Source organism: Coptis chinensis, chromosome 9, assembly GCF_015680905.1.
Source record: "Coptis chinensis isolate HL-2020 chromosome 9, ASM1568090v1, whole genome shotgun sequence".
Classification (NCBI taxonomy): Eukaryota; Viridiplantae; Streptophyta; class Magnoliopsida; order Ranunculales; family Ranunculaceae; genus Coptis; species Coptis chinensis.
In genome coordinates, this window is record NC_141464.1 from 49722935 (window position 1) to 49795023 (window position 72089).

The 72089-nt window shown below is 37.6% G+C and overlaps 2 protein-coding genes, 1 long non-coding RNA gene and 2 pseudogenes across 5 annotated transcripts; 4 read left to right on the forward strand and 1 right to left on the reverse strand.

Annotated features, from left to right (window-relative positions):
- Positions 1-8027: 8027 nt before the first annotated feature.
- LOC147476474 (uncharacterized) lies at positions 8028-37813 on the reverse strand. Its single transcript, XM_086584673.1, has 14 exons — positions 37230-37813; positions 36993-37069; positions 35763-35862; positions 35589-35660; positions 17318-17387; positions 16479-16573; positions 14682-14968; positions 12508-14504; positions 12327-12423; positions 12120-12218; positions 11822-11890; positions 11490-11700; positions 10978-11087; positions 8028-10901 (listed from the first exon to the last, which is right to left on the reverse strand). Exons 12-14 carry the CDS (start codon positions 11512-11514, stop codon positions 10557-10559), a joined length of 480 nt encoding a protein of 159 aa, XP_086440799.1. The 5' UTR covers positions 11515-11700; positions 11822-11890; positions 12120-12218; positions 12327-12423; positions 12508-14504; positions 14682-14968; positions 16479-16573; positions 17318-17387; positions 35589-35660; positions 35763-35862; positions 36993-37069; positions 37230-37813; the 3' UTR covers positions 8028-10556.
- On the forward strand, positions 27941-32612 carry LOC147476475 (uncharacterized). Of its 2 annotated transcripts, XR_015208066.1 has the most exons (6): positions 29302-29417; positions 30389-30487; positions 31401-31544; positions 31743-31825; positions 32041-32156; positions 32295-32612. It is a non-coding gene; the product is annotated as an uncharacterized LOC147476475 (long non-coding RNA). The 2 variants fall into 2 exon arrangements; XR_015208067.1 differs by lacking the exons at positions 29302-29417; positions 30389-30487 and adding an exon at positions 27941-28409.
- Positions 37814-37935: 122 nt separating the features above from the next.
- LOC147476476 (benzyl alcohol O-benzoyltransferase-like) lies at positions 37936-40715 on the forward strand (annotated as a pseudogene). Its single transcript, XR_015207719.1, has 3 exons — positions 37936-38483; positions 39022-40339; positions 40417-40715. The product of XR_015207719.1 is annotated as a benzyl alcohol O-benzoyltransferase-like (transcript).
- Positions 40716-41627: 912 nt separating this feature from the next.
- On the forward strand, positions 41628-43398 carry LOC147476477 (UDP-glycosyltransferase 89B2 pseudogene; annotated as a pseudogene).
- Positions 43399-45189: 1791 nt separating this feature from the next.
- Positions 45190-51483, forward strand: SWI2 (switch 2). Its single transcript, XM_086583442.1, has 8 exons — positions 45190-45589; positions 45668-45774; positions 46362-47289; positions 47368-47615; positions 48680-48806; positions 48881-49156; positions 49304-49565; positions 50738-51483. Exons 1-8 carry the CDS (start codon positions 45260-45262, stop codon positions 51067-51069), a joined length of 2610 nt encoding a protein of 869 aa, XP_086439568.1. The 5' UTR covers positions 45190-45259; the 3' UTR covers positions 51070-51483.
- Positions 51484-72089: the final 20606 nt, after the last annotated feature.

Consider the following 72089-nt stretch of genomic DNA (forward strand, 5'->3'; position numbering starts at 1 on the left):
CTTCCAATTTAGTTCTTTGGGATACCATTTCAGCAGTGAGCTCGTCATTACATTTTTCAGCTTCCTCAGCCCTCGTCCTTTGTACTTCCTCTTCAGCACTGCTCCTTTGCACTTCCTCCTCTAAGTGAATGGATCTCATCCTTCTAGCTGATGGTGGCATGACACCATGCCCAAGGCCTTTAAAATATCCAGATCTTACACCCAATACTGTACTAAAAATTTCATCCTCAGTCTTTGGCTCACCACCTTCTGCTTGAGACTCAACTTTAAGTTGTGCGATCCGGTTCTCAGAAGTTTAAACTAGGGATAAATATATGAAATTAAAGTGCAATGGTAAAAGCAAGTAAGAGTCATTTAACTTACATAATTTTCCCCGAGCTCTGGGGACTACTCCATCCCTTACTACTAAAGTGGGTTCGACGGTAGAATTCAATCTTTCCCATAGTTTGTTGGGTTTCAGAGTCGCGCTGAAAAATATTTGAAAAATTTATTTTAAATAATAGTACACAACTCCAAAGCAATATAAATTATGTAAATAAAAAATATACCGATTCCTCGAAGAAATGTAAAAATGACTTTGAACCAGCATAATGGTTTGTTGAGAGCTTTTGCCGATTACTTGAATTCTGCTCGCTAATTTTCTAAAGTAAAATGAATATTGTATTACAAGTTGTATTTGAATAATATAATCATATAATCAGTGGCTCATTGGACTCAACTTTGAACTAAGATGGGGTAAATGTAAAAAGCTGCATTATTGCCTAATCTCAAGTCAAGAGGAAAACAAAGGGTCTCAGCCTTAATAAAAAAAAATAGAACAATCCTTTCCTTGGAACATAGCCAGACTACGACTTCAACCTCAAAAATATAATTATATCCTCTTCTAGATTTCCTTAATTTCCTCAAAACACATGAAACCAATCACAACAATAACTAGCCAACAATAACCATTTAAAGGGGACTAATAAGTAAACTATCATACCTTGAAATCTTCCCTTCAAACCAATCACAGCAAGCATCCCATTTATCTTGGCGCCACGCCACTATAAGGATTTCGTCGTGCCACTTGCATCATTTCCAAAACGTTTATAGTGCAAGTGAAGAAGACACCTATATCCTCTTAAAGCTCCCCCCTAATATCTTGTCCACGACGTGCTTCACATGTGGAAGTTGCATATCCACATCAAACTTGTCCTACAAGAAATGCATTACAAAGTTACAAGGAATCATTCCGATATGCCATGCAACTAGAATAAAAACTTTATTACCTTAATACGATCAATGTAATGGTCCTCTCACATCCTCTTCCACTTTATCCCAATCACTGCCTATAAGAGGTCCATGTTGTCGCGCTACTACTCCAATCTCCCTCACGAATTGAGTACTCCACCTTCCCATAGGTCTTGCATGATCTTTGTGGATCTCTATCCTAGGTTTTTGACCAGTAGCAGCTTTGTAATCAATGAGTTTCTTATTCATAGCCTTGCCTCTTTTTTTCTTAGTTGGAGATGTTAACAAAAACATTCATAAAAAGAAGAAAAAAAGATGCCTAGTCTTTTATTATTGAACTATCCAATGCATTAAACAAATCAAAATATAATCTTATTACCAATACTTGATGTGTTCACTTCGCTAACCGCTGACATTGGTTAACTACACAAAAGTGAGATAGTACTTGAGCTTCCAATCATAGTACTATGTATTTAATAATGTTAGACAACACTTTAACTAACATGCCAGATATCTAATTGTTTGGACCAAAGTTTACTTGGAGCTCCTAAACCAACGCGATTACGTACAGTGAATCATTTCACACTATGTTGCACACCCATGCTAATTAATGGAGTATAGCTATTGTAGAGAGAAGACCAGTTGTCATGGAGTCGTGCCAAAATTTTATTATTTATTATTTAATAATAATGAAGAATGGAAACTTAAAAACTCACCTTGTAATGAAGGATCCACTTTGGCAAGTCTAGTTCGAAATCAAATATAAGTTGACATAGACACAGGCATATCCTCATTGGTTAGCATGATTTTCATAGAAATTGTAGTAACATATATCTGAAGCCATGGACGTCTGTAAAAGCTTTAAACCCTGTTCGACACCTGGGTTGTAAAAGAGTAAATAATTGTTAAGAAAAAGATAAAATAATACTATAAAAATATGAAAGGAATTTCCAGTTAGGTTTCCACTCTTGTCGGTATTGAGTTCATTCATCTTTCAATAGCAAGGATCTACTAACATTCTAAAGTTGTAAGATAAATGAGATTGCCTTGGCTAACCGCTTGCAATCCAAGTTTAATGTTAATAAGTAATGCAAAGAATTGAAAGAAAAATACTAGTTTGGCAAATAAGTTCAATTCAATTCAACTTACCAATGTCACCCACTCTACCGCAAAGCAATTGCCAACGGCGACATGCAAATCAAAGTTGTTTTATGCTATATCTTGATTATGTAAGTTGTCTTTTCAATCAAAGTGTAATCTGCCCTTAAGAAGAAGAAGAAGAAGATATTGTGTTATTTATTCTTTTTTTCACCAAAAAGATTTTTTATGAGAAAATGCAACAAACCAATTCAAAGTAGAGGATCATTTACGTTTACATATATCTGACAACTATTAAAAACCCAAAATAAAATTATACCACTAAACCTATATGACAAATTCTTTGACTGACATAAGGAGGTCTCATGGGATAGGGGGCAAAAACCTACTTGGGTGTCCGCCACAAATATTTGTCTCGCAAACCTCCGAGCTTTACTCATTTCCTTCGTTCTCTCATCTTCTCCAACCTTGAGGAAAGTTAACATAAAACCTCTCATCTTCATCCCTTTCTTATATTCCCAATTTTGTATATATAAATAACCAACCACTAAAATCCGCACCCATTTATTTTAATTCTTCATAATAATTCATCTTCTCTTCCTTTATTCTTCTTCTTCTTTTTCTCTTCTTCCTCACATCGGCCTGCACCGCATTCGCAGTTTCTAGTTAGTCACACACATAACAACCACCACCATAACTAATTCCAAGGCTATAAACCAAGAATACACTAAAAAGCAAAGGTACCCACTAACATTCCAATCATCATAAAAAAAAACAATTATTAGCCTAAAAACTGAATAGTCACAAGATACATCAAAATATTTGTAATTAAGTGCAAAAGCATAGCATGGAGAGTCCATGAATTAATTATCATTAGTCTTTATCTATCCTATGATTTTGTTTTGTCATATGCAGTATTCCTCGATGAATAGATTTCTTTAACTCGTACGCAAAAAAAAAATTAAAAAACAACAACAACAAAAATTGTTGAATGGATTATGATGTGCAAATTAAAAATTAAGCCCAGTCATTTCAATTGAGAGGTTATATTACTTCTTATTCTTACTTTCTTAGCACATTGGTGTCCTCGATAATCAGTTGGATTTTGTATAGTAATCTGAATGCTAGTCTTAGATGAATGGTTGCATTGTTGCAATCCATTAAGGAGAATATATGTTTGTCTTCATCAAAAGGTAAAAAGTAGAATATTTCAAATTGATGGATGGTTTCCTAATGATTTACCCTCCAATTTCCAATGGTTTGCAAATGTAAGGAATGTCATTCTTTACTAACTATTTATGTATGAATTAATTTGACTACTAAAACCTTTGGGCAATTGGTCTTCTGCCATAAAACCGGTCAATGGAAATATTTGCTCCCTTATCACCGAATGTCCTATTCGGCTATTTGCATGAATTCAAACAAATAAACCTTTCGGAGCATCGTGGGCAGGAAGTTGAGTGGTGCTGTTGGCTGGAGTTGAAGGCCAAGTCATTAATGCTTCTTCGGAGAATAGACAGTGTCGCTACTCGCTAGTTTCAGATAAAGGTCTTGGTCCATACTACATTACTACCACACTCCATAGTCTATAGTCCACAAAAGAGCAACTTCTTGTGTTGCTCATGTGTGAATGTTACACCTTCGATCTCCTAGACTGCTACACCTTATGTGAAGTAAGTTAATTATATAGTTTTCAGACTAAAATCTAAATATAGCTACCAAGCAGATGTCTTCTAAATTGGGTAATTTTTTCTAAACAAAAGTCAACAATTGATCTGTAGTTTTGTCTTAATATCCTTAGTCAAATTCTTCTTATCAAATGGTCCCAAAACTTGACTTCGGAGACTGGAGTCAATTAAGCTCAAAATAAATTTGCGAAACAAAACAGTTGAGATTTTAGTATTTTTACATTCAATCTTCCAATGCAAGTTCTTAATAAAAACCACCAATGACCAAACATTGACATTGCACACTAAAATGCAATATTATAGGTAGATAGATGCTAAGAGGAGTAAGAGGTGCACCTGACATTATTTCGATCTTCTGACACCACCTAGCATAAAATCCTCAAAGGCATCGCCTGTAATTAAGAAAAAAAAAATAAACCGCATACGAAATAGGCAATAGCAAATACATCGGAGTTACAGAAAATAGAAAGCTCAAGTGCTAATATACATACGTTCCCATTCCCAAATGTATGTGAATCAGTAGTTTAAAAAGACATTAATCTATTAATTTTGAAAAATTCAAGATATTAAAGTAATGAAGAAACATGAAAAATATTAAAATCGATAGTTACATACCAACAAAATAAACGTAAACCAACCATTTCTTTTTTTGCCAAAACCCCAAAAAATACCAAACTTATTACTGGAAAAGAAAAAAAAAATCAACTTTGGTGATTTCTCAAAAAGACATGAATATCAAAATACATATACTTGGATTGAAAATCATTAAAATCCAAAATGGGGTAAGGGAATTACCTGTTTAAGAGTGAGAGACGCTTCCATCTCCCAAGTTCTTCTAAAACTTCGTTTGTACTCGTGGAGAAGGTTTTGGGGCTATCCATTTTTCATAGAGTTTCAGAATTCGGGGGTTGGCTTTTGACAAAAGGTTTCCTAGTTTTTAAGAGCAAAAGAGAGAGGATTTTTTTTAGAAATTTGTTTATATGTGTGTTTTGATATTTGAGGAGGCCCAAATAAATACAAAATACACAAAGGAAAACGTAACAAATCTAGGGAGATCTAACTAATATATGGAATGGGCATTGTTTTTTTTAGGAGTCTATGAGAATGCCCGGTTAAGAAAACAAACACATGTGATGAGGAGAGATGCCAGGTGTGAGTTTTTATATATATATATAGATTTCACAAAAATTATGTGTTATTGTATTGCTTTATGTTTTCTTGTTAATCTTACTATAGAGCAAGGTAAGCAACTGTGTACATTGACTATAAGACGATGTTACAACCGTATAGCTTCAAAGCTTCCTGCCAAGGAAGAGCTTTTAATGGCCAGCTCCTCTAAATACGTGCACAAGGCCATAAGGGTGCATTTAACTGCGTATATCAAGCTTGTAATTTTCTTGTTCCTCTTTTGAAACTCACATTTGAAAACCCCTCTAAATGGTAAGTAGTACTAGTTAGTGTCCGTGCCTTCGGCACGGATTTCATAAAGTTACTATAACATTTTATTATAATTATTGTAGCTTTTTTTATTGTTGCTATATAATTGTAAATGTGTGTATTGAGTAAGGCTAGCATAGGTATAGTGGTTAGTTATACGCTTGATGTTGAACACAATAAGTATAGGATTATGTTTTAGTAAAGTTATTGGGTGTATTATAATACACGTCACCTAATATTAACTATGAATCATCGGTATTAATATGCTTAATATTTAGTAGATGCCTCGATAGTGTGTTACACACGCTTTATTTGCAATGGAAAACAAAATTGGAAATGTAGGCTATCAGAAAGTGTAATGCGCTAAGCAACAACTTCTTAAGTGTTGCACATAATTTTACTTTTAGAAATTTTGTCACTATTCATCGAAAGCATTTGTGAGTAGGTAAACATTTTTATATAACATTTTGGATTGGGAAAACATTGGTAATTGGGAACCTAACAATTCCAACACTATTCTTGAAGATAACATGGTGATCAAGTCAAAAACAATCAAAAGAAATGAAAGCAATAAAATTACTCTTTTATAATTAGTACCATAAAGTTAAATGAATGGAGGCCAAGCTCCTCACATTTGGAGCAAAGCCTACTAAGAAGAATACTCAAGGAAAAACCTATAGAATGATCTAAAAGGGCGCTCCAAAGTTGTAATAAACTGAGCCCAACGTCAAATTTGAAGCCTACGTACTTTGCGGCGGCATCTACTGCAAAATTGATTCACCCTCCATGTCCATGTGAGCCTCCATTATGTAATTTAAGCTGTAGATCTTTCCCATCTTGCTCTAAACTTTTAAGGACGCACTGGCCTCTTGTTAGAAGCAAGTATCACTGAATTGGAGCAACTTTCTAACCATTTTTTGTTCCAAATCTTGCTAACTGCAACCGCCATTGCTAATGTGATTGTGTGCCATTCTGCTTCAAAATTAGTTATTATAGCTAGTCCCCTTGCCTTGCCATGATACCAATTAAGTTAGCATCATGATCTATGCAAACTATCCCAGCACCTCCCTGACCTAGGTTATCTAGAACTTTGATTTCAATTTGTTTAGGAAGACACCGAGAAAGGTCCATTGTTCTTTGATGCATCCCATTCCACCTGTCATACTAAAACCATTCAAAGATTCATGCGCCACTGCTGAGCCCTGCAAATCTCCTTTCATAAGCTGACCTATTATTCACATATCATTTATTATTGTCACTCCAAACTTAGCTTGAACAAAAACTGTTTTCAAAAACTGACTTTCCAAATGTATTGTGCACCATGGGGTGAAAAACTTGAGCAAACAAAAAATAACAAATGAGGTGAAGAACAACAGCTGAGCAAGCTTGTAAGTATGAAGAATTTCAAGCTTTAGTCGCAGTAGGAATCTCTTGTACATTATAACTTATTAGTCTTGTGATGTTGATTAAAAGCCAATAAAGCAATATGATGTAGGAATTGAAAAGAAGAAAATACCTAGGGTAATACACAAAAGAAATTCATTGACACATGGGATTTTAAAAAAATTATAACTTCATTAATGTTACACTAAGAATGTCTGTTATACTAAAAGTCCACTAAGAAAAGTGCTTATTACTGACCGTTCAACTATAAAATGTCCAAATAATGGTAAGATAATCACAAATAGTTAAGGCTCACGGAGGCAGTTCCTATATAAAATCCACTAAGAAAGGTGTTTATTACCGACCGTTCAACTATAAAATGTCCAAATACTTAAAACAGTTGCAATTACAAGACTCACAAATCGGCCATACAGATCCCTTTACCATATCGCACAGACTCACAAATTGGTGATTATAACTTTTAGGGTAATATACCTAGTCTAAGATTCGGGAACCCCAGAAAAAGAAAAATCAAAGTACCCGAATACGATGGAATCCTATGACAACATATTCTATTAGCAATAAACCGTTAGATGAGAGCAAGAGATATGATAAGTAGGGAGGTTCAATTCGTGACGTCAAGTGTCTGAGCGATGGCACCGAAGTATTAGCCAAGGACTCATTTTACTGAAGCTGAGTTGTTAATCTGCATATGAAGACCATCCATGACATGACTATAACCAATTGCACAAGATTTGGATTCTAGGGTGTATTGACAGAAAATGAACTGAAAATTTTGGATCCTAGTATGTTTTTGACTACATTTAAGCTTGGTCGCAATATGTAAAAAGCTAAAGGTTAGTAAATACTCCTAGATAGCTAAACAGGAAAAAAAAAAAATCATGGATATGGTGGTTTATCATGCACAAAGTTTAAAGCTACAAAGGGTATCTGCATATCAACCTGTGACACTCTAAGATGCATATCATGGAAATCAGAGATTGAAAATGTAACAAGAAATCTGCACCAAACTTCCGGGAACAAAAGAAAACCAACTTTGCATACCTGAGGCTTCAATCACAATTTAAGTTCGAACTTGTTTCCGTACTTTAGTGCGATCATTTTCTACATCTATTTGTTGTTCCATGATGGCTATCATAACTTTTAATTGAAATGTCAAGCTAGGAAAAGTTGAATTGTGTTAGATAAACAAAGAGTCAAATAACCAACTTTACAAAATCACTAATTACCCACTCCTCTTCAAAAAATCAGCAAAGAGTTAAACAAAAAAATAGAATAAAATAAGACGCAGACCAATGAATGGAAAAGGAGAAGAAACCATTCCTCTATTACAAAAATCACGATCCCGTAAAATCAAAGAAAGTAATAGTAATCAAGATTTAATACCAAGGGTCTGGATAATTGAATCAAATAAGCAATGGAACATGTACATTTAACAGTAAGGTGCAAAAAACATTCATCCATTTAGCATCATCAGATAATGAATCTAATAACCATCAAACCAAATGAAAACATTTAAGAGAAGTGAAGTGCGGTGTAAGTAAAAAAGATGACATAGACAGATAGACTCATTAATAAGATTAGGAACATCTAAAATATGACTGTATCTACTACTTAACAATTACATTCAAACAGGGAACAAAAAACCTCGTCAACTGTGCTAATGGTCTGATTGAGAAGATATGCATAATTTACTTTCAAAACACAGTACGCATAAAAACTTAGAAATTAAGGCTCGCAGCCTACAAAAGCTCATCCATGAGAGACGGCAGCCAAAGTTTATAAAGCAATGTGAACATGCATGATAGACTATGCTTGTGGTTTTCATTCATAATAGATTATAGCTTGTAAAGAAATGAATATGTGGCAAAGTTTACAAAGCTATATGAACATGCATGATTTATAATAACCCTGATGCTTAGACCCATGGCCCAGACGAACCAATTTGGTAGTTCTACAATAGCATTTGAATGTAAAGGTGGGAATAAATAACAAAAGAAAGAACTAAAAGTATAGATACCACGTATCAATGAATGATCATATCAGCACACGATTCGTCATTTACAACTCTAGCTAATTCTCTATATAAGTCAAGTATGTTATCTCAGTATGATTTACGTACTTTGGATTGTAGTTTAGAATATAAGGTACTACACATGCTAGAAGATTTGTTGACTTGACCATATTCCTTATTCTCGCATCTCCTTTTCTCATGTCACAACAGCCATATATACATTAAAAAAAACATAGTTTAAATGGGTTTGGGCTTATATATATGAGGATATGTACAGATAATGAAAAACTTAAATATCACCACTCACTCCTTCCACTACATAGAGAGTAGAGGTCCTAGTACCCAACTAACAAATGAAGAGTTGCAATTAAAGAAACATGTGTATCTATTTTTTCCAAGTAATTTAGGCATGTTCTATTATACCTTTTTGGTTCACTGCATGGAGCAGCTTACACCTCTGGCAAAACTTAACTACATCTCAATCAATAGCAACTCAGTGCTACTTTATACAAAGGTTTGGCTAGTTTAGTTGATCAATCCACACAAAGCTATATCCAAAACTCATGGGGATACTTTGGTTTATAAGTAGTAGTTGTATAGTTCTATTTCAAGTGTTATTCCCATCAAAGAAAAAGTCAAGTCAACTTACATGACAACGACTTTGAACGTTCCTTACAAAGTAAATAACATGGTGTGTATATTGAGGCGCTTGATGTAAGTCAAATCAATCTTGCTAAGGATAAATTTCATTTTAGAAGACTAAAGACATTGTAAGGGGATAGAACCATAGAGACCCAAGAAAGAACCGAAAAGATTGGATAATCAAATCACCTTCCAATCCACCCTTGATATCAACTGGTAATGTAAATTAGGAAAACTATTAAACTTTGCAGAATAATATGATTGAATTTGCAAACACACACAAACACACAAAAGAAAAAATAAAATAAAAATAAACATAATAAGATGATTAAGCAAATTGGAGAAATTGAATGAAGAAATAATACAAATAAATGGTTTTTGACAGAAACTTAAAATAGCTTTAGTAGTTGATCAGAAGTAGAAGAAGATACTAAAATAAGAGAAGCATCCAATGGGTAGACAGAGTAGAGAGAATAAGATTAAGATTTTGACATAATGAGATGTATACCTTTTCCCAGTTGCGAGTAGTAAAGCTCGACGAAGATCTGTAGTACGAAATATACCAACGCACACATAATGGAGAGAGAGATCCCTGTACACAAAACGGACTTCAAAGGGAATCCATTTCTTCTTGGTCGAGAACTGAAGTGTGTTTTATTTTGGGGGCAGGGGGACGGGAGGAGAGAACGAAAAGAAAACCAATGGGTTTCACGAAGATATTTCCAAGTTTGGAGACACGAAGGGTTTTTTAACAATTAAGAATATGTAGACTCCTAATCCAACTCATGGCTAGGAATGGAACCGCCTGAGAAGAGCTGGCTCTGTTTAGATAGTTGCCAAAACCGGGCAGGACCTGATTTGCCCCGCGTCCTTCCGTGAGTAGTCCTGCCCGTGGAAAAGTGATTGATGCATAGTTTCGGCTTGCTCGAGGACTTTCTCCATGTAAGGACACCAAGCTTGGTTGTCTCATTTCCTGGATAGAGCTAGTTGGTCTCCTTTCTTGAATAGAGTTACTTGCCTGCTGAGTCAAAACGACTCCATAGCTACTTGCCTTCTCTCGTTGAGGAATCACTCAATTCCAGAGGCCTTGCCTGAGAAGCTAACTTTGCATGCAATACCTGAGCATCGGGCTTGTTGGCATCCACCATCATTGCTACATAACCGCCGTCAGATTCCAACTGCACATCATCACCCGGAAAGTTCAAATCTGTTGTAGGTTGAGGGCGTCTGGCCTTGTGATATGTTTCTTGAAAGTCAGTGTTAGGGGGTGGAATTATACATTCCTGAATTTTCTGCTGAGCAACTTTCTTAGCTGTCGGACCCAGACCTTTCACAAACCACAGCAGGCTCTCCTTGTATCCATAGCCGCCCATCCCTCCTTTGTCAATCTGTAGAGTCTCAAGAATGTAATCACCATAAACTTTTAGGAACTAAATTTTTTTCTCAGTGATAATGAAGACTTACATGCACAATAGATTTGGAGCAAGTGGCTTCCTCTAAAATTAATGACTCGGTTTCATTTAGGAAAGATTTAAAAGTCCTGTAACTTGAACGCGGTTGTCCTTCTCTAGTTCCTGGAAAAAAAATTAAGGAAAAGAAGAGAGAATAGCAAATCCCATGGTCAAATTTATATGACAAATCTAACGGCATTTTAGTATATTACATTGATCACATAAAAACAAAAAAGGTATTTTACGTTTGATACAATATCAGTTGAATGGTTCAACTTGCACCCTACATACTAATTACTATGCATACTTTTTCTCTAGGAATCTACATATGGCAGATGCAGATAGTCATAGAGTTACACCAAAAAAGTATGTTGTGCCAAAATTTTAGCAGCCAGTCTTTTGTACAAATATAACTTTTAGTTAGTAAATTAACAGTATATAAGACGTACTTGAAGTGTTGCGTGGATAAATTTTAAGCATATGCATGGATGAAATTTGAATCACCATATCAAGAATGTGGCTTACCGTTTGATGCGACATTGGAAGTCATTCTACTCAGTCTACCTCCTGTATTAAGCTCAGTTTGCAATGTAGAATTTAAACTTCAGGTTTCAAATTTGGGCTTTCTGCCAAGTCTTTTTTTTCGTCAAGAATTCATGCTCAAGGTTTCCAGGATTCGTTTTGAGGGTTCGAACCACCTGCTTAGCCAGTTCATCTATAGCTTGAGCCTGAAAAACTCATCGCATCTTTTCGTAATGAAGGTAAGCAGGTATTTTAGGCAACATTCTCTCTCAAAAATGACTGAAAACTGTTGAGACTAAATAGTAAAGCAAGCACTGATGATTTGAAGAGCTCACCTGTCTATAAAAGATGGTGTTTTGAGCATTGAAAAGCATCGCATTCTCAAATATCAAGAAAACGTCATGCTGTAAGTATTCAAATAATTAATCAATCACAGTCCAACTATGCTCCCATAAACTCAAATATGGAAACTGACTCATGCTTCACTAATTAGATATCACAGGATTGGACTAATAATCGAGGCATAGGGTAAAGATCTTAGAATTTATGTTAATCACGCCGAGTGGGCTACTAAGACACTGATTCTACAAAATCATAAGCATATTTGAAACTAAGAAAAAAAAATGGACAAACCTCAAACTGTTCAAGAGATTTGTAAGCTCCTTGCTCTATTTTTTCTTTCATAGTCATGAAATCCATTGGCTCTTTAATAATCTCATAGTATCCCTCAACCTTCCAAAGCAAGAAGTCCGCAATAAATATTACTAAACTTTGACATTGGGGGAAAATAAATCAAGTACAAACCTCTACAAGATCAACTGGTACAACAAAAATTCTCACCTTAAATTGGCTGCTTGACCCCGACATCACAGTCTTCTTCATCTTGAGTTTGAGTCAAATATCTTTCGGTTTTCATGATTTTTGCATGGTGTATTATCTGTGTGTTTAAGTTGTTTTATCATACGACTTAAACCAAAATATTTTTAAAAAAAATGAACAAAGAGGAAGAAGAGATGTGCACCTTGAAGAGACCTTCAATTAAAAATTTGCACTTGGTCGAAGCACTGAGAGGTGGAGGGAGAACCCAAAAGGTTTTGAAGTTTTTCACCTAGGTCCCAATTAAGAACGAAAGGTTTGGACACCAATGGTTTCACATTTAAGAATTTGATGTATTGCACTAATCTCACATGGAGGCAATTATAACCCTTGATTTATACCCCCTCAAATCGAATCCCAGACGCGAGTCAGAAAACATCCCTGTTTTGTTAAGTTGACTAGTTACTACCAGTGCCTTCGGCACGGATTTTATAAAGAGATATCTTAGAGAATGTGATTTAAAATTACACATGCATTTCTTGTAATAATGGAAAAGAAGATTTGATAAATTAATGTATTCGTGAAGTCTGATGACCGTCTAAACTATCTGTGATAACTGATATTGAAGAGGAGTCTCCACCAAATAAACAAACCGACGCATTGAACACAGTTGCTTACTGCTCAAGTCAGTTAGTGTGCAAAGCTATATTAGAGATATATCATCTATTAAAGGCTGATCCATAACTGGTAAAAACCACAAAGTGGGTCACCCAAGTAAAAAAAAAATTGTTTACAGAGAATTATAATTATGAAATACTAATATTGCTTCAACTTGATTTTTTCTTTATCGCCAGCAACCAAGCCATCGTGATGTCCATTAGCTCACCAAAGTAAGGAGAAAGTTGTGGGAGATATTGTCATAGCAGACCTATTAAAGTCAGGGGCAACTAATTATATGGGAAAGTGAGGCGGAAACACGTTTCAACATAAAAGAACTCCAATAAGGTCTTAGAACACCTAATCCATATGGTCACTGGTGAGTGTAAGGGTCACTTGCACCTGGATTGGACTCTCTATGCATGTTTTAAAAGGTATCCATAAGATTGCAGACTTCATTACAACAGCAAGGTGGGAAGGCTTTAGTACAACTCTCCATGATTTTGAAGCAAAAAAAAAAACCTGAACTGAGTTATCATTTTTTCTGACATAATGTCAAAAAAGTAATAATGTATTACCTTAATCACTTAATGACCCCTAGTTGACAGTCTGCGTGTGTACATTTTCATCAATCTTTTTTTTGTATAAAAGTAAGATATCCATCAGAATATAGTTAAAACTACATATTGATCTAGGTATGCACACCATTTGGCTTGCACCCAGAGCCTCATAAATTGTTTACATTGAATGTGCATTTGGCAACAAGATGTTGTGCCTTCCACACACCTAGAATGTAAACGGTGTAGATTAGCAGTATATCCTAAGGTCATAACGAAATTCCAATGTTGAGGCATTGATAATTAATTAAAGTTGCATTCCCACACTCATACATCAAAAAGCATAAAATACTTAACTGATGAATTGAGCTAAAGAAAAATCTATATCTGGAGAAAAAAAATTAAGGATTGAGTATTAACATACATCAAGTACATTCCTAAGCTACCCATGCGCAAATCTGCTCCAGCATCCTTGCCCAATGCATTTCTGTTGCGTTCTGTTGTACCATGATGACTATACATATGCCAAAATAGGATAGGGTTTTGTTGATAAAAAAAGTTGTATCACGGATAATTTCAACTAAACGAAGTTTTACAGAATATGGCCCATATATGTTATGTTGACAGTTTATACGACAAAACGACTCAATTTCGAATCAATTCAACCATAAAACTGAAATTGATATCGAATCATAGTTTTAATTTACTTGATAAAAGTCAGCAACAATATAAGATCAGGCTTCACAGTTATAACTGGAATCCAGAAATTGACTAGGAAGAGAAATTAAGAAATGAGACCTAGATACGTGTGAGATTCATCCTAAAGCAAATAACTCAATAATAAAAGATATTTCAACAGTCACCTTACCTGTGGTCTTTTCTAGGTGGTCTTTTAGCTGGTTTTAAGACTCTACATCTAATGCCTTCACTTTTGAGTTCTCCACGTGTTAGGAATCTCGAAGCTTAATGCTACTCTACATTATCAGCCCTGCCCGAACTCAAAAAAAAGGAAGCTTGTATTAGTAGCAAAAAGGTAGCAAGTTACATAGTGTTAATCTATACTAACTTCCAAGGACTTTTAAGAGAAAGCTTTGTTAGTTTTAACTCTTATAATATTAAAAAATCTATAATAAGTGACTCCACCTGTATAGGAATCCAGGCTTACCTTCCCACCAATGTGCAGTTCCTTTGGCGATGGATGTTCCTTTAGCTTTGGCTTTGCATACATCCATTCTGATCTAACCTTCTAGTTCACCTTGTTTGCTTGGAATGCCTTTTTTCTACTTCGGCAGAATTAGACTCAACACAATAAAATTCCATTCCAATTCATTTGGCCTCACCAGCCCCTTTGATAAGGGTCGCACAATGAGTTCATAGCTACTGTCTACACCAACCCCCTCAGTAAAAGAAATTGTTCTGACTTCTGAGCAATACACCCCCAGCATACTACCCCTGGATTATCTCTAAAGTATTCATCATTTTACATATGTTATGAAGTTAAAATTTACTCTAAACTTGTGAATACTTTTCTTGTTTGGACTTTTTCTCATAACTAAATCCCAAGGCATCTAAGAATAATGAGAATGGTATATACATTACAATATAATATGAGGTCCTTTAAGTATCAGGATTATTTGATACGTAATCTCATGTATCCTCAATTTTATGCCCAAGCCCTCTTCAAGTAAGGAGTACATGATCTAAGCTAGTTCAGTCTTCACCCCTTGTGATCATTAGTAGTAGAAGATTCATAATGCTCAAATATATGTCCATTTTTAGTATGAGTAAATTTATAATTCCAATTAGAGTAAACAAACCAAAAACAACCTATCAAAAACATATTATTTCAAATATAATAGAGAGTTTATGATAGGGTGGGCAGTAAAACTTTGAGCAATTTGAATAAATCACATCATATAGTCCTACACGAAAATGAGGGGGTGGGGGCTGCTTATCTAACAATTATTTCAAAAAGAAAGAGAAGGAAAACATGAAAGTAGCCTACAAGAAAATGGCAAAAGGAATAATGTTAAGATTCAATTATAAAGCCATATCTCAATCCACAAACTCATACTTGTAGAAGGCTATGGACTTTCTGAACTAAATGCAGAATCTTAATTGAAACACTATGATCCCTTTAAATTGGCGTAAATACGTTTATACCCATGTTAAGAAGCTTCTCCCCAAGATTATGGACTGAAAATCAGTGCACGATAAGAAAATAAACAGGTAGTATTGAAGTTAAGAAATCATTTGGCTTAACTCGCAAATACCAAATCTCAATGCCATCATATTGGTACTAAAGAAAGAATATCATCACACTTCTATAAAGAAACAACAATTAGAATTGTTGGCCAATTCAAAATGTACTGTTCACACGACCATTACATAAACTTGGGAGAAAAATAAGAATGAAGATATAAACAATTGACTGGAAATTGAAAATAAAAAGGACCTCAATTGATGAAACCTTTTAGAGAAATTAGAAATTGACTTGCAAAATCGACCGTTGTATCATACGACATTTTAACGTGAAGAAGTAAGATTGTTTTTTTTCTTCATTGACAACTTCGAGCACTGGAGGGCTTTTGTGAGCTTTGGAGAACGAAAGGTTTTTTATTCATTTTCACAATTAAAACTCAAAATTAATTCCTAATCCTATTTGGTTGCATTGTAACCATTGATTTATCCACCGTTAGATCAAATCCCAACCGTTGGCTATAAAATAATAATCCCCACACAGGCCAAACCTTTTAAATCCCCTCCGTGTTTGGGCACTCACAAAGTTAGTGGCTTCTTAGGATTAGTAAGCAAACACATGCACTCCTTCAAATAGTTTTAATTTTTATTTGAATAGATTATATTTGAGTCATTGTAATCGACATTCTAATCGACCAAATTTATCCGTATAATATAAAATTCAAGCAAGATAATAGCAAGTGCAAAAGCGAGGCCGACTCACTGACAATAATCCCAAACTGGAAGGAGATAAACTTCTACTTCAAGAGATGAAAACAATTTGGGAAAGATCTGTAACGTGCTTCTGAACCTAATTCACTGGAAGCGACAAAAAACAAATATTAGTGAGGAACTGCAGATTTTTTTCGTATGAATAATCAATGATTATCTAATGAATATTTAGTATAAGGTAACAATGCAAACTCAATGAGCTTATGTGAACTTTCGGAATGAAAATAATAAAAATTGCATAAAAAAGAAAAAAAAAAAACATAAACTTAAACTGGGGAAGCCCCAAGTTGAAAATAATTGATTAAATTGAGTGAGCAAGTTTAGAATAACTCGGTGAAGATGACAGTTATATTACCTAGTGTGTGTACTTGAAAGGAGTTCATTTCACAAAATAAATCAAGAAAAATAGAAAAACGAAATAGGAAGAAATTGAGTTATGAGAAAAATCCAAAAAAACGAAAGGAGGAGAATAACCCTTGAGAATTTAGTGGACGTCTCTTTTCCAGAGTCAACGTTTTGTCAAAATCAGAATTACTTTGACTATGAAGCTCGAGAGTATTGTGACAAAATTACAATTAGAGTCTCTTTGTTCAGTTTCAATAATTCAGACACAAATAACTCCTAATCTCATTCAGCGCATTGGGTGTTGGAAGCATACCAACATTGTTATGGGTGTTGCATGCTCCTTTTATAAGCTTGGTTATTTTTCTTTTAAACATGAATTCAAGGAAGAAGAAGTGAATTAGTAGGGATGATGCATACTTTAACCTCATTTAACATTAGTCTAGAAATATACATACTTTGATAAATAAAAAAAAATTATATGATTACCTCGACTGCAGTCACCTTGTTTGCTCGAACTTGCTCCGGCATACTTGTCTGAGAAGCTTTCGCATTCCTTCTATAAAAAAACGTAGGAGGGGCTGACAAATAAGTTAGAAGAGAAATCAAACCCAAAATAAATGAGCCTTTAACAGCTGACCCAATTTGGTGTTATCACCACACACACAATAATATAAGCACATTGAACGGCTTAAGTTGCCGCAAGCTGTCAATGCTTGAAATAATTGAGAATCCAAATTCATAAATTTTATTTTCATTTATTTATTTTTCAAAAACAAAAGACCAAGACATCAATCGACCTTCCTTTCTGACAATCAAGTAAGTGACATAGCAGGAACGAACTTGTGTAACAATTATGAAAAGCGAATTTCAGTATCCAATTTTTTTTTAGTAATATAATTGTGAAATCAGAGGAAAAATATTGGAGGGTTCACAATCCTTTGTTAGAACTTAGAAGATAACAACTTATATCCCTTTCGACAATCAACTAATAATTGATCAATTGAGTGAGACATCAACTGATCTTCCATAATGACAATCAAGTAAGCAAAATAGTAAGGACTAACTTAAGTAAATAACCAAAATGTCAGAGGTTTTTGTGCCAACCACAAATATCCCTAATGGCTTCCTTTGTCTCTCTCTTTTCTCTAACCTCCCTCCTCTTTTCTTTTCTTTTTTCTCCTCCTCTCCTTTAGATTCACTGTTCCTTTTTATATCCTCCCTCTCTTTTTTCCATCCGTTGATCTGCCTTCTATCTCACGGTCAACTTTTCCCCACCTATCCCTCTAGGGTTCCGCAGCCCGATTCTTGTACATCCCATCCCTTCTTTCTTATCATGCCTTCGGTTTGACCCTGACACCATCTAGGTCCCTAGTCTTTATGTGGCCCACATTCTTCTAGAGTGCCACGGACTTGCTTCGGTGTTTCGCGTTCTCCTCTCCTTATTCCACTTCAAGCCCTAGGTCATGGCATCTCATTGATAATAAAATTGGCTAATACAGATGCCCCCTCTCGGCCCTCGGATCTCTAGGGGTCCGCAGGCTGAGACTCACCAGCTAGCCATGAGAAGAGTTGTCCTATCTGGGGTCTTTCATTCAGTTCCAACTCATTATTTCCTCTAACATCCCTGATCACGCTTCTGCCTTGGACTCTGAGTCTATGAACACGTGTCCTTGGGCACGTGTGCCTCGATGCATGCATAACCACCCTTGTCTTTTCGGTTTTCATGCAGAAAGGTGTCCTCTTTCGTATGGTCCTTTCTCCCATCCATGTGTTTTTTCTTTCCCCTTTTGCCCTTGTCTCTTAGTATCCTGCCCAAAAGACTCCTCACGCAATCCTTCACCTTCCCTATTCCAAAACTCTTCCCATTCATTCTCATTTACTCACTGCTTTCTTTTTCATCCTTTGCGCACGCTCAACATTTTCTAGGGATGTCCAAACGGGTACCCGAACCCGACTTTTTAGGTTTTGAATGGGTATCGGGTTATCCGAACCCAGACCGGTTTTCAGCGAGTCAGGTTCGAAGTCGGGTATTTTGTTGAGAAGTGTGACCAAACCCTACCCTAACCCTATATTTCGGGTACCCATCGGGCTCGGGTTTGGGTTTCGAGTAGGATAAAGCCCGGTATAAATGAAGAAAGAAGACAATAAGAAATTTTATTTGAAATATATATCTATATTTTATTCCTCTTCGGCTATCCACCAATCCTTCAAACAAAATAAAACTTCTAATGAACTTGGAAATAATTATCACATATACTCGGACATAATTATTTGATATGATTTAAAAATAGATAGACTTAGAATGAACTATAGACACATGATCACGTGCAATTACTAAAAAAATTGGAAATCCCGACATAAATTTTCTCATAATCCAATATATTAAATAACTCATCATTGTAAACATGAATGAGATCATAATCCAAATATTTATCTAATTCATTCTTTTATATGAGATTAGTAGTATGCAATTGAAACTGGATTTGGGGTTCGATTTCGGTTCGGGTTCGGTTTCGAGTTTTTTAGCCCTTTTAACGGGTTTAGGGCTAAATTATCGGGTCGGGCTCGAGTCGGTCCAGGTTTAGAGAGTGTGACCAAACCCTACCCTATGTATTTCAATTCGGGTTTGGGTTCAGGTTTTGTTGGGTTTGGGCAGGGTTCGGTGCGGGTATTTTGTTTGGCTTTTGGGCGGGTTTCGGGCAAGATGGACATCCCTAACCTTTTCTCCTCCTCTCCAGTGCAGCTCCCTTTGTGTTTGGCCCTCGTTCCACCATCGCACTACTCTCAGCAGTTGCTTGATACTAATCAGGTTTGTGACTCTCCTTTTCCTTCCGTTTAAAGTGCATTTCCATCGATCGCGCTTTTCCTCGCTCTTTTGTTTTTCTTCTTTTTCCTTTATTTGTGTTTTATTATTTCTCTCATCACCCTCTCTTTTGAGGGCCATCCATTAACTAGGTTCCCCTTTTCTTCCATCTTCTTGTTCCCATCATGTCTGATCTTGATTCGGGCAGTTCATCCGCTACCAGATCAACTAGATCTGGGTCATCGTCCCTAGAATCCATCAGTCAGTCCGTGGATTTTGGATCTACCAGCCCATCCGTCTAACGGTTAGAGTCGCCTGTACCTGAACCACATCATCCATCCGCGGCCCCCTCAACCTCTGGAAGACCACCAGTGCTTCCACCTCCGCCTTCCTATTACCACAAACCTAACCTTACTGCGGTCCAAGCTGCCTATGGTATTCCCAGAGATGTAATCTTAGAACATGTGCCCTGCATCACCAACTTTCCCCACCTAGTCCCACCGCGACTAGGGTTTTTAGTAGCCACAATGGTGCAAATAGCGGCTAGACTGCGATTCCCCTTGTCTCTATTGGATGTTGAAGTTTGCAACCACTTCAACATACCACCGTGTCAAGGCATCGGCAACTTCTAGCGAATCATGTATGCGACAAACTATTACAACAAATCAAATACTCCGCAGATTCGCCTGCATGACATCACCGCCCACTACTTCATAAAGAAGAGCACCAAACTTGGGAGCATAGGATATCAATCCTTCTGTGTGCGTCTGCAGAAGAAGTCCTTCATTCTCCGCATCACTACCTCCGATAAAGTATGGCACCACTACCCCCTATATGTGTCGGGGAACTTCCTTTCCGCGGATCTACCTCCTGACCTCTCCTTGAGGCACTTCCATTTTCTTGAAAGCGGTGAGTGTGGCTGGTTGCTATATTTGACTTTTTGAGGATCCCTATATTAACATATCTACTCCTCTATGTTTCAGGTTAGACTCCGGATTCGCAGTCCCAAATATACATTGGAGTTTCCTCCGAGATCTTTAACAAGCTTCGCAAACTAGGAAGCAGTTAGTGTGACATTCTCGGCATCGATCCTGACAAGGGAAGTCTGCTCCTCATTGACCCCTCACTCAAAGTCATCAGCAAGTACCACGGCCCTCTATACCTACTGCCGCCGCCCAAAGAAAGGAAACCCAAACATTCTCCCCCAAAACGCCGTAAAGTGAAACACCCAATTCATCGATCATTTGGGTATACCACCAAAATCTCTCATTCACAAGCACTTTCTCGAAGGGCCGCCACCACTACAACACGTACACCCCATCTAGCACTTCCTCCACCACGCCCAATAACATCCTAAGGTCATACTCCTCCATCGCTGATTGGGAATACAACTTTGCCAGCCCACAGCCGCTACCGCTACCATGGATGTATCCAAGCTCAAACTTTGGGATAGTGACTCTAATGGTGGTGGGCCCGCCGATGCGGCCGCCAAGGGCCCTCCTGCGAAAAAAGCTAGAGTCGCCGCCACCACCACCTCGGCCGATGGATCGCGGCCGAGTTCACCGCAGCCCATGGCTCCATCATGTCGCCCTGGGAAGGAGACAGTTCCTGTTGGGCCGGTAGAAATTTGGCACCCACAATTTAAAGCCAGGGATCGGGATGTCACCACCCGCAACTCTACTATGGATAATCTCGCGGTGGCCGCATCATTATTCTTCAACTCCCACCTTCCCCGGGATCAAGCCTATGGAGATTCTGGCTCCTTTGCCTCCCACAGGGCTGCGATATACACCGGCTGGGAAAGAGTGCGTCCCTCTCCCCTTTCTTTCTTTTCCCCTTCTAACTGTTAACTTTCTCAACTTAGCTCAAATTTCCAGCTGAGCCTTGATGTTGGCTACGTCATCCGCAGTCTCACCAACACTCTGGACGCGTTGGATTCTGTGAAGACGGAGATCCACGACCCCGATGGGTGGAAGGCAAAGTATGAGCTACTGGAAAAGGAGCGAGATGAGGCCCACATCTCAGCGCTTCAACATTACAAAAATCTACAGTGTGCTGAACAAGCCCACAAGGACTATATGGCGGGAGTCACCTCCAAGATGGAGAGTCAGAGGGAGGCAGATAGGGTCGCCACTAAGGCTGCACTAGAACAGTCACTGAAGGACGGCGATGAACACTTCAAGGCCTTAGCCTCCAAGAAGATTGACAGGGAGCTGAAACAACAGCTAGAAGCCCTTACAGCAGTCGGTCGTCTCCTCCCCGCCTAGTCTCTAGTCCCTGTCATTCCAGACTTTGCAGCCCCATCCTAACCACCTGAGCCAGAAGCCACTATCCAGCCTGGGGTGGCGACCTCCCCCATTGATGTTGATGAAGCCACTGCGGAGGGGGATGGGGTGCAGCCATCAAAGGATGTGTCCGAAGACCCGAAGTGAAGATCCCTCCTGTGTTTTTCTACCAATTAGATTGCTCTGCGACCTACTCATGTGTTTTTTGTAATACCCTTTTGGGCCTATATTTCTGGGTACTCCCAGCAGGTTACGACAAAAATGGTTCCTATCAAACAATTGTTTTGGATATGCTTTCTGATCTATGAATCGTTTTTAGCTTAGTGTATTGCAACTCACTCATATTACATAAGTTCTTCGCATCAGGCCAGCACTTACCTATCATACACATTCATCCTACCATACTATTTCTCTAGCTGCTGCTAAAGCTATTTGGGGGCAGCTCAGTTTGCCCCCCTTCCCCCAGTTGAATATGGAAATGTTGGGGCATCACAGTTTGCCCCCAAGTTGAGTTGGGACCTTGTCGTCCACGAAGGGCTCATCCCTTCCGCTGCCATGGAGATGTTGGGGGCCGCTTAGTTTGCCCCCAAGTTGAATTTGGACTTCATCATCCGCGAAGGGCTCATCCCTTCCGCTGTCATGGAGATGTTGGGGGCAGCTTAGTTTGCCCCTAAGTTGAATATGGAGATGGTGGGGCAGCTCAGTTTTCCCCCAAGTTGAATATGGAGATGTTGGGGGCAACTCTATTTGCCCCCAAGTTGAATTCGGACCTCGTTGTCCACAAAGGGTTCACCCACCCCTCCCCCCGCTGCCATGGAGATGTTGGGGGCAACTCAACTTGCCCCCAAGTTGAATATGGAGATGTTGGGGTAGACCAGTTTAGCCCCCAAGTTGAATTCAGACTTCATCGTCTGCGAAGGGCTCACCCCCCCCCTGCCATGGAGATGTTGGGGGCAACTCAGCTTGCCCCCAAGTTGAATTCGGACCTCATCGTTCGAAGGGCTCACCCCCACGCTGCCATGGAGATGTTGTGGGGAAACTCAGCTGGCCCCCAAGTTGAATATGGAGATGTTGGGGGCAGATCAGTTTAGCCCCCAAGTTGAATTCGGACCTCATCGTCCGTGGAGGGCTCACCCCCATGGAGATATTGGTGGCAGCTCAGTTTGCTCCCAAGTTGAATATGGAGATGTTGGGGGTAGATCAGTTTAGCCCCCAAATTGAATTCGGACCTCATCGTTCGCTGTCTTTGGCCTAATCCAAATACAAACGAATAAACACAAATCAAATAGAGGAAATTTGATATCATTTTCATGGCAAGTATGTCAATGAAAATTTGCTGAAGCTCTTGCTCACTCAGCGGCAAGTTGGTCACCACTACCACCGAGTGAGCATTAAAATACGGCTTCAATTTCAGCGCCGAAAAGATCAAAGCCAAGGCAAACTTCTCAATTCTATTGTATCTTGTTTCGGCGTCTAACATAATCTTGCTCTGGAAGTACACCGGCCTCTCTGCCTTGTCCACTACCCTTATCAGCACTGAACTGATTGCATACTCTGATATCCCCAAGTACAAATATAGCTTCTCCCCCTGCCCTGGGCGCGACAAGATCGGGGCCTTTCCCAAATACTCTTTCAACTCCTAGAACGCCATTTTGTAGGCCATAGTCCATTGAAAGTTGGTCATCCTCCTCAAGAGTAGGTACAAAGGTCGGCTTTTATCCGAGGACTTTGATATGAATCTATTGAGAGCCACGACCCTCCCGGCCAATCCCTGCACCTCTTTCACATTCTGCGGAGACAGCATTTCCAACAGTGCCCTTATCTGGTCTGGTTTTGCTTATATTCCATGGTATGTGACAATGTATCCCAAAAACCTTCTAGATGTCACCCCGAATGTGCACTTCTCTGGGTTCAGCATCAGTTTGTGTCTTTGCAATATAGATAATGTTTCACTTAGCCCCACCAGATGCTCCTCCCCAATCATACTTTTCTCTACCATGTCATCTATATAGATTTCTATTCTCTTTCTGATTTTGCTTTCGAACATCTTCTCCCCCACTCTCTGAAATGTTGCCCAAACATTCTTTAGCCCAAAAGGCATTCTGGTATAACAGTACGTTCCCCCCTCCACTATGAATGCGGTCTTCTCTTGGTCAGGGTCGTACATCACCACCTGATTATAGCCCATCGATGCGTCCATGAACGAAAAAATCTTGAATTCCGCGGTTCGGTCCACCAACTCATCTATTCGCAACATGGGGTAGCAATCATTCAGCCACTCCTTGTTGACGTCTGTAAAATCCATGCACATCCTTACTTTCCCGTTCTTTTTGGGGACCGCTACCACGTTTGACAGCCATTTAGTAAACTTGCATTCGTGGATGATTCCAGCGTCCTTCAACTTCTTTACCTTATCCCGAATTCCTTGCGCATACTGCGGTTTCACACCCCTCATCTTCTGCTGGACCGGTCGGGCACCTTCCCTCATATGCAATCTGTGGCACGTGAACTCTGGATCTAGTCCTGCTAAATCCTCGATTGTCCATGCAAACACATCGCTGTTCTCAGTCAACAAGGCAATCAAGTCACTTTCCAATCCTCTGACAAACTTGTCCCCACATTCACAAACTTCTCCTCCTCCGCGACCCCTATATTTACTACCTCAATCTCATCCATTGTCTTGGCCCCGACGAGCAACTCCTTCTCGTAGGCCACGGTCTGTAATTGCTATGCTGTCTTATTATCCTTTTCCGATGCCTATTTCTCTGGTGTGCGGACTAACCCTTTTGCGGTCACCTGTTGGATGTTTTGCGCCACGACTTGATCACCCCTTATCTCATATGTTCCCCCATTAGTCGGGAAGCGGATCACTTGATAATAAGTGGATGGGATGGCCTTCATCTCGTGAATCCATTTTCTGCCCAAGATCGCGTTGTATTGCGAGTTGGTATCTACTATCATAAAACGGGTAAAAACTATCACCGACCCTGCAGTCACCGGTAGTACCAATTCCCCTAACGGCTCCGTTATGCTATCGTTGCAGCCTAACAAGTTAGTTTGAGGGAGCTTCATCTACTTACTTTCAATGCCCATCTCTTCCATCGCGCCCTTGAATAACAGGTCCACTGAGCTTACACAGTCTATTAGGACCCTTTTTTACCATGTAATTACCCATCACGATTGTGATCACCAGCGACATCCTCGTGAGGAGAGGTCACTGACTCCAAATCCCTCGAAGTGAACTCTATCCTGTCATTTCCCTTGCTGGCCCTTGAAGTTGGAACAGGCCTTGGACTACTCAGAACCTCATTTATCTGCTGCAGACTGGCTGTCCTCCGCACCTTATCTCTGTGGGCATTCCTCCCCAGCGTTTCTCCACTAAAAATAACATTAATCGTACCCAGGATCCTAGCCGTGGCCGGCACTCTTTTGACCGGCTGCACCTCCTTGATGAACTCCTTCAACTTCCCTCTCCCAATCATTCTCTCTACTAACCATTGCAACGCAAAGCATTCATTGGTGGCGTGATTCCGGACCTGGTGATATGCACAAAATGGCTTTCCCTATATTTCCCTAGGTGTGCTCCATGGTGCTTCATAATAATGTTGTCTATTGATTAATGGCAAGATTTCTTCCAACGGTTTGTTCAGCGGAGTTAGCTATGTTTCATGGTAAGGTTTTCTCTCCCTGTATTCTCTTCTGGCTTGCTCCCTACCTCTTTCTGCTTTCTGTGTCGCCCCCTATAGGCTCCCCCGTCTCGTGCTGCTGTCCTTTCTCGGTCTCTCCGATCCTCCACTCCCACAGCATGTACTGACTTCTCAGGCTTCCTGTGTTCCTTACTAGTCCTCTGCAGAATATCCTCGTATCTTATGTATTTCTCTACCTTCATATACAAAGCGTGTAAGGTAGTAACCTCAATCTTGAATACTGACTCATGGACTCACTACACCATAAGGGCCATTTTGTAACAGAGCAAAATTTTCATTTGTAACGAATATATCCATTACTTCCTTTCTAACGGACATAACTGTGAGGTTTGTTGGTATCCGTTAGTATATTTCAATTGATTTTTCTAATTATTATCAAAGCCAGCATTTTAATGTGCGTAACAATTGTGTCCGTTAGTAAACAACTAAAATAATGACCAGAAGGGTATATTCGGAACTAACGGACAACATTAAATTAAATAGAAAAAAAAATTGTGCCCGATCATTTCCCCTTCTCGTCTCTCTCTTCAAGCCTCCATTGAACACTTCCCCGTCTCCTCTGTCAAACCCTCGCCGACGAAGAAGGAAATAAACCAGGTACGTTTTTTTTCTTTTCTTCTACCCAAACCCCATCAAGCGAATTTCTAAGTTTTTTTTTTTAATTGTGCTCCATGATCGAATCAATGGCAATTGGTACTGTTTCTTTTGAAGAACTTCTGGGTCATTGTAATGAACTTTATAAGAAGAATGAAACTAATTTGTTTGAAATCGAAGACCGGTTTATGGACTTTGGTTATGTTCCTGGTATACCTTTTTGCTTTTTCTAAAATTTTGTCTCTTTTTTAAGTGTTTGAGTTATTTGGTAATGACCTTTGTTTTTTTGGCGGTAGAAGTTGAGATTGAGGATGAAGAAGAGGATGTGGGATTGAAGACGCCGACTGGGGTGGACTCGAAATTGTTTAGTTCTACTAAAGATGGACTAGATTTCTCGTGTGGTCGTGGTTCTATTATGAAGAGACTTGAAGAAAACCCTATGTATCTTTTTTATTGAAATGAGTATTGATTTTTATATTGCTATATATAGTGAAATCTGCTTTGTGATTCCTTGACGTAATTTAAAATTCAATGTCATTGAGTTTACAAAGTCTTGGCCTATCAGATGTTTGTCTTGCTACTTTAGCCTCTGAAGGTTAGTGAAAAGGAATATTTGTTGAAACTAATTTGTAGTTTGATAAATTAGTTGATTTTATTTTTGCTTGCTTGACACTCAGTGGTGTGAAATTTGGCAGGTAGTAGTACTATATCCAAGGATGAGTATGAGATTCTTTTTTCTTTCTCCAAGGATATCCCAAGCAAAGCAGTAATCCATTTGTCCAAGGATGATTATGAGATTCTTCCTTCCTTTATGAAAAGCTTAGCATCATGGGAGGTATGAGTTTCTTCATTTTTATTTGTGTTACTATATGCGATATATTCTGGTCTTTATGGAAAACTAAGGTAAGTAGAAGTGGATGAGGTTATAGGACTAGAACAAAGGTGCAAGTACTATGAGTATATACCTATTACCATACTTCTTAGTCATCAGAGTAAGTTGCTAATAATACCAATAAGAAGCAAAAATTGCAGCTTGTACTTAAGAGTAGTGGGATAAGAAAGTACTTGAAGTCTGTGAGAATTACTAACTCTAGCAATAATATATGGTACCTAATGAACGTGTTGTACTTCAACAAAGAAAGCTTCATTATTTGTGAATTGCTTCTCTTGTATTCCTCCTACATTGGGAATTGTCTTCTGTGTGAAAAATGCCTTCCAATCTTTAGGTAGATTAGCGTATTCAATGGTAATTTGTCCTAGGAAGGGAGTGTGTATTTCCATTATATCCAATGGGACATTCACATTGACTGTAGGGAGTTGAGGCCCAAACTTGAATATCATTCAAGCGAGTGACAAGTTGCTAGGCAGTAGGCACATTCAGTTCTTTGCACCTTGGTGCAAAAGAAACAGAATACTACTCTTCTAGAGTTCTAGTGAAGGGCGAGTAGCTAGGTCCTCTCAATTTTTAGCACCTTGGTCCAGCCTTTGCAAGACTCCCATCCTCACTTGATACCGAGAAGTGAATATAAGCATAATATAATCGAACTTTGTGATATTTGTTATTATATACTTGTTATCACTCGAGGATCATAGTCCAGACTTGGGAAAGCTTTTAATAACACAATCAAATTAGCATTTATCTTTATCATGTACACTCCATAAGGTATGCACTACACCAAAACTACCATTTTCTAACAATTGCTAATTTTACATCGATATTGGTTATATATGTTACCAGCTTTATCATCGGAAATATCCGTTAGTAAATAAAACAATCGTTAGAAAATATCGCAAATAATAATTTTAATAATTTTGATTAACTTGGTCACGGTTAGTGCGGTATTGTATAACGTTTGTATCCGTGAGTAAAGTAATAAACCAATTAAAGAAATAGCGAAAAGGAAAGAAAAGAAAGAAGCGGGCAATTTTTGGGTAGGCACCCATCTCCCCCTTTTGATTCTCTCTCTCTCATTGTAAACCCTAGCTAACAGTTAGAACAATGAATTTCATCGCTCCCCGGTAAACTCTCTCTCTCAATTGACCGAAATGGAAATCCGTCGATCTCGGATTTCGCTGTAATTAGAATCTGGATCTCGATCGAGCAACTAGTTCCAGCAGGAGGTTGGCGCATCTTGTTAGGCATGGAGAAGCATTCTTAAAGGCTATTCCCAATTGCAGCAGCAGATTAGGTAAGCTCCCTCTCGTTCTCTTTTCTATCCGTGTTCTTCAAATTTGGTAATACGGTGGTTTAATTTCTTATTTTTTGTTCCAAGGTTTTTTAAAGAGTGATTTTTCTCCAAGTGATTTTTAAATTATTGAGAGAAGACTTTTAGTAAACTATCATGTGTTTTCGATTATAAATTCCTTTCCTTTTTCCTTTATCTCATATTTGTAGTGTTTACTTATTGAAGGGTGTTTGTCTCTTGGTTTTGCAATAGTTTCCCCTGTTATTGCTAAGTCTAACTTTGACGTAAAAAGTTAAATCTTTATTGGTTTAACAAATTTGGGGTTAGAGCTTCTTTGTCTTTGTTTTGATGTATCATGTGTATATTAGACTTTAATGACTTTGTTTCCTTAACAAAATGAATGAGGTTTTTGTGATATTCGGTTAGGGAAAAACAGTGAAGAGAATTATTAGAACATTATAATCATGACAAAGATAAAAACAGTGAAGAGAATTATTAGAACATTATAATCATGACAAAGATAATCTGTTTATATGTTCTGAGGTTATGAGAGTCTCAAGGAATACCCTTAATAAACATTTGATGGTTGATTTTATTTTATACTTTTGTGGCTATAAATTGAACATGTGTTGGCTGGTCTTCCCCATGTTGGACCGGTTTATATATGTTATATATGCACCTAAGACTCTAAGGCACCATGAATATCCTAATGAATATACCCCTTATTAAACAATTAAGTGGCTTTATTTTCTACTTTCCAGATTGGGTCAACATGACTGCAAAAGAGCTGATCCACTGCTTTACCCATCCATTTAATACAACTAGAGGTGTTGTTTCAAGAAATTAACTACATGAGTAGCATTTTTGTGCATTTTAGGTTGTGCGGGGCTCACAGGTCTAACATTGTAGACCTGTATTGCAAGGAGGAGCTTCTCGCCATCTCTCAATGGCTGATATAGTGACTCCAAGTTTGAAGGAGGTTACTAGGTGGTGTGAGTTAGGACATAGTAGGTAATGTCTATATTGACATGGTACACTTGATAGTCTTGAAACTTCATGATCCAATTTCTTCTAATTTTAACTTGGTAGTTGCATCTCAAAAGTTTCCCAAGAGATTTGGGAACTCTCAAATAAGGTTTTTTGTGAGGTGTCATAAAAACAAAGGTTCCGAAGAAAATCGGTTTCGTGAAATCCTCGATGCAAGTTATGGTCCTTCATTGCCTGGATTAGTAGCAACGAAATGGGGATTAGATGTGACATTGACTGATAACTCAACCAGATCATAGGCAGAGTAACACTTGTTTCAAAGAGTAATATCTGAGTTGATAATTTTTGCTATCTATATATTGGTGTATATTATTGTATTCAAAGTATGTTTTAATCGGCAATTCCTTTTTAAAATTGCATTAAGAGTAAAATTTTATGATGCGGAGGCTTGGTTTGAGCATAGTTTCGGACATACATATATAGAATTTGGGAATATGAATAACCTCAAAAAATTATTAGAATGACAGTTTGTCCCGTTATTTTGTTCTATTTTTATCTTTTTTTTTATTGAAAGATGTCTTTATCTTCCTGTGAATAGAACCTCTTTGTTATTCTATGCCTCTAACAGTGCCCTACTCTATATACCTCCATCATATATGGCTTCATTTTCTTTTCTTCCCAGATTGGATCACTTCTTGCCATATAGACACTAATTAAATTACCGATGTTTTTTCGAATTCCCCTGACGTCTCCATGGTAAAGATACAATCACAGCCTTAAATTATTTCCCTTTCCCTTTTTGAGTCTGTGTTAGTTGTGCGCAAATTTTAGACTTCAAGGGTGACTAACTGACTATCCTCCACTTTGTTGAGCCTTAGTGTTGAGTTTAGGCATGTACTAATTACTGGCTTTCTAGTTCAATTTATTTGCATGTTATTGTGTCAGTTGTTAGTGTCTGAAATCCTTACTCCATGAATGTTTCGTTTGCTCTACAGAGTTTGGTCGAAGAAAATGGACAAGATTGGTCACAAGACATAATTTTTGCCATCTTTCTCATAGTAATGGAGGTTTCATATCTCACATATTCTATTAAGGTAACATATATGTTTCCATATAGCGAATGTCATTGTAGAGTCAACCTTGTGTATGTGTATTTCTTATGCATTTTAGATGCGCCCATCTTTCTTTTTGCATCTTAGTGTTTCGTTTTCTTAGTAAGTGGTGAGTCACAAAGGAGCTAGTGTGGATTTCCCTCAGTAGTGTATTAATGCACCTTCAAAGTAAATTACTTAGTAAGTCGAATTAGAAATTAGAGATCTCGTGAATTCTAGTGTGAGGTTGGTTGTTTATTTTCACTCAAGTTATATTGGTTGTACATGCCTTCTTGCTGGAAGTTAAAACTTGATAGAGGTATTTGGAAGTTCTCTACTTAATATCTTATCATTTTCAAGCTTAGTTATATTAAATATGGGGTTCCTGAATGGAAGTGGGTAGTTTGTTGTAGAAAAAGGATTCTCTTGTTGGAGCTGAATTGGATATTTTAATATTGAATTAATTTTTGGTGCTAATATAATGATAGTACTCATGGGTTGGAATACAATAGGGACAATATGCCAAGGCTTTAGATATGACACAAAAATTTCCTTACACTTACAGAATGATTACTCAAGGGTATTTAGGTTTCTTAATTAAGTTGTCAGATAGCCTTAAATATGTTTTGGTTTGCAAAAGACAAATGTGTAGTTCTTGGGTTCGTTAGAAATTGATACCCTACTGAACTTGTGTAGTTCTTAGCTTATGCAGATATTGTATACTGTTGCATGCAACTTCTTGTACATAGTATCTTGTTCTTGCTTCTTTGGACCATCTTCACATTAGTTAACTCTGTCATTTCTTTTATATTCACCAGAAGTGACTAGCAAATGCATCCAAGAGCTTCGTATGCCATTTTCATAACGGCTGTTCCCCTTTTTCTTTTCTGATAACTAATGAAATTTGTGTACTTAGGTGGCTTCCGCTTGATGTTGCAAGGATATGAGGACGCCATTGGCTTGAACCGTTGCTTTCACCCAGTTCTAGTTCAGACATACTGACATTTGCACCGTCAAATAATCCTTCCTTTCCTCTCTTGAATGTGGTTAATATAGCAAGGTATTTCACAGACTTTCACATTTACCTTCGATATAGATATGTCCGCTAAAAGTGGCTTAAAAAATTGGTCTGTATTTATTTGTACCTGAGTTTCTTTCTGAATGGGCACACACAAAATACACCTTGAACTATAAGCATAAAACCTGATAGGCGCTGAGTTTTACGGATTTAAAGATTTTGTTGGACTGGTCTATGCAGAGTGTGGGTTGCAATCCTTTACCTCCTGTGAAGTGATGTTTGTGATGTCTGTCTAGAGAGAGCATGCACTGTAGTAGGGGAAGGTATTTGTTATATTCTCTCCTGTCATCTTATTACTAATCCCTCCTTTTGTTGCTATTTATTCACCTAGCTCCTTCTACATGTTTGAGATTAGCAAGAATACTATTATGTATTGAAACTATACAACTAGAACCTATATGCCTATTATGTTGTACGGACTAGTATTTTGGTTGTGTTGTGATTGTTAGGGGTTGGTTTTGTGTTGGGTTCTTTTCAGAAACTACAATGCAAGTACTCATGGGTTAAGTTGGAGTATAATGGTGACAATATGCGAGGCTTTAGATATGATGCAGAAGTTTTCTTACTCTTACAAGAATGATTGCTCAAGGGTAGGTAAGTGGTCTTAAAACAGTTTTTTGCTTTGGCATTTACCCAAATTGTATTGCCTATTGAGACGTTGTTGCTTGTTGCCATTTTTTCGATTTCTCTCTTAAATGCTTTTTTGAGGGCCAAAAGCTATCCTTTGTGCAGGTTGTTGTTTTGCTGCAACTGTGGAGCCTTTTAAATGTGCTCTCGCTTCATTTCCTACTTAAACAAATCATTCTCTTTACTTGAAGATAATATGGAGGAATGTTGAAAGGCTAGATTATGAAACGTGACTTTGCTTTCGTTTATGTTTGTTTATATATGTCGTTGAAATGAATCAAGGAAGGAAGTAGGAAAACTTCTTTAGCTTTAGTTTTTATGTTTATGTAAATTGGGATTTGGGTGGATTGGAGGCTTTGTTTCTATGTAAATTGGGATTTGGATTGGTGGATTTGTTTCTATAAAGTTTAATTGGTTGGTTTTTTCTTGTTATTCTTTTGTTGTTGTGGAGTGTGATATATTATGTAAGATGGAATAATCGATCTGGGGGCTAGAGCTATAAGTGCAAGGTGGAAACAATTTGATCCCAGAAATTAATTTTTTTTCCAGGTTTACAATTTAGTAACGGATATATCCGTGACATACCAAATCATTTTTCCCGCTAATTATTAGAAATGTAACAAATGCATCCGTTAGTGACTACAGCCCGCCAAACTTTACTCACATTTATATCCGTTATAAACGACCAATTTGATTGACATTTATCTGTTACAAATATTTATAGTAACGGATATATCCGTTAGTAAAATTAATTTTAGTAACGGATATATCCGTTAGTAATTTTTGCCTAAGTGACTGTAACACCCCAGAGCTAACGAATATAAGCGTTAGTAAAAATATAAGTAACAGTTATAACTGTTGGTAAACGCCTCTTTTGGTGTAGTGACTGGTTCGCTATTTCTACCCATGCTGGAACGCTATGACCGCGGTGCGCTCATCCAGGTTCTCCACTCATAGTGTCTCTTCCTTAAATCTACACAGAAAATCCCTAAGTATCTCGGTGGGCTTTTGCTTGACATTAAAGAGATCCGCGACATCTACTACCCTCTTTTTCTGATGGATGAAGTGATTTATGAAGGCCTGCTCCAGCTCCTCAAACCTTCGTATACTCCGCAACTCCAGTCGATAATACTAGTCCGAGGCTCCCCTTTTCAAACTGGCAGGAAACATCATACAGCAGAGTCCATTGTACTTCCCTTCTTGCCATAGTGGCACCTGCTGCCTGAAGTGGTGCAAATGGTCCGCCAAGTCTCATTTCCCATCATATCTCTCAAACCAGGGTTGCGTGAACCTCTTGGGTACCTCGGAATTCCAAACTGAGTTAGCCAGTGGGTTCTGATTCAAGCTGGCCACCACCTTCTTCTCCGCACAGTGTTTTTCCTTCTCCGCCGTGCAGTTAGCTTCTCTGTCCCTTTTGATCATCGCCTACACCATTTCCATGGTAATGCCTCCTGTGTTGTTCGCTCCGGGCTCATGAAGGAGTTCCATGCCTTGTCCCTCCACTTCACTACCCTCGGGTTCTACTGTTTTCGCTCCCCCTTGAGTGGTTTCCCTTTCTCTCCTCAACTCATCATTGTCCTCTCTAAGCCTCCATATCTCCTCTTGGAGCAATCTGGTCGATTCCACCTCCGTATCTTCGACCTCCTCTTCTGGCATCTCCTCATTCTCAATATTCACCGTTTCTTCCTCCATGACCTCAACTCTCACTCTTTTAGGTCTCCCTCCTCTTCCTCTTCCTCTTCCTCTTCCTCTCCCTCTTCCCCTCTTAGCTACAGGAGCCATGCTCTAACCTTTCCTTTTTCTCACTAGGTCGTGGACTAACTCATCCCCACAGACGGCGCCAAATGTGTCAACCACAAATATCCTTAATGGCTTCCTTTGTCTCTCTCTTTTCTCTAGCCTCCCTTCTCTTTTCTTTTCTTTTTTCTCCTCCTCTCCTTTAGATTCATTGTTCCTTTTTATATCCTCCCTCTCTTCTTTCCATCCGTTGATTTGCCTTCTATCTCACGGTCAACTTTTCCCCACCTGTGCCTCTAGGGTTCCTCGGCCCGGCTCCTGTACACTCCATCCCTTCTTTCTTATCGTGCATTTGGTTTGACCCTGACACCATCTGGATCCCCAGTCTTTATGTGGCCCACATTCTTCTAGAGTGTTGCTGACTTTCTTCGGTGCAGTGTTTCGCGTTCTCCTCTCCTTATTCCACTTCGGGCCCTAGGTTATGGCATCTCATTGGTCATAAAATTGGCTAATACAGTTTTCACAACTAAGCACATCTAAGTTTAAAAATAAATAACTGAAAGAGATACTTGACGTACCAAATAGAACTAATGGAAGGAAACCAAAATATGGAGAAGAAGAGGAGCCGTAGTGGGCGTCTGATATTTGATTGAGCTATAGGTGTTTGGTAATTTGCTGTAATAGAAATGATTCACCAAGCAATGTACATAATTTTCTGAGCTAAAGGAGAACCGATCAAGAGACAACCATTGTTCATGTAAAGAGTTTGAGGTAGAACGACTGGGTTTGCCATTTATTTCACATTTCATAATTTAAACCCTTACTTAATTGTCATGCTAATTTCGCTCACAGGGGCGCATTGCTGTTTTGTTGAAGAAGGTAAACACGTATACAAATAGAAAGTAACTTGGAGAACCCGAAAGGCTTATTGGAATAAAGAAAGGGCAGGTTTATTGGAATCGAATTATTTGTGCTAATTAATTACTCATTAATTTTTTTCTAATTTTACACGTCTTGGGTCTTGACCCTTGATTTATACCCCCTCAAATGCCAATAACATTTCCTTTTAACCAAAAATTATTCTGTAGAGTGTAATATACATGCATGGACCAATACTGAAATGTTCAATCCCCTTTCCATGCATTCAAAAAACTTTAAGTTCATAGCCTTGTTGTAGTATCACATACTCAAAGCATATAACTCATAGCATCATCATTTAATGAATCCACATTTGTCGCAAAAATTAATAACGATAAAAGATGGAATGTTAGCATTAGTTTATATTTTTTTTTCCTCCCGCTATTCAAGAACAAAAAAGAGAGCTTAACTCTACCTCTTTCACAGCAACAAAGCCACTGGTATTGATATTCATTGTTGTTCAAGTTGCACAAAATTCACAATTCAATTTTTTTTAAAAAATGGTAATGAATATGGGTAGAAGTTCAAACAATTGTCTAACATTCTTATATTGCACATTAGGCAACGTCATAACATCCCACAAAATGCAATTTAAAAATAAAACTAACAGTTATTCGTAGCTAGTAAAGTTTGTTTCAAGAAATGAAAATGGCCATATAAAATGTGTGTGGGTAGTAATTAAATTCTTGTAAAGATTTGAAGTTCAATACATCCAAGAAATTAACTATAGTCTAGTCAAAATACCTGTCTAACATGTTAATGTAGTTGATCAATGTTATCGATCGAAACCTAAACCCTGAAAATCACCCAGCATGACTAAAAGAAATTATGAGAAATAAAATAAAATAAGAAATATGAGCAATAAAATTCAAAAGAATGTATGTGCACCCTCAAGAAAAAGACTCCAATGCAACCAACCTCAAGCTAATCAATGTCCGTATAATAGCGAAGGTTCTTCAAGGAGAATAACCAACATAAAAATATGATAGCACTCTATGCCGTAAGGAGTAGAAAAACACTGTTAAGAAAATGAAAACATATGGAATCAATCAGTGGGTCTAGACCATTAGGCCAATAAATGTTCAAAAGTTAAACATGCAATCGGTGGGGTCTGTTGGAAGAATTTAAAACAACACTAACAATACCATTTTTCCTATCTAATTGATTGCTTCGATTAAACTATGATCCAAACCGTTGGGTATAACCAACATAAAAATATGATAGCAATCTATGCCATAAGGAGTGGAAAAACACTCTTAAGAAAATGATAACACATGGAATCAATCAGTGGGGACCATTAGGCCAATAAATGGTCAAAAGTTAAACATGCGATCTGTGAGGGTCTGTTGGAAGAATTTAAAACAACAATAACAAAACCATTTTTCCTATCTAATTGATTGCTTCGGCTAAACTATAATCCAAAGTAATAAACAATTTCAAATATGTCTTAATACAAAGTAACTTCTTAGATACAAAGATTTTATTGTAATATCTATAGACCTTGGCAGGTTTTGGTAAGTATCATTATACGTGCAAATATCAGCATTGCAAGAGGCACAATTGCACAAATATTTCAATTTACGATTCTTACTTGGTTCGCAACACAGATGTTGTGCAAGTTAACTAATTCTAACGCCATCACCATATACAACAAATGGTTTTGATGTATAAATTATGAGAACATAACACATTCAAATCTATAAGTCCAAACACATATAAATCGAATTCAAGTTCAACCACTACACTCACAAAGCAAACCGATATTAAGATAAGATCATTATATGTTCAAGACAAAAATGATAGAATTGATACGCCTCTTCACCATGAAAATCAATTTGCATTATTACAAATCTTGCAATAGCCAACAAAAAGGTCTTAAATTTTTATAATTCTACAAATCATTTTGATATTAGCCTTTATTCAACAATGACCAAAAAAACCAGCATACAAATAAATCATATCAAGCATATACAAAGTATCAAAGAAATAGCTTAACAAAAGCACCTGAGTGATTGAAACGAAAGTAGGAATATGTATCCACTAAATCAGTAATAAATAGGCTAGATTTTCCAAAACTAAAATGACAAATAAGCTAGGTTATTTCAAAACTAAAATTAGGAAGTAATATGAAATTAGGGGTGTACAAACCTTCGCTTCCGTGAGCTCTGCCCTCCATAATCATGTTTTTCAATCTACTTCTTCTGTTGATTAACTATAATGAAATACTGAAAAAGAAAACCTGGATTGGATGAAATCAACAACACATTTGAAAGAAAAACTTCATTTAAAAATATTATTGGTTAACCATTCAAAATCAAGTGTGTGAGTGTGGGTGTGTAGAGCGGGCAAGCAAGCGAGAGAAATAAAGATGTATAAGAGTCTCACCTCAACTATAGAAGAAAACTTTTAACCTCTAAAGTTGGGTTTTATGGAGAAGTAATGAGCTTTTCGACAGCAAGCACAACACCTTCTTTCGTCTTCAAACCAACTACACAAAAGACACATAAAAATCAAAGTTTGACACAACAATGAAAATAAAGTACGTTACCTTGATTGCACTCCATCCATTGATCAGTAAAATGTAAGAAATCTTTTAACCTTTTTTCAATCTTTTGAATGTTAGTAATAATAAACAAAATCGACGTGGAAGAAGATGGGTGTAAAACCCAGAGAGGAGTGGAAGTAGCGGTGGGGAAAAAAAAATAGACTCTTGTTATTTGGAATAAGAAGAAGACATATGATTTAATACCCCCTCAAATCGAATCCCAGCCAGGAGTCAGGAAACAGCCCGGTTTTGTTTAGTTGATAGAATAAATATAATATATCTAAGGAAATTAACGATCTTATGCTCCAAAACTGTTACAAGTTACTGGGAAATCAATGGCTGTAGAACACCAAAACCATGTACTTAGAATCCTTCTGAAGTAAGAAGTTGAAATGAACCAAGAGCATGGTAGCTTGAGTCGTAATTTTTTGAAGAATTTAAAATTTGGTGAGATATGATTTGTTTTTTAAGGCATATGGGTGCATTATAATAATGTGTACAATGTGGTGTCCACCGGTTGCAAATATTAAACTGTTGTATTGCAACTTCAAATTAGTTGACTGAGATTTTTGACAGAAATCCCTTCAGAAAACTCGAACTCCATAATCAGCTTCTTGATCCATAAAAATCGATCACGATTAGAAGACCATGACAACGCCATATTCGTCGTTAATCTTCACAGTCAAAAGAAGTGAACCTGAACTAGTTTTTCCTGCTCTACCGACACCACATGAATTTAAATCCCTTTCGGACATCGATGACCAAAGGGGTCATCGATTCCAGGTCCAAAATATACTCTTCTATAGAAACTCTTTCGGAATGGAAGGAAGAGATCCAGTTAAGGTCATTAAAGAGGCCATTGCTAAAACACTTGTTTATTACTACCCTTTTGCTGGTAGGCTTAGGGAAGGGCCAAATGATAAACTTATTGTTGAATGCACCGGTGAAGGTGTGTTGTTCATTGAGGCCAGTGCAAATGTGGGTTAGAAGAATTTGGTGATGTTCTGCTACCGCCTTTCCCATGTATGGGAGATCTCCTTTATGATGTCCCAGGCTCTGGCGGTATCCTTCACTGCCCTTTGTTGTTGATACAGGTAATCTGATTTTCCAAGTATTTTCCACCATCTACATACTTGATAGATTTTCTCTAACAATCTTAGCTAGCGGCGCTTAGTATGATAGTAAAGGGAACATTGTAAAATTAGTAATTCAGAAAAACTGTAAACGCTTCAAAAACCATATTACTTGGTCAGAATTTCTATCATAACATGTCTATATGGATAGCTATAGCTTGCTGTAAAATTTTATGGGAAAACTTTCATTTCTTATGCAATAATAACAAACCAAAGGCGTGCTACAAATCATTTCCCCACAGTAAATAAAATGTTCCATCAAACACCATAAAAGATCTTAATCAAGTCGCGACATGCTTAGAAGAAGATTAATTTACTCATTGGATCAATTATTTGGTGCTATAAGCTGTAAATGGTCAAGGCAGGTAGACCTTTATTTGCTCGCCGGAAGAGCTTTTAAAAAATAGTGGAATCTGTTTTTTCATCTTCCATAACTCGCACTAAACTGGATTAAAATTTGAGTACTACAATATAAGGAACACTTGCTTGCACGTTACAGGTAACCCGTTTGATGTGTGGAGGATTTATCTTTGGCATTCGCATAAACCACACAATAGTTGATGCAAGTGGTTTGGTACAATTCGTGACGGCTGTTGCTGAGATAACACGAGGAAAGCGTGTTCCATCTGTTCTACCAGTATGGGAACGGCACTTGCTTAACGCGCGAGACCCACCTCATGTATCGTGTGTACATCACTTCTATCGGGAATTGCACAAAGACATTAATAACGGCATGACCCTTGACGACATGAACTACATAGTCCACCGAAACTTTTTCTTTGGTACACAGGAAATAGCAAACTTAAGAAGCCAGTTGCCACCTCAGCTTCGCGCGTGTTCCAAGTTTGATATGCTCGCTGCAAGCCTCTGGCGATGCTACACGAGCACACTCAATCTGAAGTCGGATGATGAAGTCTGTTTCACATTCCCTGTGGACACGCGTGGAAAGTTCACCCAGCCTTTGCCAATTGGATTCTATGGCAACTCCATTGTGCATCCGGCAGCAATGTCAACTGCTAGTAAGTTGTGCGCGAATCCATTAGGCTACGCGGTGGCGTTGGTTAAAAGAGCTAAAGCCGATGTGACTGAAGAGTTTAGGAGATCAACCGCTGATCTACTGGTGAAAAAAGGTCGACCTAGAGCGACCATTTTTCGAACCTGCATACTATCTGACTTGACATGTATTGGATTCCAAGACATCGATTTTGGGTGGGGCAAAGCTCTATACGGCGGGCCGACAAAGGCAACTGTAACTGCGATCTTCTTGTTACCGTCTAGGAATATCAAAGGTGAGGATGGGATTGTTCTGGCAATTGAGTTGCCTAAGTCCAGCATGGAAAGGTTTGTCATTGAGATTCAGAAACTGCTTAGGGAGCCGCCTAATAATGATAACAACTCATCATCATTCATTGCATCCCCTCTTTAGGAGGAACTGAACCTCCACAATCATTGTCGGCGACAGTTACATTCTTCAGTTTTCCTATTCTTACTCTTCTTGTACTCAAAAACTAGATATATAATGATCTCCAATAGTTTGGTACTCTGGTAAGGACGTTGTATTTAATTAAGTGTTTAATTTATCTGGAAAAAAAAAAAAAAAAAAAAAAAATGTTTTGTTTTTTTATTTTGTAACATGGTTTATATTCTGTTTGAAAGTTTAAAAAGTTAAAAGGAGGGGTGGTTCAATATAATGGCGAATTATTGGAAAACTTGAAAACTTAGGGAATTCACTTGGAAGGTTAGTTTGATCGGTTTTTGCAGATTTTAACAAGGATTACTTTGGTTGAAGTAGCATTCTTACGGAAAACAACGGTATGGTAAGACCATGATTTGTGTACTTTTCCACATTTTGAACATGTCGTGTGCCGTATTTGAGCAGTCTCATTGCCTGCAGCCACATTCATGTTCACCAATCGTCACTGATCGAATTTGGAGCTGTAAACGACTCTTCAGAACCTACCAGCACAAGTGAATTGAAAACTCCCCGGACGAAGTTGGTGAGGAACTAAAAAAAACTCGCAACCTCCCCATGAGGAGAGCGAGGGGCACGTGCACAACCAATTGAGTTACAAGCTCATTTTGCAAAAGAATTTGGTGTGGAGCTCAGATTTAATTTTGTTCTCTTCCGAAACCCTTCATGTGTATGTTTTTCATGCTTATTCGAAATTTCCAATTAGTTCTCATTTAACTCCACACTCAACTTGTTTCAAGATTAGCACGTGTAACACTGATTCGAGTCAGCTATCAGTTAGCTTCTGAACAAAAAAATATAGAATCCAAAATAATCAATATGACTAGTATACTGCTATGCAGTGCTGGTGTGAGTGGAGAGGGAGAGAGAATGAGCGGAGAGAGAGAGTGGAAAAAGAGAAGTGAGAGGAAGAAATTGCAGTAGAGAGATTGAGAGGGCGTGGAGAGGAGAGAGACGAAGAGAAGAGACAAAGAATAAGGACATACATACAGAAACGAATCAAATGAAGTTTTGTCCACATACCCCTACTCGTCTCCGCTCACTTGAATATATCTTATTATTCAAGCATTTCCATATATATACAATCTTTTTTCCCTAGATGAGTAAAATTTGTATTGATGAGTGATGACTAAATTGTTACGCACTTACATGTTTTCAACTAGTCAATTAATTATAGGGTTAACTAGTATTAACCCCACCCCCCCCTAAATACACACAAAAAAAAAGTCAAAGTGGGTTGAGCGAAATTTTTTTGTGTGTATTTAGGGGAGACCCTAATTTCCCATATAGTGGGGGGAAATCCTAATTGGCTCATCTAGTGGGGGGTTAATACTAGTTCACCCTTAATTATATGAGATGCGTAACGTACTACCCTAAGATATTAAAAAAGAAGTATCGTGCTACACAACCTTTTTTTTTTTTTTTTTTGGCAAAGCGTGCTACACACCACTTAATAATTAAAGGAAGTGAAGAAATGATTGTTTAATCCCAAGTCCATCATAATTAATCCTTAATTATGTGCTAACCCATGACTGATCATTTCCACCAAGCAGTATTCTTACCTACAATCTCAAGTTCCAGCTTTACTTTCTTCTTCATCATCCCATTTTGATCACACATTGAAAGAACCAACCATGTCAACCACCACTACGACCACCGGAGCACATATCTTACTTTTCCCTTATCCTGCACCGGGGCACATATTACCATTTCTAGACCTCACTCATCAATTAGTCATTCGCGGCTTAACCATAACAATTATAGTCACACCCAAAAACTTACATTATCTCACCACATTGCTCTCAACTCACCCTACTTCCATCCAAACTCTAGTCCTACCTTTCCCAAAACACCCATCTATACCCCACGGTATAGAAAACGTTAAAGATCTCCCTATTGGTGCATTCCGTGATATAATGTGCGCCATGGGTGAACTTTATTGTCCAATCCTAAATTGGTTTGAATCCCATCATTCACCCCATATAGCCATTTTGTCTGATTTATTTCTTGGTTGGACTCACCAACTTACTAGCCAACAACTTGGCATTAGGGCATCTCCAATGGGGGGTGTAAACCGTATAGAGTGGAAATTTTACACTCCAAATATCAAAAAACTCTCTCCAATGGGGGTGCTATACCGTAAGTAATAGTGTATTAGCTAATAGAGAGGGTGGGGAATTCCCCCTTTCGCTATTAGTTAATAAAAAACCCGGACGACACTCGAACTGACATCTGAGTGAAATAATTTTCGGACGTCACTTGGAGTAACGTTCCTTTCTAATTCTAAAGTAATTTTTTAACTCGGACGTCACTTGGAGTGACGTCCCAGTTTAAATTAAAGAGGGACGTCACTCCGAGTTTAAAATCTATTTTTTTTTACACTCTTCCATTAGAGAGTATAGAGTGTGGATATTTATAAGCTATACAATACTATACAATTAGAGGTGTAAAATCCTAATGGCACCTACGTGGAGCCTAGGTGGAGGTGTAATTTTACACCCCCTATTGGAGATGCCCTTAAGAGGTTTGTTTTCACTCCTTCTGGTGCTTTGGCTACTTCTATCGTTAATTGCCTTTGGCATGATTTACCAAAACGGAACGATCCAAATGACGAAAATGCCCTCATTTCATTTTTTGACGTTCCGGGTTGCCCAACATACCCATGGTTTAAGTTGTCTATGGCTTTTCGGAGCTTTGTTGAAGGAGACCCGGATTCAGAATTTATTAAAAATGGGATGCTTAGCAATATAAAGAGTTCTGGGATCGTACTCAACACTTTTAGTGAGTTGGAATCGGTGTACTTGGATCACTTGAAAAAGGATTTAAAACACGAGAGAGTTTTTGCTGTGGGACCATTACTTCAACCTAGTGATGAGCACAAAGAGAGAGGTGGGTCCAACTCGCTAGAAGTTAATCATCTACTCTCTTGGCTCGACACGTGTCCAGATCGTTCAGTTGTTTATGTCTGTTTTGGTAGTGAAGCAGTTTTAAACAACAAACAAATGGAAGAGCTAGCACTTGGATTAGAGAAAAGTGGGATAAAGTTTATATGGATTGCTAAAGAACCCACACTTGGACATGTGGCAGGCGAATATGGAGCGGTTCCTACAGATTTTGAAGATCGTGTGGCTGGTAGAGGCTTTGTGATAAAAGGTTGGGTTCCACAAATTGTTATATTAAACCATCGAGCAGTGGGTTCGTTTTTGACTCATTGTGGTGGGAACTGCTGGAGTACTAATGCTAGCGTGGCCATTTGGAGCAGATCATCACATTAGTGCAAATCTTTTGGTTGATTATATAGGAGTTGCAGTTAAAGTTTGTGAAGGTTCAATGACTATACCAGATGCTGATAGGTTGGCTCGTATATTAACTAAGGCTGAGTCCAATGGCTCCCTATCCCTTTAAAAGTAGTGTTAAAGTCAATAAAATAGAGCTAAAGTCAATAAAGTAGAAATTAAATTAAAAAAAGTCGAATTAAAAGTCGATAAAATAAATTTAAAGTCATATTATTTTTTTACTCTATCTACATTTTCTACTCTAATATATATATAGAGAAAAAAATAGAAATAAAAAAAAAAATTTATTTTTATCGACTTTAAATTTACTTTTAAAAGGATATAGGAGTCATTGGACTCAGCCTAAGTCAGTGAATGATAATTGGTCAATGAGCGAAAAAGATAGAGAGTTTAGTCAAGTTGCACAAAATGCTGCCAAAGAAGGTGGGAGTTCGTATAGGGATTTGGATTGTTTGGTAAAAGAATTGAGTGCACTAGGCGTCGAAAATAATGAACGATAACTCTACAATTCCTTTTCTGTCTTTTCCCGGCCCAATCGAAATCAAATAACTATGGTCTGCCATTTGGTGCATGATTATAATATACGTATTTTTAATTTCTCTAAAATTAATAAACACAAACCATCAAGAAACGATATTATATTATTTGGCAAGGGCTTCACATGTTAGCATTATTTATAGCAAGGCCCAAAATATTGATATCGATCAATATATCGGTGTACTCAAAACCGATATATATCGGATATATCCATTATATTAGTGACCATTCCAAACTATTTAAAATATCATAAATATCATATATATCGGACATATAATATCGGAAATATCATAAATATATCGAAAATATATTTGAAATATCGGAGTTATATTAAAAAATGGTCAAAAAGTCAACCGATATATATCGTAAATATCGGATATATCGATTATATCGGCGATATAAAGTTTTATATCGGAAATTCCGATATATATCGGGAAAAAAAAGGATTCTATATTCGGTGGATATATGTCGAAAATATCGATGTCGGTGTACCAAAATACCGATATATATCGGTGATATATTGGATATATCGGCGATATTTTGGTCCATGATTTATAGCACAAGAGATGAACATGAAGCTGACAGATATGATAGAATTTTCGTTTAGGTACACTTCTGTAACAGGGAATAATTGGGCTATAAAGCTAGCAGAGTGTGCTACCTTTGATAGTCCTAAACAGTTTTATTTGTACTGTCCTTAGGAATATTTTACCTATTTTAATATAATGTATGAAGGTTTTATCAAAAAAAAAAAAAAAAAACTTGTTATCTCCATATATGCGCCACATAGAACTATTTTTCCTCATAGTTACTTTCTTGGTGAGAAGTTATTAGAGTTGCCCAATGTAAGTGTGACTTTAAAATTCGGATATAATATTTTATTATGTCTGAATGTAAAAAAAAAACCGACAAAAAATAAAACATTCGGTCCGAACAAAAAAAAAACATATAAGACGGAATAAAAAATTCCGTCCGAAATTCACAACTTAACAACTATCTCCGTAGCAAGTAAAATATTATTCTCATTATCACCTTTGTATTGGGTTATTGTTTTTTGTTCATAAGAATGACAAATTGTTATTTCCCCTCAAAGTGATTTGCATTAGAAATGTTCTTAACATCTTTAAAAAAAAAAAAAAAACCTCCAAAAACACGAGGATGCCAAATGAGCACAAAACATTTAACAATGGCATCAACGTGAATTACACTGCACGCATCAATAAAACATTAAAACCTCTTTAGAGAGAAGTCCTGGGCTGGCAAACCACATGCTCCAAGCCCATACCCGAATTCAAATGGGTCAGATATGGACAAAAATAATTGGGTGCCCTCTTTTTAAGACAAGCCCAAAAACAAAAGATGAATTAAACTGAACAACCTCAAACTTCACAAAAAAAAAAAAAATTAACTGAAAACCTCTGCAAAACTCTTTCATGTCATCATCATCATCATTAACATTCTTCAAAGAAGCACTCAAACCTTGCTCTACTTTCTCCACCACTTCTTCTTCTTGCACAAAATCATTACTTACCCAAGATTCCAACTCACCTCCACTTTCAAGAAAGCCACCAAAATCATCTCTTTTTCAACAACTCCAACGTTTTCAAGACCCACTTTTTCTTCCCCCACAACCAAAACAAGATGAAGATGAAAAGGAGGAAGAGAATAGAAGAGAGCCCATGTCTAGACATTTTCAGTTTGATCCTAAAGGACCCTTTGAACCATTGCTTCTTTCTTCCCCTGGGGTGATTCCTATAGTTCAGGTATTTTTAGAACATACCCAAGTTTTGTTTTTTTTATTGCATTGTATTGTATGTTTAATCATATCATTTTTATGGTAGGTTCCTGCTGCTATTAATTGTCGGCTCCTTGAACATCAAAGGGGGGGAGTTAAATTCTTATATGGACTTTACAAGGACAACCATGGAGGTATACTTGGAGATGACATGTGAGTTCCTATATTTTACTAATTGGTTAATATCATGTACTAATTATCTACTAGTGAATTTCATGTGGTCAATGGTTTGTCGTTCAACCTGGATGCAGACACTTCTTAAATAAAAAATTTACTAGAATATAAATTTTGAAATTTTCACTCCAAAGTGCATTTTTTTTCAACAAATAACTAGCAAAATGTGATTCAATATTCTTGATGCAACTGTGCAACATGCAGGTGTATGCACAAGTTGCATCCAGCTTCCCTGGAAGTTAAAGATTGGCAATGTTAGAGAAATGTAAGGGATAGAAACTGATTGGTAATTTAAATGTAAGGGCTAGAAATCTTTTTCTTCTGCCAGGAAGACCTGCTAGAGAAATTTAATAGGCATAAAGGTTTTTCCACGATAAAATTTTGACAAAATATGACCTTGGAGGTGCACCACATGACATACATAACACCTTGAAGCCGGATTGATACCCTTTTTTTTATAGCACTAGCTCAGTGATGCACAACCATGTAATAGTTTTCATGCTGTGATTGTGGAGATATTATTGTCTATTTTCTTTTTCGACAGTTTCATTTTTAATCATGAATAGGGGACTCGGGAAAACAATTCAAACAATTGCCTTCTTGGCTGCTGTAGTTGGAAATGATGCTGAACACAATGCATTTGAGGGGTTAAAAATGGATCACGTTGGAAAGCAGGGCCCTGTATTGATTGTTTGCCCCTCTTCTGTCATTACCAATTGGGAGAATGAGTTTTCTAAATGGGCAAATTTTAGCGTTGCTATTTATCATGGACCAACTCGTGATCTGATTCTTGAGAAACTTAAATCACATGGAATTGAAATACTTATAACCAGTTTTGATACATTCAGAATTCAAGGTGAAACTCTAGCAGAGGTTGAGTGGGAGATTGTTGTAGTTGATGAGGCTCATCGGCTAAAGAATGAGAAATCAAAACTATATGAAGCCTGTTTAAGAATTAAAACCAGAAAACGCTTTGGTCTTACTGGGACTATTATGCAAAACAAAATTATGGAGTTGTTCAATCTGTTTGATTGGGTTGCACCTGGATCCCTGGGGACAAGGGAGCATTTTCGAGATTTCTATGATGAACCACTAAAGCATGGTCAAAGGTCCAGCGCTCCTGAAAGATTTGTTGAGATTGCTGACCAGCGCAAGAAGCACCTAATAACAGTTCTTCATGGATATCTGTTACGAAGAACAAAGGAGGAGACAATTGGGCATATGATGATGGGAAAGGAAGATAATGTTGTGTTTTGTGCAATGAGCGAGTTGCAAAAGCGTGTATATAAACGGACATTACAGCTACCAGAAATCCAATGTCTCATAAATAAGGACCTCCCTTGTAGTTGTGGTAGTCCTCTAAAACAGGTAGAATGTTGCAGCAAGATTGTACCGAATGGAATCATCTGGAGTTATATTCATCGGGACAATCCTGATGGTTGTCCTTCGTGCCCCTTCTGCCTTGTCCTACCTTGCCTAGTGAAGCTTCAGCAGGTAAATAGCATTGCTTGGTATGGCTTGTTTTAATCGTTCTTATTGTTATGTTGTTTACATTAATGAATTGGTTTTTAGGTAAGCAATCACCTGGAGCTCATTAAGCCTAATCCTAGGGATGACATAGAGAAACAACGAAAGGATGCGGAATTCGCGTCTGCTGTCTTCAGTACTGATATTGATTTGGTTGGAGGCAGTACGCAGAGTGAGAGTTTCATGGGTCTTAGCGATGTTGAACATTGTGGAAAAATGCGAGCATTGGAAAGGTTAATGGTATCTTGGGCTTCACATGGCGATAAAATTCTTCTATTCAGCTATTCTGTTAGGTGAGGTGTGACATCTGGCTTAAATGCACTGTTTTCTCTCCAGCACTGAATTCTTTTCTTAGTTACTGTTCTTTACAGTTTGTTACTATAAATATGTACTGGTACTTATCACCTCTTTTAAAATATCCAATCTAAGTCAATCATTCTTTTAATTTTTGTCAAGTAAACATATGGACCTCTTGTATGATGTGCATTTATATTTTTGTTTCTCCATATCCTTTTGCTTTCAGGGGCATGGAACTTTAGATAAAATAAGTTGGATTATCATTATTTTAAACCTAGGCACTGATTCTGATGTGGAATTGATTGGCAGAAGCTTTAATTAAATGAAACAGTATGGTTCTAGTCCTTCTGATGCCTCCTTCCTTCAGCGAAGACAAAGCTACTTGAGTAGCCTTGTGCATATCAAGTAAATGGCAGCTCATGAAAATGCTATTCAAAGTGAAGTACTTTTTCCTCAAAAGTGTCATCAAATCCTTTTTAGCTCATGTATCCCTTCGTGTATGAGCAGCCACATCAAACAAATCCAGATTAAGCATTTACCACAGTTGAAAGTTGAAAACCAATATAAATGGAACTCTCATGGCCTCATTTATTCTCAAGTCAGTCATTTTTTTTTCATTATTATTTCTAGAAGCTCTGTTATAAATATCTCTTTTAGGTCATAAAGAACCATACGAAAAATCTCTTTTATTTACTTTATAACTACTCTTAATTGCTTAAGTAGAAAGATGTTCATAATGGTTGATCTCTTGGCATAAAACTGGTCCTCTGTTACGTAAAACAGTAGTCCTTTATGTTAGAGTAGTAAATGCTTACTGTAGGCATGGCCTAGTGATATTAACTTAGTCATTGTTGATTGACTTCACCAAAGAATTGACCTCTCCTCAATGCAAGGGGAATTATTTTTTTAACAGTAAAGAGTAGCGTAGGTCCTACCAACTTATTTATGTATCTAACGGCAAAGTAGATACTAACATAAGTCCTTTTCAGTGAGGAATTGGAAGAGTATGGCTCAATTGATGTTTGTTCATTCCTTCGTGTGATTCTGGTTCTGTTTGCAGGATGCTGGACATACTGGAAAAGTTCCTAATACGTAAAGGTTATTGCTTCTCCAGACTAGATGGGTCAACCCCTACAAGCTCTCGGCAGTGCCTTGTTGATGAGTTCAACTCAAGCCCAAGCAAGCAGGTAAAGATTAAGTGTATTGGTCAAGTGAACATAAAATTGAAAATTCATGGACTAATAAATATCTCCTGTCCTAGGTTTTTCTTATATCTACTCGAGCTGGTGGACTGGGTTTAAATCTCATCAGTGCTAATAGAGTTGTAATATTTGATCCAAATTGGAATCCTGCTCAAGACTTACAAGCCCAGGATAGGTCGTTTCGCTATGGGCAAAGACGACATGTTGTGGTTTTTCGCATGCTCGCTGCTGGTTCCCTTGAGGAACTTGTGTATACACGCCAGGTATATAAACAGCAGCTATCGAATATTGCTGTATCAGGAAAGATGGAAAAAAGATATTTTGAAGGCGTCCAGGTACTCTCTCATTTTCTGTGTGCAGTATCTCTTCATTGTGTATATAGGAATGCGCGCACACAGACACACTCACAGACTAATATAAAATGAAACAACTTTCCCTTGACATTCCTTGAGCAGAATTGTCACTTGACAGCTTCTTTTCAGGATTGCAAGGAGTACCAAGGTGAGCTTTTTGGAATAAGCAATCTATTTCGTGATCTCTCCGATAAACTTTTTACTGGTGAGATAGTTGAGAAAGGAGAAGACTATAGGCATCAAGGTGAGAGAAAAGATGGTTCATCTGAAGTTGGAAAAGATATTGTTCCTTTTGATGAAGCAAATGAAGCATTCTTGCCAGGAGCAGTAGCCAGTAAATCTATTGACTCGGAGATTGCATTTTCCAATAAATCATCACTGGAAGACTTGGGTATGATTTTTTACTATGTTGTTTTGCCACTGTGTTGCATGGGTACGGGACGAGTGTCTGGTTTGGACACGGGTACGACGATTTGGACACAGCGAGATTTGAGAATTAGGGTACTGTTTTGCTTGTGTCCGGGTGTCCGTATCCGTGTCCGCATGACACGGGTACGCGATACAGAGGAAATTAGGGCGTACCCATGCAACAGAGTTTTGCCATCTTATTGTTAATGTTGTTTATGAACATATAAGATGATAAGACAATATCTATGTATCAGTTTCCTTTTGTAACAAAAGTACAAAACTCCAAATCTCCAACAGTTAGGTTTTAGTTTTACTGTCTGACTGACTGGCATAGGTACAAATTGTCACACAGATGGGCCTTATTTTGATAATCTATCCCTGTCAATGAGTGTCGGCTTGCATTTAGAGCATGATGTATCTCTGTAACGACACTTTTGGTTAGCTTTTTTAAAGTTCCAATTAGTTGAATGGATAAAGTTTTTGATGTTCGGACTAGTTAAGAGTGTGTTTGTGAGATGAATGGTCCAAAAACAAAGATGAGTTAGATACGTACTTTCTGGGGCTGGGGTTTAGGGCTTCGGGTTTTGTGTAACAAAGGCAGACCTCATCGTTGGAAATTTGGTATATTATACAGGTATTAGAATTTAGAAGTGATGGATAAAATATAAATTTCTAATACTTTCGTTTCTGCATGTGTTCCCAAACTTGGGCGTCTTACTGTCCGGAATGGAAAGTACAGATGGAGTGCTCTTGTTTCTTGTTGGATACTATAAATTCAGTGCAAGTAGTGTATGTTGAATTGTCCTGGTAATGCTATATATGAGTTATAGATGATCACCAAGTTTTCCACTTTTCTAAGATTTGGTATTGTGAATTTCTCAAAATTACATGGCATCAGCTAGGGCGAATTAGAAGGATTAATCCATTGAGATGAAGGTGGACGTTTTTGTTTTCTCATCGCATTTTAATGTTATACCTAGAAGAATTTGGAAAAAAACATAGAGGAAGGATCTTCTGTTGATGTGTAGAGACCAAAAATTTGTGGAGGAAATAACATTAAAATTTGTGACGGGAAACATGTTATGTTCGAAACCTGACCAATGTTTAGGTTTTGCCTTTGATTGTGGAGCTTTAACAGTGAGTTTTTACATGCAGGCATTGTATATGCTCATCGCAATGAAGATATTGTCAACCTTGGACCTAGACTTACTGAGAAGAAAGATGAGAATGATTTTAGAGATGAACACAAGTCGCATCAGGTTGGTCCGACCTCAAGAAAAAGACGTGCAGATGGGACCCATACTGTTGGTGAAACAGACACTTCTTTATTGGAACGGAGGAAGAAGGAACAATTTCTTTTACTCGCACAGTTTAAGGGTATGGGGGTGATTGAGTTCAGCAAGTGGCTGCTATCTTCATCACCATCGGATCGAGAAAAGTTACTTCGAGAGTATAAGAAGCGGAAGGAGAAAATCCTAAATGGTTGAACGAAGAGAAACTAGTCAACTTGTACCTTTTTTACTTGAAGTGACATAGACATAGACATACATCAACTGTACCATTTCAAGTTACCTGCGTGTTCAGTACTGAAAGTTGAGATCAACCCACGATGAGCATCTGTACAGTAATCAGAATGTGTTAATTGGCATTTCAAGAAGCACTTTGGAGTGCAGAATCGTTTCTCCTGTATCATTGTATGTTCCTAAAGTTTGGTTTAGAGTCCTGTTCTTTGTTGTATCATTCCCAAGATAGTTTTATTTTTCTTTTTCATTTTTTTATTTTTTTTATTGTATTCATTTTCACTCATTCTTGAGTCCGTAAGTCAGTGTGATTACCTTTATCGTAACTCATGTACTATGTGTAATGACGTGCAATTCGTATAAAGTTAGTTTGTGTATAAACTCAAACTACGGTCATATGTTACAGCAAATTCCATCTACGGGTGTCAGTGTTGGACTTGGCCTTAAAAAGGTTAATGGTATAAACTCAACTGTCTAAATATCTTCACGAAGGAAGCTAAACCAGTATTTGTATACTTGAAAAGATGATTTATTTTGGTTTCTTATATTTTTTTTCTTTATTATAGAACTCTGCAGTTGATATTCATTATAGGCATTACTTGCCTCCCCAAATTCAGAGGAATTAGACTTGCCCTCCATATTAACCCACTATCATTGACCGTCATCTTGTTGGATGTCGGTAATTAGATTTTGACACGTGTCATGTACATTTTCTAGTTTATTTTTTGACTTCCCCAATTTGAAAACGGCGGGCCTCATTATATAAGACATCTGGATGCATACAAAAGTTTATAGATCTTTGGTTCTTGGCCCAGCTAGATAGTCTGCTTGTCCTGAATATTACATAACATACTAGATGTTCTGCCAGTAACTGAACCAAAAGGGGGCTAGAGAACAATCTGATTAATAGATCCAGTAGCCAAATTTGGCCTCTTTGAATTAGCTGTGCCTCTTTGAGTAATTGCTGCCACATTAGTTCCTTCATGATACCTGAGAATAATACAAAGAAAAGCACACTGTTCAGCCTCAATAAACTGAGCTTCAAAGTTCAATTTTATCCACCCTGGAGGTATTCATTCCTACTCCACTGTGCTGTATTTTCCGGTTGTCAACATCTATTTCCTGTACTTTTTTCATTTTTAACAGTCCATTCTTTCCAACTCTCCTCAGAACAAATCAGTATCTAATCTTGGTTCTTCATTCTGCACTCATTTCCATGGCACCATATATGGTAGACCATGGATATAGCATAGATTGATTTGTTTTCCAATTGCATGTGTGTATCCTGCGTGAACGATGTAAGAAAGTGCTCTCTGTTAAAAGTGTGGACTCACTCTCAGAGCCTCAGTTTTAAGTACTAACAAAGACCTGAACCAAATATACCCTTAATCCTGCTGCTAGAGAAAATAACCAACCTACAGTTTCTCTGGTTTGTGTACAGAAAGAACACTCGTCTCTATTCTCAGTTGGTGATAAGAATGTTCTCAATTGAGGGAAGAATGCTTAGCTGAAGTTTCCACAAGGTAAACTTCACTCTTTGAGGAACCTAAAGTTACAAGGTTTCCATGATGTCAGAATGACCTGGGTTACAAAAAGACACCTGTTTCCAAGTCTACCATAGTTCTAATCAAGTCATAGTCTGAATTCTAACTGAACCCTCCATGCTTGAAAAGTTGCCACGCGATGACACGACTCTATTAACCACTGCAGGTCTAAGCTAAATCTACTTTTTCATGTCTTGGATTTAACTAATTGTCCACTTCGAGTTGATAGCCTGTGTGAAACTCATACCGAAATGTTATGACAGCTCATGGACTGGTTTCATAATAATAAACTAAATTGAGATGTAAATATGTAATAGAGACCCAATCATATATGTAAACCAGACAAATTCTCCAACAATTACAGGGAGTGATAAGGATGCTAATGTCCTCATCGTTTTCAAAATGAGAAGATTGCTGACTATAATCACAAAAAAAAAATGAAGATAATGGTAGATTAGGACATAATTTGGTCACCAACCACACCTAAGCATATTTATATTTATGTTGTCAGAGCAAGTCTAATGGAGAGCTGCTAAAAAAAGATGCCACGTAGGGTTTTTAGCTTGCCCAGTTAACTAAATTGGGCTGCTAAAAGGTGTCACATAGGGTTTTTAGCTTGCCCAGTTAAATTTGGCACTCCAAAATCAAAAAACCAATCCAATCACATTTTCTATTTTAAAGTGCCAAATGATACGGACGATATAGTTTTTGCTGTCCATCCATTATTTTATAACTTAGGTTGAATTTTTTTTTGGACGTGACGACACAGTTTTTACTGTCCATCGAAATTTAACATACGGACGGCAGAAACTATACCGTCCGTCTCCCGAGCTTATTATAGCAGCTGCTAACGAAGGTCTTAACTTTGTATGAATTTTTTACTCTTCTAAATTTAAGACCCTTTTAGCAGCCCCATTGAATGACATTTTTGTGGTTGGGGTGCTATATTTGCCTTTAGCAGCCCATATTGCCCCTATTGGACTTGCTCTTATCCACATATATATGCACTAAAAGTTTCAGATGTCTCTATTCAGACCTATGCAATTTAAGCGCTAATTGGGAGAAAGTCGCTCCAAAAACTTATAGCGATTAATCCGATTATCCGATTAATCGGAATTAATCGGGGATTAATCATCTTAGTTAACCAATAATACATCAAGAAATTGGTCCCAAGGCCCAATTTTGGGGAAAATGAAGTCTAGAGGACACGGTTTTTTATGAGTAACTCACAATGACAAATTTTGGGGAAAAGTAACTCACGAACCCACTATTTCAAAATTAGTAATCCTCAAGGACAAAATAAGTTGGCCCCGCCTTTTTACATTTTTTAAAATGTCAGTTATACCCTTCCATGAAAATAACCCTCAAGGACAAATTGCCCGGATTTAAAATAAATATTTTCCGATTTTACCCTTTTTGTCATTTTACTATGAACAATGAGTGTTCATACATTCTACTGGTATATGAACAATGATTGTTCATATCAAAATAGGTGAATGTACCTTATACAATATATTGATGTATGAACATTGAATGTTCATACCCAAAGACTATGAACATTCAATGTTCATACCCAAAAGACCAAAGACTATGACCATCGAATATTCATACCCAAAGGACTATGAACATTGAATGTTCATACCCAATCAATGTTTATACCCAAGGACTATGACCATCGAATATTCATACCCAAAGGACTATGAACATTGAATGTTCATACCCAATCAATGTTTATACCCAAGGACTATGAACATTGAATGTTCATATCTAAGGACTATGAACATTGAATATTCATACCCAATCAATGTTCATACCCAAGGATTATGAACATTGAATGTTCACTATGAATATTTAATGTTCATACCCAAGGACTATAAACATTGAATGTTCATGTATGAACATTGAATGTTCATACCCAAGGACTATGAACATTCAATGTTCATACTAAATACACCGGGTCGTTTCGTCTAGGCCGGGACGTTAATTATTTTGCATCAGGGGTATACTTGACATTTCATCTACCAAATCCGTTTTTTATTTCGCGTCAAGAGTATACTTGACCTTTCATCTACCCGGTCCTTGTGAGTTACAAAAATAAAAAGGTGTCCTTGAGAGTTACTTTTTTGGCATTTTTGTCCTTGAGAGTCACTCCCTGATAATACATATGTCACATATAAGTGATATAACAACTTAAAACAAAATAAAATAAAAAAACTACAAGCCTAAGTAGTGGAGTACTAACTAGCCTAAGAGTTTTCTACAAGCCTGAGTAGTGAAGTGCTAGCTGGCCTAAGAGTTTTCTTTGGTGGTTTTTCACTTCTTACGGTTTGGATTGTTTTTCCTCACTGAAGCAAACGTTTTCAATATATAGATTTGTGGGCTTTTCTTTTTTGGGCTTTTTTGTAGACTTAATTTTTTTTTAAAAAAAAACAAACAAAATCTACAAACCTATTAATCGGCGCTTTTTTTATACCGATTTCTCAAAAATTGGCCGATTAAGCGGAAGAAATTGCCCAATTTATGGCACCTGCTCAGACCTCTAAATTTTTTCTTGATCGGATCGGTTGAGGGGTGCATAGTGCTTATGCGCCGATTAAGCGCTGATTAATAGGCGCTTAAACTGCCCAAATTCAGACTAATAAACAAATAGTTGAAATCTTATATAACAAATAAGGGAGGAGTGAGACGACAAATTCCACCTTATAAGGTGATATGTGGTCATACCACCCCATAACCATAGTCACTAAAATGTTTTTCTAGGGTGAGTTAACAAGTTTTTTTGGGGTGAGTTTAAAAGTTTTTCTCACCTCACCCACCCCACACAAAAAAGGCCTAAACTGTTTTTGGGTTGAACTTTTATGGGTTGTTGGGCTCTGGAAACATGAGTAGGGCGAGGGGCGGATGCGGATCGGGGTTAAAAAACGTCACGTGTATCTATGCAATGCGGTAGCGGATCTTGGCGTTAGGGATCCGGCGGCGTATTTGTGCCGTATGGCACGGGCAAATACTAGTTTTTCATATAAAAAAATAGTTCATTTAAATATTCTTTAATTCATATTAAAAGTTGCAAAAAAGCGGTTAGGTGTCATCAATTTATTGGTTTCAACTAGGGGTGGGAATTTGGCCCTAACGACCCTAACCGACCCAACCCTAAGCCCTATAAAGCCCTCACAACTAAAGCCCTCACAGAGTTTAGGGCAGGGCCGACCCGACCCTAAGGCCTTCTAGGCAGGGCTAGGGCTAAGGTTCTGAAACATAGGCCCGACCCTAATTCAAATTTCCCTACCAAAGCCCTAGTTATAGTTTCACATTTTCACTATAAATACACGTACCATAATTGTCCAACTCTTTGTTAAATATTTTAAATTAAAATAACATTGTCCTTTGTAATTTATGACTTACACCCAAAGATACTTTCAATAACTTGTCTTATATAACAAAAACTTGTTAACCTATCTAGCAGCCATGAAGAATAATGAGCACTAGGCTAATAAAAAAATAAGACTTTATTCCTTTGATCATCAAATCAAAGTCTATAACTTATTATTTTCAATTTATTTTCCCACTTACTTTTTATAAATTATATTTTTATTCTCATCCAAGCCAAGTCTAGAACTAAAGGTTTCCGTCCACACCATTAAAGCGAAATACATAGCAGAAATTTGTTACACAGAAACAAAAAAAACAATCTTTGTCTGAAAAATGGCATTTGTAAAACGAAGAAAATATATAGGCCCGGCCCTAAAACCGACCCTAAAACCCGGCCCTAAAGCCTTTAAAGAGGGCTTAGGGTAGGGTCAGGGCTTGAGATTTAGACTTGTGACCTAGCCCGACCCGACCCTATGCTGACTTTAGGGCCGGGCCGACCCGGCCTTAATATCTAAAGAGCTTTTAAATATTTAGGGCCGGGATAGCCCGACCCGGCCCATTGCCCACCCCTAGTTTCAACATAAATAACTAATCGTATGTGATCTCATAAAATTAAACAAAAGGATTAAGGACACCTCCAAGGTTCAGCATCCATAAAATTAATTGTGTCGTTTGTTACTGCAAGAATTGTTGCCTTCTAGAACTTCTATTATGTTTTTTTTTTTTTTTTTTTTTTTTTTTTTTTTTGCAGATTTCTTTCTTAATTTGCAAAAGTTTTGTTTTCTGTTTTTTTTAACCAAAATTATATTTTTATTGAATAACGGAAAAAATCATGCAAAAGTGGTAGTGGACAAGCGTGTTACAAGTTGTACGTACAGCTAGCCCTTTCTGAATAACAAATCTATAAATTATTTAGTTCTTAGACAATAGGTAGGCAGGTTGCTAATAGATGTACAAACTTACAAGTTTTTCTATTTTTCAAGAAATAAGCTTCTCCTTATGATCCCGATTAAGCTAGGTAATCTGCTCTAAATTTATTATTAGAAGTTCAAAGAAGATTTGTGGCAAACTTTTGTCAATATTGTGTTGATTGTGAGTTGGTGAAATGCATTTTGCACTAGTAGTTGGCAAGAATTAATGTTGCTCAAATAATATGTGGGCATGTATGTAGGTCCAAAACCACGTCGACCCATGTCCCTCAATACTAACTACGGTTAAGTTGTTAAATCTGTCTTAACATAAAATTATCGATTTTTTTTTTCCAAATTTCATTCCTAATTTTTTAGCAACGTATCAAATAATATCAATCAATTCAAGATACACTTGTGACCAATTTCCATCTTTAATTTCTTCATCCATCTTTAATTTTGAAGTCTTGACGAAAGAAATTAATCATATAGTACTCTTTCTTCATGTGAAAAAAGAAAATCTATAGAAAGAAATAATCCATAAACTTCAACTATTTGGGTGTTTGGGTCTCATTTTTTTAAAAAATCATTTAAAAAAAAACATTTTTATGAAAAAAAATATTTATTCTAAAAACAGTTTTTGAATAAATATGTTTGGTTGTGATTTTTCTTAAAACATCCGTGCAGCTCATTTGCCTTGAGCGCCCAAAGTGTTTCCCTCATAGAAAAACAGTTTTTTAACTTGAAAAACAAGTTTTACCTAATTATCATTAAACGAGTTTTTGGGACCAAAAAGTGTTTTTTGGATGAAAAACAATTTTTTTTTAAATAGAGACCAAACATATTTATTTTTTCAAAAAATATTTTTTCACTAATAAACACTTTTTGGTAATAAATAAATAGGATCCAAACACTTTTAACCTTTTTGTGTGTGATATCATAAACGGTGACTTAGTTAACTTTTTATTTTCAATTACAAGAAACAAAATTAGATTGGATTGGTCTAACTTTAACTTATTTAAAATGAAGTATAGTGAATTCATAAATAAATCATAAATATTTTTGTGATATGCATAAGAGAAAAGCAACAACAATTATCACAAAGTGGTGAAGAAATGAAAGAGCGGAGATGGATGTTGCATGGACGAAATGTAAATCAGTATAATATTTATATTTAATTTGTTGTTGAAGAAAATCTGGAATAATATGATAAAAGCAGCAGATTCCTATCAGGACACCTATTATTAACAAACTTACCATGGTTAATATTGAGTGACATGTGGAGATGTGGTATTGGACCCACATCCCACATACCTTTTGAGCAACATACTAAATTTTCTACCTATGAACCGGGCAGAACCATGATTTTAGGAGAGGGGGGCTGTGAATTTAGAAAATTGTTTCAAATGAAGAAATAACAATATATGTTAATTTATGTTTATGTTAAAGTATATAATAATTTCATTGTTATGAAAAATTAATTAAGGTGAACGTCAACTCGGAAAAGGCTAATGGGACGAAGGATAAAGATCATATTCCGTTCTGGTCACTAGTTTCACTAATTCACTCTTAATGTTTTATTTTTTCTTCTCATCGGGGTTATTTTACAAAAACTCATGAATTGTCATGACAAAAAAAAAAGAGAACTAGCACACTTGAAGAGCACAATACAACGGAGAGTTGTATGCTGCGTTCGGGAATGATGAATCGCTCCCAAGAAAGAATCTATTGATTATCTCCCAATTGGTTGGATCGTAGATGCGATGATTTACGTTTTAAAACGCTTTGCAGAACAATCTATGAAACAATTTAGCCCAATTGTAGCTCTCCGATCCCTAGTTGAAGATACTTTGTCCAACACTTATGTAAAATTCTTGGATAATAAAAAAGGATTATTTAGGGTTTGGTACCACTTTTTAGACCGATATTAGGAAATACTACAACATTCCAAATTAATTAGGAAATAGTACCGCTCCTGTCAGTTGATCGAGTTGATTAAGGTCAAATTGTTTCAATCTGTTTGGATTTTCATATTGTCCATAATACCATCAACGTGCCTTTCACGTGAGTAGGCATATAACCGTTGGAAGCCAACTTTTAAGTCACAAATACACGTGTCAAAATCAAAGATTCATTCCAATGGCCCCAAAAAAGAAGTCATTGGGGGGTTTTGTTCTATAAGAGTTGGGTTTACTTGTTTCTACCAAGTCATCTTCTTCCCTATTCAATCTTCAATCTTCAATCTTATACTCGTTCCGATCCATCCCGATCCATAGTCTAGTCAAGTGAGTTAAACACCGCCAAATAGTACGAACTCACTTGTTTAACAGAAGAATTCTAATTAAAAACAACAAAAGTGATTTTAATAAAAATGGGTATCCTTCTAGATTTTGTTTCTCAGCAATAACATGAATAAGAGTAATGTATTGACTACCTTGACCGATATCAAAATCTAGGACATGAATAACATTACTGTTGGTTTGTTTTGTTGTGGCTTTAAAAATTGCTAAATTAGTTAGAAGCAATGAAACCGAGTTTGAAACACAGTGAAACTTCAAATAACATTTTCATTGCTATAACATGATTATTGGAAATGAGTTCTTGAATGGGTGGTGGGTTTTCAGTTGGGTTTATTTTAGAACAAAGTGCGCGCGGAAACCATGTAGGATATAAATCTTTGTTTTGAATCTCCCTAAATAAAATATTTGCCAAGTGTATTCATGAATGTGCAAGCATTACCAGACCACTTTGGTTTTGAGGATGGTGATGGTGATGGTGATGAGGAGAAAAGGGGTGGGTTGTTAAGATGGTGTTAATGAATGTGATAAGCAAATTTGGCATGATTTTGTAATGGAGGGTTGAGATTTGTGTATTTTGATTGGGACCAGACATAACACTACACAAGTTGGAGAAGATGATAACGTGTCGATGTGGTGGACCATGAGAAATTGGGCACTCCAATTGAGTTTGACACCAAAAAGATTTCAGAATTTTCACACTAAAAAAATCATTTTGAAATTTTGGGATATGATTTGGAGTTTCCCTCCTTACTTCACCACTTTCATTGGGATCAACGAAATAAAACATTAACATCTAAGATTAGATACGGACCACTAAGAATATAACACGTAGTGACTTTGATAACTCAGAAAGTGGTACTAAAACCTAATTACCTAAACACGTGAGAGGCATACTGAGGCTGGGGTAATGTCGCCATATTGAAAATACTAGCGAATTCTTCTTGGTCAACTCGGTCAATTGATAGTAAAAAAAAAAGTGGTACTATTTCTTAATTAATTTTAAAAGTGGTATAGTATTTCCTAATATCAGCCTAAAAAGTGGTACCAAACCCTAAATAACCCTAATAAATATCTTCCTTTCCCCTAGCTCCCCCCTCGAGATATATTCAAGAGTAATATCAATGTCTTCTTCGATATTCTTTTACAATGATGTGGATCAAGAGTAATATCAATGTTTTTTTCTTCTTTTACTGTGTTGTGGAAATTTGTTTTCTCACATATATTGCAAATTACTTGAGTACGTTTAACGATTTTTATAACTGCCATTATTTTTTAAAATTGGATCACTCCTAACAAGATTCCGTTAACAAATAATTTAAAATTTGTGTATATAAAATTTTCTCAAAATTTCATAAGGATGTATGCATTTGCCTCCTGTAATTATTGTCATTTCTCGTAACTATTTCATGGACAAACAATGTGACTAGAAAACAGGTTATATTAAAAAGAATAGAATGATCAAAGAGTGTGGCAATAAATGAAAGAAAAAACACTTAAAATTGACAACAGTTGTAAATTGAGCTCCTGAGATTATTTGTTGGTGGTTATTATCGTAGTGATTATTTCTTTTTCTTTTTTGTAAAAGTGATTGTTTTTTAATGTTGGAATCCTTATTCTCTTAACTTTTTAAATAAATAAATAAAACCTTAATTATTCTCTTAACTTGCTAGATATAATAAACATTATTGTATCCATTGAGAAAATACTAATAGAGAGAGAGAGAGTCGAGATAGCTAGATAGTGATGAAAAAGTGGAATTACATTATCAAAGTTTTCCTCCTTAATTATGAGGCGGTAGGTGAAAGCAAAGGGGAGCTAAGTGGCACAAAGTTTTTGTTATTGTTCACCAAATCAACACATTGGTTCCAAAAACTATGTGCCCACTTAATGTTTTCTTCGTTCTTAGTATGTTCTAGATGCATAAGAAGGTGGCCCCAACATTTCTTTGGATTTGAAATTACAATTTCTTGGCAACAACTGAGACTACCATTCAAACTCCTCTCAGCCAAATATATGTCTAGTTCATCTCCACATTGGTCATTGATCCAACAATCTTTATCTATAGCTGATGTAATCGTCAACCCCACCATAACAAACAGTATTCCAAAAGTAACTTTTGTACAATGGAACTTTTCCATGATGTATCTCTTTGTCTTGTCTTTTCTTTTGTTGGTTACTTACGTTACGTTGATTTACTGCGGTGGTACAATGAGTAGAGTTTGTGAACAATATATATATACAATGAACGCGAGATATACTAAGCGTTTCGTAATATGTTCAGTTAATAATTTGTTTAAATAATAACTTATTTACTTATAATGCAATTAATATCCATTCCCTCAATTACTCAAGTTGTTCGGGTTAGTTTAATGGGTAGTTTCTAAAAAAGAATTAATTATTACGCTCCACCTTCAATTCAATGACTTCACAAAAAAAGTTTCGTCATTAGAAAATAACATTTTTTTCTCTCTTGACATCTTACACCGGTATATCGGTGTATTATCATTTGTAAGCAAAAAAATTGGAATTATACCATCTTGAAGTTTAATAAGAAAATACGTTAAATCAAGAAACAAATTTTTCGAATTTTAGACAATAATTTTTGATATGTGTTGGGTTTCTTAAAGTTGAAGTTCTTCGGTATTTTGACTCTCAGACTTCAGTTAGAACTTTCCATTTGACTTATTGATAATTGAAAATATGAGGATATTCAAAAGTAACTCTATTTTAAAATTTCAAATTTTGTTGAGTGAAATTTACCTAGAATGATGACATTTCTCAATAGCCAAATCGCCCTACAAGCCTGACTATGTTGACTTTCCATGAATTTATCTTAAAGCTTGCATGGCATGGCACCATTCAGATTTTGAGATGAACTTCCCAGATCACTACTTCCATTGAGGCCATTTGTGATAAAGCAATTTTATTCATTTGGCATATTTTTGGACACCACCGCGAAGAAATTCACATTTTTTAGACAGAGTGTTACTATACGTATTAGTAACACACTTGGTTAAATTTCAGAAAACAGAAGGTAATGAAAAGGTACGCCAAAATGTGTTGAAGTCATGAACCTATCCAAAACAATCATTTATTCCATGGATGATTGATGATTCTATGTTTTCCGCACTTCGAATTTGGCAAAGCCTCAAGTTTCAATGGTGCTTTAGACATGCGCCCTCGTACTTTGCTGGTTTTAATTTGTTTATTTAAAAAGTTGAAACTCAAATAAGTCTTCCATTTTTCACGCCAAACGACTTTATTATTTGGTGCCCTCTATTTTGAATCCAGATACTTGAACATGATGATGACCTCGTTCAATAGCAAGATCAACATGCCAGAGAGTATCATTGTGACTAATATGTGCGCCTTGACCAAACTCTATATTTCTCGAGAAAGAGAATTGATATATGATATATTCGAACCTGCCACAGGTATGCGTATGATGCATAACACCAGCGGGTCTTTGTACTGTTCTAATATATATTACCTTCTTAAAAACAACAACAACAACAACAACGCAATTCATTGAGTACCATTTTCCCTGTTGTCTTTGATGATCGATAAACTATCAATGTCCTATATACAGACACTACATATTAAATCTTAAGATGAAGAGACAACCTACCAAAAATGCAACCAAAGAAATTAAAGCACCCTTGTGAGGGAGTAATATTCTTATTCAGGAATATTAAGCACGTGTTCATTCCTACCCCCAAGATCGCTTCGTATTGAGCTCGTTTCATGTAGGTAGTCTACTTCAGCTCGCTACAAGATGTCACAGTTGACCCAGACGACCTCAAGCAGAGCACTTCATCTGATGACACCATCCCTTATTCAAAAGCAAAAATTACCAGAGCCATACCTGTACTTCCAATCACCGTTATATACGAATTACTGCAACCATTCCCAATCATTATATAATTCCTACCAAAACCAACCTAACACTCATTATTAATCTTCACCCCACACTTGTGCATAGAATACACATGTCTCGTGGATCTATACCCTCAATATCTATAAATACCACCTACATGAACTACGTGAGACCTGATTCTTCTCTCGCCCCAGAATCAAGAGAAGATACATAGGCAGTTCGCTCATCAACGAACTCGATCTTTATCTTATTCAATCCCATTCTCCTTTTCCTCCTTGTATGTAAAGGTGAACTAAAACGCTCCTTTACATTGGCGCCGTCTGTGGTCTCGATTTCTTAAGAAACCACCTAACTAATCCCAAAACTACAAATATAAATTCTCAAGCCCACGAAGCATGGCAAGCCTCGAAGCTCAAATCCAGAGTTTAGCAGGTTAGATAGGTACAATGAATGAACACATTACCCAGCTCAGGCAAGAGAATGTTGCTTTACGTGCGCAAGTGGACACGCAAAATCCATTTGGTGCCCTGGCAGAGGACGACATCAATGAGGTTAATCAACAGATTAACGAACTGTCACAACGGATCGACTAGAGTGCAGTTAAGAAAGACGCCACCCAGATCGTCTAGAAAATGCTGAAGACATACCGAGCGTCCCCGTTCACTGCTAACGTACTTAGTAGAGCTTCTTCTCCAGATTTCATCCAACCAAGATTTCCGATGTATGATGGTAGCACGTGTCATGGTCAACACGTGACTCACTATATTTAAAGCCTGGCACTCTACAGTGCACCGGAGTTCGATCATCTTCATTGTCGTTTGTTTCCTGCCAGTCTCAAAGACGGCGCACTCAATTGGTTCTTTTCATTCGAGTCAGACTTGGTAAAGACCTTTGAGCAGCTCACCGATATGTTCGCTAGTCAGTAAGTCTACAATAGATGTAAAAAAGCTGATCTTGATTCACTTTTCCAGCTCTCATTTGGCGAGGATGAAACCATTCGCCAATTCCTAGGACGGTTCAAAGCCGAACTGTTATGCATGGAGAGTGGTCTTAAATAATCCTTTGCCACAATGGCATTCTCCAACGCCTGTCGAGTGCGCAACACCGACCTCTCCAGGTCACTGATGGAAGAGCGTCCAAAACAACATCCGAGCTGTACGCTCGAGTTGACAAGTATATTAAGTTGCAAGAAGCCCTAAAACGCCACGGCCTGACGGAAGAACAGGAAGTAGCAGTGATTTCCGACGACACCCCACCTACCAAAAAGCGGTTCAGGCCGCAAGAACAGAAGTCAGGGAATAGAACCAACAATAACTGAGAGTTCGCTGTCCTCACACGATCTCCCAGTTACATACTGGACAAGATCAAGTGAGCTACATACTACCGACCTGATGTATGGCAACCAGCAGACCGACTTGACAAGCCTTACTGCACTTTCCATTGAGCAAAATGTCACGAGACCGATGCATGCTGGGGGCTAAAGCATTACCTCCAGGACCTCATTGAAGTAGGCCATATCAAACAGTACACCAACATCGCTGATGGCGATCTGCGCCATAAGCTCATGGCTCGCAGAGTGCGCAGTCGATCTCCACCTCGCCATGATCGCCACAACGTCCAAGCTCGCTCCCGTAGCAGAGGATGGCCATGAGATCGCTCTCGCCACGAGCGTCGTCAGCACTCGTCTGACCGAGACAATGACAGAACCATTTATATGATCACGTTTCCAGATGATTCAGTAACATCGTCCAGAGAGAAGAGAAGGCGTGTAGGCGCCCTTCAAGAAGTTTACCATTTTTCTTCCCAGGCCGCACTTGCCATGTCACAGTCCGAATTTCTAAACAATTAAAAAAAATGAATATTTGAAATATAAATATATCAAACATCACTTGGTTCAATTGTCTAAAAACCCAAACTATGAAGGGGTGGATACAATACATGTCAAAACCTAAAACCCACATCATAAAGAATCTTAACAACAAAAATAATCTTCAAAAATTCTCTTTATTATTTTTATGAAAGTCTATCTTCCATCCAAAAATCATTAATATAACATTCTAAGAATAATAGGTCCTCAACATCGTATTCTCATTCCATGATGAATATGAAACTACGTTATTACATACTTCCAAAAAGAACAAACCTAATAAAAGAACTAACGGACTGCTCCAGATCAAACGCCGTGGTTCCACTGCATTCCACCTATGTTCCCAAGAACACACCCACGTTGCCAAAACAAAGCAAACAAGGCAGCAAAATGGAATTTGTTGGTATGAGTAGACTAACCACATAAAAACAATGTCATACTTTAATTATCCAAACAATCACTTTATATTTTCCCATAACTTAATCATTCTCAGCTTGGAAGATAGGTAGTTCCGTCATTTCAACCGGCATAGTTTCTTCCCAAGCAAGACTTCTATTTTATTAACTCATTATAATAACTTGTTTTAATAACTAAGTCATTGAATTAAAACTTACCGATATCTACTGCTGTATAAGGGTAGGATCGCGTCCCTGCACAAAATGTTATTAAGTCCTACCCTCCTGCAAAAGAAAGTTAGAACTTCTATATAACATATGTAGATATCCTATAGTTATTCAAAAGAAAACCCAAACACTCGCATAATCAAATTAATACCACTAACCCGCAAGGCGAATACCTTAGTTCCTCTCTAGGGCAGTCCAAAGAATCTGGTCATTCATGACACATTCAATGAATACCCGGGTCATTCATGGCACATTCAATGAATACCCATATATAACGCTAACGGGCCATTTATGGCACATTCAATAAATGCCCACCTAACACATGACATCTTCAGTAAAAAAACTCAATTCCAAAACTTGAGACGTGGAGATCGAGTTCTAACAGAGTGCGGTAAATTTATTTACGCATTATTGAACCTTATTGCATATATTATTTCAGGGAACGTAGGAGTATCTTGTTTCATTTATTTTTGGTTTACGCGTTATTAATTTTATGGATGTATAAGTGTCATAACGTTGCATATCATAAAATACTGCAATATCACATAGTAGTTAATACACATACACACGTATATATAAAAGTCTCAGCCTAAAGCCAAGCATGCTAATAGCCCTAGACCTATCCTAATAGACTGAATCATAATCCGAGTTAAAAAGTCAAATTGGGTAAACTGGTCAAAGTCAACCTTGGTCAAAAGTCAACTCTGGTCAAAGTCAACCTGCCAAGAGTCAACAGCAGTCAACCAGCCCCAAACTCTTCTAACCCAAAAGCCCAAAGTCTAAGGCCCAAAGTCAAAACCAAAAATCCAAATTGAAATTTCAAAAAAAAGAAAACATTCAAGCCCACGTTTTTAGTTCGGCCCAAGCCCAAACCAAAACTAAAATCGCACTGTTCATCTTCCTTCCTCACCAAAACCTCCACCAGCGCCTCCACCACCTATGCAGCCACCACCGACCATCCATATTCAACAAGAACCCAGCGGTTTGGTTCATGGAGAAAAACCCCATGTACCTATACCAACAATTCTCCATTTCCTTATACTGTAAAAAGTCGCGACCTACACCATTAATGTCTGCAAAAGCTTCCCTTCACACTCTCCAGTACCTAATCTCCCTTCAACAATCAACAATCAAAGCTACAACCTAACCTTACAACAAAACCAACAAAACAAATCATTCCAACAATCAAAATCATGATGAATTTGGTTTTGTTTGGGCGCCATTACTGCTCCTCCGGAGCTTCAACAGCCCCATCTCGCGACACCAACAAATCGCCGTCAATTCAACTCACTAAGACGCATAAATACTTAACTAGTTCACCTCAACATCAACCTAACATCAACGACAACCAATTCAACCAACCAAATCAACTACAACATAATAACCTACGAAACTCAATTTATTTTGCATAAACATTTTTTTTCCGGCAGTATATAACTATTAGCTTAAACCAGTAGTTGGAATTGTTATCAACACTTTTGTTTAACAGCACGCATACAATTTGATATAGAATAAGAACAATGAGACGGCACAGAACTGAATACAACTTCTCCACAGTAGTTTAAGCATTCAAAATTTCTAATCCTTACACAGTATCTATATATAATTATATAAACAATAAACTTTTTGTTTTCAAGAGAAACCTTTCGATAAAATAAAAAATTAGTGAAAGATAAAATCTACTCACCTGTAGCGCTCTCCGATTATCAGCCAGCTACAAGAAAAACCTTCCTTTTCTTCTTTCAGTAAAATCCCATTTTTCTGTATAAAACTCTCACTGTATTTTTCCCCAAAAACTCTACGTGAGAAAACTCCCCAAAAACAAGGACCACACTTATCTATTACTTACGGGACTTTTATCATTAACTGATAGTTATCATCTATCCATTTTATCTATTTTCATTATTATTTTCATTATTTTATTATTATTATTATTATTTTTTTTATACTAGGAAAACAAAAGAAAAAGTCGGGGTGTTATATGCCCCACGCAGTTCGGGTCGCAGTTCAGGTGATATCACTTTAACGGAGGCCGACCTCAACAAGGTTTGCCTCCCACACAATGATGCACTAGTAGTCCACGTCAAAATCAGCGACTGGACAGTCAAGCGTGTTTTGATAGATCCTGGTAGTTCATGTGACATTATGTTCTACCATACTATTCAAGAGATGAATTTGCCCAAGTCAGTCTTCATCGACCCGATTGCTCCTCTCTATGGGTTCAACGGCTCCAGAGCCGACCCAATCGGTGACATCATACTCCCAGTTTCCATGGGATCTAGAGAGGACAAAGTCAGCTTCAATACGCGCTTCAATATTTTAGACATCAAGTCGTCCTATAACGCCATCTTAGGACGACGTTGAATTCATCAAATGCAAGTCATACCATCCACGTTACATCAAGTACTTCGCTTTCCTGGCCCAGGGGCATGATGAAGCTTCAAAGCAACCAGCTCGAGGCTTATCATTGTAACCAAATCCTCTCAATGAATAAGATCACCGACCTACTTATCAACACAAGGAACGAGCCCACCAGCTACACAATGGCCAAAGACTTGGTCGCTGAGGTCAGAGCCAAAGCACCAAAATAGAACGCTGGGGGCTCCAGCAAAAAGGTCTATTTATATGTAAGGACCCCAGAGGTCACTCCCTCAGTTGTTGCTCCACCAGTTAGGACCGCAGAGGTCGATCCAGCATTTGTTGCTCCACTTGTCAAGACCACAGAGCTCGCTCCATCAGGTGTTAAATAACCAATTCAGGTTCTAGAGTTCACTCCAGCCCCTGTTGTCATGACCACAGAGAACACATCAACCCCTATTGTCATAGCCACAGTGGTCGCTCCAACCCCTGCTGCCAATTCCACTATCCCTCAGGTCGACAAAGTATCTCCAGAGATCAATCCACTTGAGGACGCCTCATCGTCAAAAGCAGCACTCCCACCTACAGAGAAAGAGCGAGTGAACTTAGGAACAGAAGACGACCCTAAATTCGTTTATGTAGGGGCTAACCTTGACCCTACACTCAAGGCCCACCTTGTAAACTTTTTATCCATGAATAAAGATGTTTTCGCTTGGTCATATGTCGATGTGCCCAAAATAGATCCTAACGTTGCATGTCACAGATTAAATGTAAACCCCAATGCCAGACGATTATCCCTACGATTTCTAAAAGCCATCAATGATGAGGTCGACAAGCTCAAGCAAGTCGGTTTCATCATAAAAGTTGATTATCCAGACTGGATCGCTAACATAGTAGCAGTTCCAAAGAAGAATGACACAGTTCGCATTTGTGTTGACTTCACCAATGTTAACCAAGAAACACCGAAAGACAACTTCCCGTTACCTAGAATTGACCGACTTGTGGACCAGACCTGTGGTCACGAGCTTCTGTCATGTATGGATGCTTACAGTGGGTGTAACTAGATTCCACTCGCTGAAGAAGACCAAGAGAAAACGTCATTCATCACCGAACAGGGAATTTATTACTACAACGTTCTCTCGTTCGGCCTCAAGAACGCTTAAGCGACTTATCAACGGCTCGTCACTGACATGTTCCAGGACATGTTAGGCGATACCATGGAAGTTTATATCGACGACATGGTCGTCAAAAGCAAGAAAGTAGGGGACCACCTCACTCACCTTGAGCAAGCGTTCTCCAGGTTATGCTGAACTCGAATGAAGCTGAATCCAGAGAAGTGCCTTTTTAGAGCATCCTCTGGGAAGTTCCTTGGGTACCAAGTATCACAGTGAGGGATTGAGGCTAACCCAGACCAAATCTGAGCCTTCTTGGACATGCCCGACCCTCAGACAAAGAAGCAAATACATAAGCTATCAGGAATGGTGGCATCACTTAACCGATTCATATCAAGGGCATCAGACAAATGCCGACCGTTCTTATAACTTCTTAAAAAAGGTGAGCTATTCTCGTGGAACGACCCGTGTCACCAAGCATTCTCTACCCTCAAAGAATATCTGACAACACCTCCCGTCCTAGCAAAACCAACCGATGGGGAAACACTGGGGCTTTATCTAGCAATATTAGACTTTGCTATCAGTTTGGTTCTCTTTAAAGAGTAAAACAACTCAGAGAAACCGATCTACTTTACAAGTAAGATGCTAACTCCAGCTTAAAAGAACTATTCTTACATTGAAAGAGCAGTACTCGCATTGTTATATTCTGCAAGGAAGTTCATGCCTTACTTCCAAGCGCATCCAATCAAAGTACTCACCGACCTTCTATTGAAGAAAATCCTTCATAAGGAGAACATGACAACTCGCATGGCAGTATGGGTCGAAAAACTCGGAGAGCACCACATTGAGTTCGTCCCTCGCACCTCTCAGAAAGGTCAGGTCGTCGCAGATTTCCTAGCTGATTTCCCTGTTGACGACCTAAATTGGGAACCAGAAATAGATATCCCACCCAAGAAGAAAAATGACAAGTCAGTCTGGTCTCTCTTCATTGATGGTTCTAGCAACCCCGGAGGGAGTGGAATCGGAGTCGTCTTAGTGTCCCCAGATGGAGCTATGGTTGAGAAATCAGTTTGCATCGACTTCGCGACCTCTAACAACGAGGCGGAGTACAAGGCACTAATCATGGGGCTTCGAATGGTGCTACAGCTCGGGGTACAGGAGCTTCAAGCCTTTAGTGACTCACAACTGGTTGTTCGCCAGATTGCAAAAGAGTACACTACCCACGAAGGTAACCTTTCTAAATACCTTTAAGTCGTTTATCAGTTACTTCCTTCTTTTAAGAAAGCCACCATACACCACTTTTTGCGTGATGAGAGCCGTCACGCAGACAGCTTAGCTTACTTGGCTTCGAATGGCGCTACAGCTTGGGTTACAGGAGTTTCAAGTCTTTAGTGACTCGTAACTGGTTGTTCACCAGATTACAAAAGAGTACACTACCCACGAAGGTAACTTTTCTAAATACCTTCAAGTCATTTATCAGTTACTTCCTTCTTTTAAGAAAGCCACCATATACCACTTTTTGCATGATGAGAACCATCACGCAGACAACTTAGCTTACTTGGCTACTCAAACACTGAATTGCACCCATAGACAGTTACTCATTGAAGTAGTTGACTGACCTGCTTACCAACTGGAGCACATCCTAGAAATCAGCGACCTGTGCCCACTCTCTGACAATCAGATGAGTCAAACATGGATGCAGCCAATCATAGAATACATCCAACACGGCACACTCCCAGAAGAGTGTACCAAAGCAAGACAAATCTCATATCAGGCACGCCGTTACTGCTTGGTCAATAACAAGTTATTCAGAAAATCCGCTGGCAGACCTCACTTGAGGTGCATAAGCCCAGAACAAGGCCCATTGATTTTTGCTGAAGTTCATGAGGGGAGAGTGTGGAAACCATGCTGGAGGTCGTTCTTTGACCCACAAAGCGATCTCCCAAGGATACTTTTGGCCTCGAATGCAGATCGATGCCAAAATATATGTCCTCAAGTGCATCAAGTGCCAGACCTTTGGTCATAACATCATCCAACCAGCTTGCGAGTTGATCAACATTGCGTGCCCTTGGCCATTTCACATGTGGGGCATGAACATCATGGGACCGTTCATCCAACAAAAAAGTACCGGGTTCCGCTTCGTCTTAGCTGCAACTGATTACTTCACTAAGTGGGTCGAAGCAATTCCTTTAGCACATGTCAAGGAATCACACGTCAGAAACTTCATCTGGACTCACATCCTGTCACACCCTGAATTTCGACAGAATTCGGAAAAAGCATTATTTGTTCCCGACTCTTCGATCTCCGAGGTGTGACGCACTCTCAACTTCCAAAAACCCATAAAAGTTTAAATATGCGGATAATTAAAAACCGATAAAATTTTTAACTTAAACAAAAGTCCTTTTATTTACAAAAATTAACAAATGAAAATGCAAATAACTTTATCTCAACTAAAAATCTATATCACCTCAAAGGAAAACTAAAGCCTATCTTGAAGTGCGACGCTAACGCAATCCATAAGCAGCAACCAATCTTCTTCAACACTAAACCTGTCAAGACTTATCAACTATGTTCATTTAATGAACACACCCGATAAGCAAACATGCAAATCGGGTCAGCATTATAAAAATGCTGGTGTGAGTAGCCCTAAAATAAAACATATACTTATACCTATATATACACAATCCATAAGGCAGTTAGTTCCTCCACCGAGGCGCCTTAACTTTCAACAACTAATACAACATCCCTAAGTTCAATAACTAAGGCAGGTAGTTCCTCCACTGAGGCGCCTTAACTTCCTACTAACCACCCAACAAACCATACGCATAATAAAAAGGCATTTAGTTCCTCCACGAGGCGCCTTAGGTTCTAACTAAACTATAACCAGCCAAGCATATACAATCATCTATCAAACGATATATCATTAACCAAAATATTACCATAGTTATATTAATTAAGGCTTTCTTTGTGTGTCCCTAAAATCACGTCGTATCTATGTCTTACCTAGTTTCCCTGGCTACCACAATCGC

What these genes read in the sequence shown, in the direction of transcription:
- SWI2 (XM_086583442.1), top strand. Translation starts at nt 45,260, where the DNA reads ATGTCATCATCATCATCATTAACATTCTTCAAAGAAGCACTCAAACCT. An exon ending in GGGTGATTCCTATAGTTCAG is followed by an intron (nt 45,590 to 45,667) that starts GTATTTTTAGAA and finishes TTTTTATGGTAG; the next exon opens with GTTCCTGCTGCTATTAATTG. An exon ending in ATCATCACTGGAAGACTTGG is followed by an intron (nt 49,566 to 50,737) that starts GTATGATTTTTT and finishes TTTTACATGCAG; the next exon opens with GCATTGTATATGCTCATCGC.
- LOC147476474 (XM_086584673.1), bottom strand. Translation starts at nt 11,514, where the DNA reads ATGACTTCCAATGTCGCATCAAACG. An exon ending in TTCCAATGTCGCATCAAACG is followed by an intron (nt 11,088 to 11,489) that starts GTAAGCCACATT and finishes TTTTTTTTCCAG; the next exon opens with GAACTAGAGAAGGACAACCG. An exon ending in GCTCCAAATCTATTGTGCAT is followed by an intron (nt 10,902 to 10,977) that starts GTAAGTCTTCAT and finishes GAGACTCTACAG; the next exon opens with ATTGACAAAGGAGGGATGGG.